The sequence below is a fragment of the Trichosurus vulpecula genome, chromosome 4, assembly GCF_011100635.1.
Source record: "Trichosurus vulpecula isolate mTriVul1 chromosome 4, mTriVul1.pri, whole genome shotgun sequence".
Lineage (NCBI taxonomy): Eukaryota > Metazoa > Chordata > Mammalia > Diprotodontia > Phalangeridae > Trichosurus > Trichosurus vulpecula.
The window spans coordinates 120,744,357-120,816,445 of NC_050576.1; positions in this window are offsets into that span (position 1 = coordinate 120,744,357).

Consider the following 72,089-nt stretch of genomic DNA (forward strand, 5'->3'; position numbering starts at 1 on the left):
CAGATCCTCCAAGAAGGGTCTACTGCTTTGGTTTTCCTTTGTAATCTCCCTCCCTTCTTTCAACATTTACTGATTACGAGCATGAATTGTCTGTACCACTCATCTTGGTACCTAGCCACGTAATTATGGATTTCTCATACTTAGCATATTCTCTAGTAAACTTATTTGTTTACAGTAGTGGCCAGAGTGTAAATTTCGTGAAGGCAGGGCCTTTGCAGTGCCCATTTTACAGTATAACATCCTCTATAAAAACATGAAAGTTAGGGACTGAGATTAAGACTTCTGTATCTGATTCAATCAAGCAAACCCTTATTATGTACTTGACAGCTAGGCGGCACAGTGGACAGTGCCCTGGGCTTAGAATCAGAAAGGCCCATCTTCATGAGTTCAAATCTGTCCTCAGACACTTACTAGTTGTGTGACCCTGGGCAAGTCACTTTATTCTGTTTGCCTCAGTTTCCTCTTCTGTCAAATGAGCTGGAGAAGGAAATAGCCAACCACTCTGGTATCTTTGCCAAGGAAAATCCAAAACGGGGTTACAAAGAGTCAGACACAACTGAACTATTAAGTGCTTACTACAATGTGATACACCTTGGAGATTAGGTGACTTCTAAGGTCCCTTCTACCATCTAAATCCTACGATACAAAATAAAATAAGATGAATGTTGGCTCCGAGAACTTGCAATAAAGTAACTGGCAAAGGGAATAGGACAAACACACTAGTAACTATAGTATGAAAAGTGCAAAGAGAAGATCTGAACAAGTGGCATGAGAGATTCAAGGGAGGACTCATAGTTAGGAGGATCAAGAAAACATTCATGTAGCCCTTTCTGTGCTATTCACATAACAGAGAGACAATAAGCATTTGTTTAAAGCTACAGTGCTAATCACTGGAATTTAGACAAGACAAAAACGATGGATACCCTTGTACTGGGAGTATTGAAATAATTCATGTTTTAAGTTTAGAAATGCTTTTCTCACAACAGTCCGATGACATGGGTAGTACACGCATTATCCCTTCCTTCTCTCAAATGAGTAAACTTGAGGTACACAGAGGAAAAGAGACTTATAAAGCATCATTCTTCTAGATGTATGGCCAGAAACACTAACTCAAGTCTCCAAGGGCAATGCTGTTTCTGCTGTTCCACATTGCTTCTTTTCCTTAGGTACATGCAAAACAGGATGCTATTAGCATTTACACTCATAGTCAGCACTTAAGTATTTTCAATAAATATTTAAGTCCGTTGTTTTTCATAACCTTCATTTAATTTATTTTTTGGCTTTTAATGATGCATTTCAAGCTCCCTGCAAAGTATTTTTTTTACCTTTAGTATTAGTTCCACTCATACAACCCTTATAGCTCAGAGAGTTGTGTGATTAATAGCACTGCCAGTCTTTCCCATTTAAAAACTATTCCTTCTTTAAATCCTTTCTGCCCCCGACCCCCAATTTTCTCTGATCCTTATTTTTCTCCACTATAGAAATTACCTTTTCTCAGAACTTTCTTCCCCAGGCCAGAGCTTAGTAACTTTATTACAGTGTATTTTTGTCTTTGGTAGCTTCTGTTGAACTGGACAATACAAAAAAGACTATTTAACTTAAATGACTAAATGACCAAAGCAGTCATGTAGTTAGTAATCTGCCAGAGCTTCTCCTTCTATCTCAAAATTTATCCATCGCTTTGAAAAGAGAGGGAAAAAAGTATTTGAACAAGGCTGTCCTTTGTCCAAAAACAAACCAGCAAAAACAGTTGCCCGGGCCTGCTTATGCATGGCAAATTAAGTTTTAAAAATTATTCTGTCAGCCCCATGACAATTTTATTTATTTATTTTTTTATCTAGTTTCTCAACTCTGTTTAGTTGTCTCGTCAATATCTCATTCAGGTGTAGCATGGAAAAGTCTAACAACCCTGGGCTGGCAGCCAAGCTTACCAGTGACTGACGCTCGCTTAACTGAGCAAAGATTTGCTCTGTACCAAGCGGGAACTTGACGACATGAGAACCACTAGTGACAGCAAGGGTACAGGCTTGAATTCTAACAAAGCTGTTTCCAACTTGTGCTCAGGCAAGTGGAACTTTAGCGCTTAAACTGAATGCTAAGGGCCTTCAATCTTGGTGCTTTTTCATCATTTACCTTTCTGAATAAACCTTGAGATGTTAGAGGGAGAGAAGCACATTAGCACAGTTACATCACAAAACCTGGTCCGTTTCGAACCTTTAAAAAGGGCTGTTGCTGAGTTATTAACTTGTATGAAGGAATGTTTAATTGCTTATTTGTGCTGGCACCGCACAGGCATCTGCATACTTACACAGGCGACTGTGTGCACATGAAGCACGCACATACATAGACACACATACACACAGATTCAGATTTAATGGGCAAATTAAACCTAAAGCACAAATCTGTACTTTAAAGTCCCAGCTAGAGAATTACTCTTTGGGTGATGATAAAAAACAGAACTGAAATTTCATTCTCCTTCCCCCCACCGTCAAATTCCCCCAAGATGCCCTCATATGTTGGAGCAACCAACTTCTTTCAATGCTTACCATTCATTTACTGTTAGGCCCAAATTTTACCATTCTATTCCCCACCCCCCTGCAATTTTAATGAAATACAGTAAGTATCTCAAAATGAGTTAACATTGTAGTACTTACAATTTTGGGAAGTATAGTACAGCTGTCTATCTTTTGGGAAAAAACAGTATGCGTTTATGTATTGCTGTCCTTCTTGTTCAAAGATAATACCACTGATGATGTAACAGAAGATATTTAAACAGCAAAAAGTCCTTTCCTCACCGTGCCTATGTGAAAACAATTCTTTTAATTTGGGCTACAGCCTGTTTTTGTAGAGTCTGTTGTAGTTTGTGGCTGGCTCCTGGACTCAAAGTTAGCCCAAAATTGAGGGGATTATTATTATCCTTTCACGTGACATCAGAGATTCCATCTATTATCTGTCTATCAAAAATTTTGAGTCATTATTCAGGAAACATAAAATACCCAATACATTCAGATGAACAGAAAGACAAGCCCTGCCTCTGACATATACATGTAGCTAATTGTATATGGCAGACGCTGTGTTTACACAGCTAAGAGGCTTCAGAATCTAGTCTGAGAGCCGGTGCATCTTGGTTTTTTAAGTACTGGATGCCTCTTACTTGGAAAAAGTGCTCTGTTCCATTGCATCAGACACCGTGTAATAAGATATCATCAACGTATGCAAGCATCAGAAGGCCAGGCTGATCACAAGTGAAATTCTCTTAGTTGCCAGCTGAGGCTGACATGTGTTGGCGTTGTAAAGATCACACTGTACAATTTGGCCAAATAGATGGTCTCAAGCATAACCAAAGGTACAATCTGCAGAATTGGAGTGCATTTTCAGAGCTGACCTGGGAAGCTTCTTCATTGTTAGCTTACGGGAACCCCGTGGGTTGCAATGTCCTGCTTTCCCATTACTTAAAATGAAAAGGTAGTTTTGATTAAAACAGGAGTTGGACTAGAAGCAGGTGGAAACTCCGACACTAATAAACATGAGAACTAGAAACCTGAATACAGGATGGAGTCTTTCCCAGACTGATGGCTTCCAGAGTTCATAATGCCAGCTGAGTTGTGAGATCCAAAAGAGAAAGAGGGTTGCTGGGAAGCTGCCCTTATAAGGTTCAGATAGAACCTGAGCACAGTTAACAGGAAAATGGCTGTTCTCATGACTCTTTCTCCCTTTCCTCTATGGGATTTTTGAACCTGGATGTTATAATTGAAAGCCAGTGTATTAAGCATAACGCATCAAACCACTGTTAACACCCAGCCTCCCGCAAGGCTGAATTCTAACAACTCTGTTTTCTGCCTACAGTATGTGCAAGCAAGTGGAACCGTCACCCTCACTGCATGCTAAAGGCCACAGCCTTTGTCTTCGGCAAGTTCTGTCTATTTCAGAGGCTAACATGCAGCAATTAGTCTAATTAATGTGAAACAATGAGCTGTGTTACCACTTATCAAATTGATTGTTCCCCTATCAAAACAAAACAGGCTGGCTTTTTGATGTAATTTCAAGAGATGATTTGAAATGTCATGTTGCTGCAAGCCAATTACCTTCTGACTAGAGTCACGGTCAACAGAATACATAATTAGCAGGAGTTTGGGAAGGCTGCTTACTGCTAGTATGTTAATTAACTGTCTTTTGTCATAAAACAAAAAGGTTGCAGGGAGGGTTTCGAAATAGGTCTTTTTTATTTACATTTCTTTGTGCTTATCAACGTGAGGCATGACAATGCAAAAGAAAAGAAAATTTTCATTCCACTCCTTCAAATTAATACTGAGCTACAAGGTCAGGCATCTTGGGCAGACTACAGTACCAGTCAACTCCCTCTAGTTGTGTATTATGGGACTGGCTAAGTAAACAGAAGTACTTGATGAAACTCATATGGAAGAAACACTGAGCCAGACACCATAAATCCCCTCATGGCATCCAAGCAGGGCCTAGCCTTCTTCTCTCTCCTTGAGTCACTGAGCTCGAGACAGGCAGAGTGCAGCTGCCCCAAGGACTAAACTCAAGTGTCCTCTTCCTATTTAAGGCTGGAAATTCGGAGAGAATAAACCCATTGCCAAATGATATTATTACTTTTACTTCACTGTAGTAGAGAGGGAATGCATAATGAGCATCTGCGGTGCTGTAAAGGTATCCTATCTGTGAGGCCAGAGCTTCATAATTCATCTGCAGCATCCTCTCATACATGATAAGCTGGCAATTCCACACACTCACCGGTGGGATAAATTCTGAGTTCCTTGGACCTTAATGCATTCGGTAGGTAGCCAGAATCAGTGAATCATAACTAACGATCAAGTTAATCTTAGTTTTACTCCATTTCTAATTCAGAAGCTTATTCAACTTTTAGTATGGTCCGAATCAACTACAGACACGAGTTGGGGAAAGCCAGTCTCTGGAGAACGACAGGAAGGTGAGCACAGGCATTTCTAATGGTAACTTTATACCACCTAAATCGAGAGACTGGACCATTATTCTCACTATTCTATGTAAAACTTCTGCTACACTGCAAATGCTCAAAGAACTTCTTTTTCGTAACAAGCTATTCTTTGTTTTTTGTAGATACATGGCGATAGTCACTGAAGACAGTCCAGAAAAATATAGCATATTACTTTATGAAGAAAAAGTGAGTACAGTTACTCAAATTGGCATCTCAGCTTCCACTTTTCCAAAAGGTATCTCTGTCCCTGCAACATAGTAAGTCATTCATATGTAGTGCTTGATGGTTTACAAAACTTTTCTCACAAGCACCATGTGAAGTACACGGTACAAATATTATTATGCTCATTTTATGTATGAATTAACTGAAGGGATCTTGAGAGGTCATCTAGTTAGGCTTGCTTCCAACAAAGAAATCCTTTCTATAAAATTTAAATGACCTTCCCCATGAGTGTCAAAGCTGGGATTTGAACCAATGGATCCTGATTCTAGGTCCAATGTTCTTTTTTTTATTATTATTATTATACTATATGGTGTCTGCCTCATCTACTTCAACTATATTCTCACTCTTAGACTGTAGTATAAAAGATTAAACTGAGAAGGATCTTGCATTTTTTTTTTCTTTGGACTTCTACTTTATATTCTGGTGGATATAAACAAAGGAACTAAGGAACATGGATGCTTATTTGATAAAAGATAAGATGTAGCTGTTAAGGGCAACTAGGTGGTACAGCAGAGAGAGCACTGAGCTTGTAGTCAGGAAGACCTGAGTTCAAATTCAGCCTCAGAGATTCATTAGCTGTGGGACCCTGGGCAAGTCACTTAATCCTGTCTGCCTCACTTTACTCCTCTGTAAAATGAGCTGCAGAAGAAAATATCAAACCACTCCAATACGTTTGCCAAGAAAACCCCGAATGGGAACATGACATGATTGAAAAACAAGACCTAGCTGTACCATTTTTTACTAGACAGTCCGATACTTCTGATGTTCTTTTCCTTGGGAGGCAGTGTACTAGATTTGTCGTTTTCAGAATCTACACTTAAATCTGAATTCTACCACTTACTACCTATGAGACCTAGGAAAAATTCCTAACCTCTCTGGGCCTCAGTTTCCTCCTCCATAAAAGGGGCTTGGATTAGATAAGCTCTAAGGTCTCTTCAAGGTATAGATCTATGCTTCATCCTCTGCCAATAAAAAAAGGTACTTTGGGAGAAGGGGAGATATGTGGGACTCTGTGTGCATGAGTGGGAGTGTTTTACAAAGCACATTAAGCACACTCCTATTGAGGAATCACAGAATCTTAGAATTGGAGGAGAGAAGTTTATAGGTATTTCCTTCAATCTACCTTCCAATATAGAAACTCCCTCTACAAAATCCCTGCTAAATGGTCATTCAGTCTGCACTGATGAGGAACTTGATACCTATGAGATGGGCCAGCCTATTTCATGGCTGAATCTTTCTAATTGTTAGAAATGTTACTGTGCTATAATTAATCATGGAAATTGAAGCATGAAAATTTTATCTGAAATAAAATAAACCCATAAGTCATGTGAAAACACACATTTCTTTTGGTCCTGTCACTGACAAACCACAGGACCGCTCATCTTATTTCACTGTCAACAACACCGCTAATTCTGATTTGTAAAGAGAGGGAAAGAAGTTGGGAAAATAAATCCAATAAAGTAATGCCTGAAATTTTAATTTCCAGTACCATTTAAGGCACAGGCATGAAGCACAGTTAGCAGACATATCACCAAGGTGAGGATCCTAAATAGGAAATGTTTCCTCAATAGAAAGATATTACAAATGCCCAACACTTAAAAAGACAGACTCAAGTCTTATGTCAGTGTTTTCATTTCTTCCTTCGCCATAGCAGCCACATTACTATTAATAATATTAGTGCTTTATATTTAGTGTACTGAATAGTTTACAAAGCATTTTTCACATACAACAACTCAGTGAAAAAAAGGAGGCATTATTTGTTTTGTTTTTATAGATGAGGAAAAGCAGACTCAAAAGAGTTTAAGTAATTTGCCTAAAGTCACAAAGCCAATAAGTGGCAGAGATGAAATAGTTACCTTGGTCTTTTGACTCTTAGTCCAAATAGTGGGCTCATAGCTATATACATATACATAAATATATATATATATATTTACACACATACATATATATACACATATATGTGTATATATACATATACACATATATGTGTATATATGTGGGGTGAGAGGCCTATTTCCTATAATGCAAAGAGTTTGTGATGAGGTTAAGCATTTTACATTTAAGCTGTGGAAACTATAGTGTTTATATCTATGCCTAGTTAAAATAACTTATATAGAAGCTGCTGGAAATTACTGTTTTGCCATGGTATTAAAAACAAAAGATAAACCTTTTTATATTAAAAGTAATTGCTATTTCAGAGCGTAAAACTTTCTCCCCTTATTCGTGGTTTGATTTAAATTACTGGGGTTTTATTATTACATTAAGATAAAAACATAGCAGTCCCACATGCTGTGTAAGGTTTACTATATCATATGTTAAAGTTCCTTCATGTAAGAGGTTGGAATATGTTGTTAACACATAGCACAGTAAAGCTAAAAAGAAAAAAAAATTGACTACTTAAAAACAAAAGATTGTCTAATAAAATATTAGGTCTACAAAGCTAGATGAGTCTTAATTGACCCCAAAACACTAGTGTAAACTGTCACTAGGTATTACAGCTTTCACTAATCTCATGTAAATTTCTTGTAGAATTTAACATCAGTTACAGTAGCAATCATCACCAAGTTTGCTTTGATAATTTTAAACATAAACTGTGTGTGTTGGTTCTCATCTGGACCATTATCCAATTAATTTTTTTTAAAAAAAAGATGTGAAACAATAAATGGAAATTACAGAGGAGCAGATTTTGATTTGATATCAGAAAGGTAATTCATAACAATTAGAGCTGTCTGGAAATGAATGAACTGTCCATGGGAAGTAATTGATTTCCCCATCACTGGAGGTTGAGGTCATCTTCCAGGAGAGGCTAGATGACCACTTGTCACAGATATATAGAGGGATTACTGTTCAGGTATGGGTTGACTTGGATCAAAGATTTCCTTTTTGAATATGAAAACCTTTTAAGGTGAAAAAAAATTTCATGGACCCTCACATGATATAGCTGTACTATTGGTAGCCATCGATGGAGAAAGTACCGACAAAAAGCTATTGCGAATGCTTTTGAACGAACTTGTAAATTAGTAATCACAATAGAACCTGAATACATTTTAAAATAATAAAACAATGTGTTGAATATTTATTCAGTCTATAAAAGGTGCATTTGTTATATAAAACTAAAAATGTCAATGATTTGTCCTCATATGGAGTTATGGGCCCTTTGAGGTAACATATGGGTCTGTAGTCCACAGGCTGGGACTTGATGTGCTAGGAGATGCTGTCCAATTCTGAGCTCCCGGGATTCTAACACAGTAGTTGTTGCATAGTTGTTAGTTTAGAAGGACATTTGATTCTTTTCCAATTACAAATTCTGTGCAAGAAGAAGGAGAAAAGGTTTCGATAGTAAATTAGAATCTGACTTAGCCATAAAATGGCCTTTTATCATCATTGTCAATGTGTCTTGGGTGTCTACACTGGCAGTAGTTATATTGATTGGTATGAGCTGAAGGCACTCAAATTTGGTTTTTGAGAAATACTGAGCGACTGTACTAAATTCATGGCATGCTCTTTTAAAAAATTATTTGCTTTAACTCCTTGCTACCCTATTAATTAGTAATTTATGTTATCAAAAAATCAGGTTTATTTTTAAAAGTAAAGTAAAATGACTTGAGATTTATTCTCTCTGCCTACTCTCCTACTGTACCCCCCAAAAAAAAATTCTCAGGAGAGTCATCATTGGATTTTAAGCAAACCTGATATGTTAGTGAAGAAAACAAGTGCTAACCCAAGAGTTCTGCCACCATAAGCCCTGTCTAACAAGGTGTTGAGCACCAAAGCCCACGGGACTGCTGCTCTTCTCACTGTGAAGATGAGACGAGAGCACTCACAAAGGACACAGCGGGAATATGAAGGGACATGAAGTGAGCAATCCCAGCAGACACACTGTTGAAATGTCAGTCAGGCACTCTGCCTCCACCACCTTTCACAGAGCTAAACATCTCTTTATGTCAGAACAAATTGGGCGATCCTCAAATCTTTTTTTCTTTCCTCTGACTTCAATGCAAAGAGCGTGGGGAATGAGAGAGAGAGAGGAAGAGAGGGGAGTGTGAAGAGACAGTTCAGTTCAGTTCCCATGAAAGCCCCATGACACAACTACAAGACTGAATACTGTTATTGGCAACTCTTACAATCTTATCTGAGAGGTAGGGGCAGCAGGAGAAGCAGCAGCCAGCCAGCCAACCACATACCTTCCTCCAGTCAGATTATACGGGTTTATTTTGGGCTTCAAATTTTTTTTTAAACAAGATTCTTCAAAACACACACACACACACACACACACACACACACACACACACACATCATTATCCTTGTGCAAAGGTCAGAAACACAAACGTGGCATTTACCAATTTACCAGCCTAACCATTTTCCACATCTTTTCTTGCTCCTGTCTGAAACCTGCCAACATGTTCCCGCACTTCAATTTTATTTAGCAATACCATTCATGCCTTCACAGTGGTGGATACATGCTGATGCTTCTATTTTTTAAGTTCTAAAGATAATACAAAACTATAGAAAAGACATACAGCTGGGAAAAATATGGGGAAGCATGTGTATGGAGGAAACACAAATTGCACAGATAAAAGATAGGCAACAGCAGTCTACACATGATCCAGGAAGAAAGGATTGAGAGGTCATAATGGGCCACAAGCTGAATGAGAGTACTAGTGTTTACATTAAAAAACAATAAACATGCAAAATACTAGAATGCAATAAATAGGAAGAGAAACATATAGAAAACTTGGAATTAATTCTCCTTATCATACATAATCCTGGTCAGGCTATACTTGATTAGTCTGTCCAATTTTGGAAAGCCACCGACAATTTTTAAAGAGAAGAATTAAACAACAGAGATGAGTGAAAGATGGGTTAGCTAGTCTTTTAGAAGCTGATGGGAATCTTAAAGCCACGCAGATTTTTATAGTATTAAGAGAAGTCACTATTTTGACAAAAACCAAAATGAAAAGGTGTAGGAGGGTAGAAGTTATCAGGTAAAGTGGGATTGTTAGAAGATGTCATTTAGTTAAGCAATGCCTGCTCCTCACTGGGATGAATGATGGCTATACTATACTTATTATAATTGGTATATACACATATATTTTATGTATTATGTGTATGTATATACATATACATATATGTATAATATTAGGCTACATCATTATTATAATTCGTAAACAATGATCAATCATTCACATTTGCAATAAGATTAAGACCCCACATTTTAGTTGGCATTAAGCTCAAAAAGACCCTTCCATGTATTTAACAAAAGGCAATGCTGAATGCATTTAGGTGAAAATAAAAATGATTACCCAACATAACTAGCCAGTCCCTATCTGACCCAACAAACCTATGCAGTTTCTTGGCCATTTACTCAGGTGTGTTCATTTACAAAGAAAAGATTATTTCTGCATATTCATTATGGAGAGGACTATATTTTTTTCTTTTTAAATCAATATGAGAGTGAGCAAAAATCTTTTGGGGGATTAGGATCCAATTGGTTGAATTTCAACATCAACCTGGCAATTTTACTATTAAGTCAGCAGAAGTGAGTGTTCATACAGTGTGCCACTTGCTACCCGAGAACACCAAGCAGAGGGAAAAAACACGCTAGAATAAATTGTGCATTATTTCTGGCATTAGTTAAAGGAACAGAGCATTATAAGGGAAAAAAATACAGTACCATTGATTTTTACAGGTGTTTAATACAGATAAGCTGAAAAAAGGGTTTCCATTTTAAGCCCAGTGATGGCTAAAGATGCATTCAAATATGTTCAAAAGCAATCTAAAGTCTTCTAAAGTGGTGTTTAAACTATTCAAGCAAAACGTAAATAGTTTTTGTCATATTACTGAGGAATGTAGAACAAAAACACAAGACTCACAAAGTCTGAGGAGCTGACTCTGGCACACTGCTGTCCACTGGAAAACCATGGGGGTCATTAAAACAGAGGTAATACTATTTATCCATTACATGATCACAGATTATTAGGAAAAACAGTAAAAGACTGTCCTTGGGTCGTAATGAGGTACAATTTTCCTAGAGGTCTCCCCAATTCCAGTCTTGAGTTCAGAAATAGAAAGTAAAGAGAAACATATTTTAGTATTTAATAGAGTGTTATTGTTACATTAATAAGCCAAAAGCCCAACATCAGCTTTAACCCTCCACTGAACAGCAGGACTAAAGATTCCGATATTCAAGAAGAAACCAGTTTCAACTCCCATCCAGCTTCAGCTTTGAATCAGTTCATTCAGGTACTTGTCAAAACAAAAACAAAAACAAATACACACACCCTCCAGAAACAAAAAGTTTATGACTATGTTTGATCATTAAACTCATTTTTTAAAATTGGACTTTTTTGTTTCTGGCTATCTTAACCTTCATTTTCTACACAGTTGATTGGTCAAACAGCTGATCTGATTAGGTCATGAGACAATCTAAAAAACCTGACTTTTTTGATCATTGTAGACACTTCTCTAAATTAATGAGACCTTCAAGCAAACACACACACACCTGACATATATTCATACACCTAGGGCACTGCATTCTGCATAGTTTCAGTTTTCTTATTGCAAATAGCCCCCTCCCTGACTTTCATACAACTTAATTTGGAATACTCTAATGCCTAAAATATTATCTGGCTTACTGTAAAATACACTGGTCAGATATTCTGCTCATAGACATGTATTTAGGGAACTAGGTGATGCAGTGGATGGTGTGCTGGACTTACAATCAGGCAGACCCGGGGCAGCTAGGTGGCACAGTGAGTAGAGCACCAGCCCTGGAGTCAGAAAGACCTGAGTCCAAATCCGGCCTCAGACACTTGACACATTTACTAGCTGTGTGACCTTGGGCAAGTCACTTAACCCCAACTGCCCTGCCTTCCTTCAAAAAGTTTTTTAAAAAATTAAAAAAAAAAAAAAGAATCAGGCAGACCTGAATTCAAATCCTGTTTCAGATACTTCCGAGCTATATGATCCTAGGCAAGTCACTTAACACTTAACCACTGCCTGACTCAGTTTCTTTATCTGTAAAATGAAGATAACTACCTACCTCAAAATATCAAAATGAGGATAATAACAGCATTTCCCTTGCATTATGTTATTGTGAGAATAAAATGAGGTAATATTCATAAAGCACTTTGCAAGTTTTAAAATGCTACATAAATATAAGCAATTATTATTAAGTGCCTTCAGTGTACCATGTAATGGTACACAGCAGCCTTATATAGAAGAGAAGTGTTACTTGGGGAATTCTCAGAAAGTTGCTGGGCAGCCAGGTGGTGAAGTGGATAGAGCACTGGCCCTGGAGTCAGGAAGACCTGAGTTCAAGTGTGACCTCAGACACTTACTAGCTGTGTGATCCCGGGCAAGTCATTTAACCCTTAACAACTGAAGGACAACAGGAAAAATGCCACACACACAAAGCCAAATTTAGAATAATTCAAAAGTATACCTTTAGCTAGCATCTTATATTACTGAAGAAATACTCAGAGCAGGGTGGGCTTCAAAGAAACTGGCTTATTTGTACTGAATGACACTTTGCTAGGATACAAGAAAGAAGGGCATAGCTAGAATATAGTTGCTTGTAAAATCTGTGCTTTCCCTCGGGTATCATATTTGGCATTGGAAGATAAACACTAAGGCTAGTAAGGCCACAAGTGTTTCCAAATTTTCTTTCTGTGACAGGAGTGAAGCCATTATTTTGGCCTTAAAGGTAGGCTCTCTCGGCGACTAAATTTCCAAATCTGTAAAATTCAGCGGGGCACCTCTTTTGAGGGACAGTGGTAACATTTATCTGGAAGCCTAGCAAGCATATTATTGGCCTCTACCATAAAATGCTGCAACATTTCAGGGAGTTATCATTCAACCCACAATACAGCCAAATCTACGTAACAATGAACCATGTCAAAATCCACCAATTCAATTCAACGAACATTAAGGGCCTACAGTGTTCAAAACACACCACACGTGAGCGAGATGTGGTGCTTTTCTATTCATCCTAACATTAAGTTCAATCTCTCCACACAGATTATTTCACTTAATAAACAAATTCACTCAATATCCTTAGCCTTATATGAGGAATGGTATCTTAGTTACATTAACTGAAATTTATTAATTTATTATGAACCTCTGCCATAGCATCTGATTCACAATAAAGAGATTAAGCACACTAATTTGTCATTTATTTTCCATTGCCTGCTTTCCTGCCTGGAGCACCACTAATATCCCAAGAGCTCCTCAACCCAATTATTTTCCATTTCGTGCTGCTCACCTAAAGTAGTGCTAATGTGCCCAAAAGGCTCTGCTCCTTTGGTGACGAAAAATACAACACTTGATACTGCACAGGGCTGTTGTCATTTGCCATGGAGAAGCTCCCCAGGCCCACTGGGCCACCTCAAGTAATGAAGTCAAATTAACAGCCTGAGTGCTTTGTGGATGTGAACAGGAGACCTATGTTTATGCTGTGGGTGAAGAGAATTCTATCGGTGGAACGAGATGCGAAATTTGAAGAGAGTTGAACTAAATACACAAATAGGGAGGTGCTAAACTCAGTTAAATAACCAGTTACTGAAAAAATTAAAAATTTTCCTTTCTCTCTTTTCTCCCCTACTCTTCTTGCATTAACCAGTTATTTGAATTCAGTGATTCATGTTCAGATTAGGTATTGAATACAGGATCAACTCACTGCTCCTAAAGTAAGCATCAACAACACTAGGTGTTTCTGTGCTTTTTTTTTTTTAACCAGTCTCATAAATGGGTTTTAACTTGATCATCTTATCAATCTTCAATCAGCATTTTTGGGAGGTTTATTTGTTTTTTTTTTTTTTTTTTTTTTGCTTTTTCCAAAGAAACTCCATGTTGTTTAAAGGGAGAATACCTGACAGATCTTCTAATGAAACAACTTTTAGCCACAAACTTATCTCTACCTTATTTTTCTGACAAAAATCCATAGATCTTTCAAATATCTGTAAATTATTTCAGAAACACAAAATATTGTAGTTTTTTCTTTTTAAAAAAGCCTACAGATTTCCCTAAGAATTGTAAACAATTTAGGAAAAAAAACCCTCAATCCTATGAATGTCTAATTGTGAGAATACGATACTAAAAAGGACTCTTGAATCCAATGTGAGCTCAAGAAAGAGATGCTAAAAATTAGGTCGATTTTAAGAAGTTATTCTAAATCATCATTTTCTTAAATCCTTCTGTCACTTTAATCAGAATTTAGGAAGTTTAAGGTCCTGTTATCAGGAAAATGAATAGCTCCGTGGTTAACATAATGACATTTTTCTGGAAACATGAATTCCACTCTTGCTTGTCTCTTCCTCCTAATTCCTGTGTGATAGGGTGAAGTAACAATTTATTACTTCTGTTTCTCTATTTGCAAAATGGGTAGAATAGCACCTACCTCAGAAGAAAACCATCAGAGCTGGCACCTGGGAAGGGCATAAACTACATGCACAATCTGGCCAATCTGGAGAATGGGAACCCAGAAAATAGGCCCTTGCTAGGGCTCTGTAGGCATCATCCCAAATCCACAGGGAGCTGGCACTTTCTTGCCACCTGAACTAGGAAGGTGGACCACCCAGGACTCAGCACTCTTCTGGCTTGATTGCACCTGGCAGCCCCCACACACTGCAGTTGCAACACACAGCACTGCTTTATCTGCCAACTGAACCCGAGACATTTGTGTACGCTTCAGTGCAGCTGGTGGAAGGAGGCTCAGATTTCCGCTGAACACAATGAAGGTACACTGTCACACGACCATTATGAGAACACATGCTCACTTGCTGATTTTTCTAACTTAAGTGTGTAGCCTATTTAAAACTAGTCACCCCCTATTCTGAAATGCTTTCCTTAGGGCTAAGTTCATTTAGGGGACTGTCAGGCACATATTTACTTGCTCCTTTTTTTTTCCTCCAAGCAGGTAGAAGGGTAGGGTCGAGAAAGCTCAGGGTAGAAACATACTGAAACCTGCTGACAACTTTTATACCAAAAGGCAGATTTGCAGAATGTAAGGGAGCAAAGCTATGAATGAATTCTGCCTTCAAATTCAGTCTTTGCTGAGGTAAAGCCAACTTGGACTTATCTTAATGCAAATGAAATGACTTTCACACTATCATGTTTAATCTTAGGTCATCAGAATTGTCTTGTTGAAAAGAGGGCAGAGGCTAAAAGATCTCACTGACCACATCAGATTTTTCTGGGTACTGTATGGAGTGTGCTTTGAAAACCTGCCATATTCATGGATGAAAATCAGGTATTGTGGTCATTTAACACAATCCATATATGTTGCCCTGATAAGCACTGATCTTTAGATTCCCAGAAGTGTGAAATGAACTCGAGAGTGAATAGAAAAAAAAAATCTGTTTAATACAAAAAAAAAAAACCAAACACCCTTCTACAAAAGGACTGACACTTGTGTTTATCTAAAGCACAGACGCAAATTATACAAAATGATCTTTATTGAAATTCTGAGTCCCTTTGTACAATTATACAACTGCTCTCTTATTTTTTGTATATTTCAAAGAAATGGGTCAGGGAAGACTGATACTAGCTAATGTCGAAAAAGCATGTAGGCACTGAAAATTGTCTAGGAAAAGGCCAATCAAAAAAAGGAAAATAGGCAGCAAATCGATAAAGCAAAGATTTGTTAATAAGGACAGAAGAATACCATTGGGAAGGCCTAATTTAATCAACTCAGAGCTAGCTATCTAACACTCCTCCTTAACATACTTATATATGTGTTCCACTTAAAACTTTTCCTTGCTCTTTTCATATTCAAAGCTTCCCCTTTCCAACCCACTAAACAGTTGTCTTTTCATCTATCTGCTCAGAAAATCAAAACCTGATTTGGATGAAGCAGAAAATAGAGCTGATTATTATCAGCTATTATTTTATGAAAAGAAGGTTTATGAGTAAATGTGGAACTTCTATTCTTACCCCCAACCCCCTCCCAACCTCCCAAGATGAAATTATCTAAAGAAACCACTGTCCTGAGACAAAGTCCACATCTAAGATTAAAGGGGAAGGCTGTGGAAAGCTATGAAGCTGACTGGCCCTTCCTAAGGCTGAAAAAATGCAGCTATGGATGCAAATGAACTGCTGAACTCAATCCTATGTCTTAAAAATATATTTCAACAGAATAGCTAATAGATGGTAAAAGTATCAAAGAAAAAAGATGTAATGGTGTTCTGAAAAAGTGAATTAAGAACACATTGTTATCAACTCCAAGAAAATAATAGAAGGAGAAAGATTAAGTGCAAGCATATCTTTCAGAATTGTAAAATGAGTTTATAGGTCTTCTAATAACAACTTTTACTGAAACCTTACATAAATAGGCTTAGATGATACAAATATTATGTGGGCTATATGGAAACTACAAGGTCCCTAATCATGTTTAGGGATTACTTGACAGAACAGAGACATTTCATTCCTATTGGGCCTAGGGATTACAGCAAAGAAACATCTAATATTCCATTTTTTAATTTCATGCATTTTTTATTTACCTTTAATGATGCTGTATATATTCATCATCCTGAAATATTAAAACAGTATGAAAAAAGTAATAAATTGGTGGAAAATTTAAGGAATGGGAATGCAACAGCACGCAAATCATACACTATCAAGTGGTTGATACACATTTAAAATTACTGCCTAGTACGGCAAAGCCAAATTCCTGGCAGATTTCTGAAGCGCAAAGTCACAATAAGAAGATCAGCAGAACAGAGTGAAATAATAGAATATTCATCCCTCTAATCCATATGCAATTCTTTAGGGCTTTTTTTTTAACAATGCATATGAGGTCTGACTGTATTCAGGATTTAAATAAGTTGTCTCTCTCCTCTATTTTGTAAAAAAAAAAATTGTATATACAGTTATCATTTCTGCACTGCTGCGCCAACGATGACAAGGTTAGCACATTTCCTCACACCTCAAATGAAACAATAGCATTTTTAAACAACAAAAGTGTTAAAAGAAATACATTTATTCATACCCCTGAAACCTCCTGAAACAGCATTTTGGGGAGGAGGAGGAAGATGAAGGGATTTGAAGTCACTCAGGGGAGAATTGTAATGCTTTTTCTTGTTCATTTAATTCTCAATTAACAAACGGATACTTTAATATGATTTTGTATTTAAATAGTGGTAATAAGAGCTAGAGATTGGCATTTAATCTTTGAAGATATACGCCTTCCCTTCCAGACATTATTAAGTACTGTATTAAGGGAGTGAGACTTGGAGAAGAATAAATCAACATCAGAAAAAGTGAACTTGGTGCCAGTAATAATGATATGGATACATGTCTGCCTGCCTGTCTAGAGAATACATGAAGCTGTGGGATGCTGCTTTTATTGTTCTAGATCTGGTCTGCCCGGGTTTGATGGAGATGTAGAATCCTAAGCAAAGCAAAGAGCACTTTGTATAATCAGATTTTGCGAGACTAACCAACTGACAATTCCGTTAAACTGATTTCTTCCCCTCTCCTCCTTCCATCATCAGGATTCACTGGTTTTTAACTGAAAGGTTGGGTCAAAGGACTTTGCCAGATGTGGAGGTGGGCATATCCTTTGCCATCATGAATTAAAGGACTGGAACCTCTCACTTTTGTAACAAGATGTGAAAGAACTAATGTGTTGCAATATTTCCAGATTTTCCCATAACATGTGAATACATATATAAGCTTGCCAAAAACTTTTAATTATCATAGCAATCCCAAGGGAAATGATACAGGCACTAACTGTAGAGTCAGAAACAAACATCCGTTGTCACCTAAGAGGCAGGAGACAAGTAGGGATGAAGAGTGAAAAGGGACTAGTTCTCCAGGATGCCTGGAGAAACTCAAAAGAGGAATTTTTACAAGGCTTCCTAGGAACCAGTGAGAAATGAGGTTTCTTTGCCAAATTTTAATAAGGTTTTGTGTGTGTGTGTGCGCGCGCGCGTGTGTATACACACAGTATACATATATAGCAATATATGTAAGTAAACATTAATATTAAAATATTGAAGTGAAAAAGAAAACCAGAGTTAGAAACATGAGTTCCAATGTGATTCTTAGACCCTAAATCAAGCAGTTAAGTCCTCTCTGCCATATGCCATTTCATTTATCTAGTAATAGCTAGGTATTTATCTCCAAACTATATAATACATTCCCATTTCAAGATAAGCAGAATCCATCCGACTAAAGCCTCAATTTTCCTTTTTTCTTTCTAATTTTAGTATCTGCATATTTTTGAAAAAAATTTAATCTTATTCATATTTTTGTTTTTATGTCATCTTATTTTCCAAATATATCCCTCATCTTCCCCCAAAGATAATCATTTCTTGTTAACAAAGAATAAAAAAGATGGGGAAAAAAGCAATTCTACAAAAACAATAAACACCTTAACTGAGATAAACAGTACATTCAATGTTCCTCACCAAAAGTCTCCCACCTTTCTAATGTATAGAGGGAAGTACGTTTTCTTATTTTTCTTCAGAGGCAAGTTTGGTTGTTATAATTTATAGACAGCATTGACAAGCATTTTTTGTTGTTGTTTTCTTTCAAATTACATTGTTGTAGACATTGCATACATTGTTTTCCTGGTTCTACTTTGCATCTAGTTAGGCCTTTCCATGCTTCCCTTAAACCCAATTTTTCTGAGAGATTTTGAGCATATTTCTTAGCTCTCTTAGCAAACATGAGAGGAGACTAAAACTATGGACTGGTGATTGGGGAGAGGTTGAGGTTTTTTAAAGTTAGGCCAGAAGAAGATAGTAAAATAAGATACATCATATCCAAAATCTTTTAACGTCTATTTAGGCTTTTGTTGGTCCAAACCACTGATCCATGACATCATTTTAGGAGTAAAGTTTTTATTCTTAAGTGGGCAATTCTTTTAATTCTGGAAAAGCATACAAGTAGAGTTCAGGAGAAATCTCAAGATTCTTGGGTGAACCAATTTTCTGTAATCGAAATTGTCTATTTTATCTCCCTGTGTTCTTCTTTATCCCTTGTTTTGTTAACTCTTCTACTATCCATAGTTGTGCAAGAATTTCCTGCCATTTTCCATTAATATGTTTATAATATGACCTTTTGGGATGGTAATTAAGGTGGGACTTTTTTTTTTTTTTTACTGTTTTCTCTTTTGGAGCACTGAGGTAATCAAGTGCCTTTGATGAGTCTGGCCTTTGTTTCTTTGATTAAATAGAGTTTTTGACCTGCTTAAGAAACAAGAAAACCTAGTTCACATAGGTTTGAGTAGCATGGTTGTGACACCTGAAGAAGCGTCATATGGTTTTGAATAACATGGTTGTGACGTCCTTTGACCCTGAACAGGACATATAAACTCAGAGGTTGGCATTTTGTTTGGGGCTCTTGCTCACTGGAAGAGGGTCGTGTGATGTGAACAGACAAGACTCCGGGTATTAGCCGTTGGAACCCCCCGGCTTTGAAAACCCAAATGTTGGTGCTTCTCTCTGGTAACTATGTATTGCTATGGATAGACTGATTGGTGTTTATTTGCTCTCTCTATATAACGTATGTTTGTAATTTCTGTTTGTATTCTCCCTGAAGTTCAGGGTACTGGCTTTTTCCCCTGAACTAAGTGAATGATATATGTATGTTTAATTAAACTGAGATTGTTAACCCCTTAAAGTTGCTTTCCTTAGAAAAGCAGATCAAAGAACGCGTGCTAGCAGCCCTCCTGTGTGCTCTTGTTGTTGGTTTTACACCCCCACAGCAGTTGCTGGCAACTTTGTTGTTGCACCTTTAGACCTAGTTTTTGTCCTTCCTTTTTCACTGAAAGTCAATAACAGTTACTGGCAATTTAGTAATATCAACTTTTACAAAGTGCTTTACATATGTTATTACACCAGACTCTCATAAGGATTTTATGAAGTATGATTTACAAATGAGGAAACTGAGCCAGAGAGGTTATGACTTATCCAGTGGTCATACAACTAGGAGGAATTAAAATCTAGATTCCTCCCAACTCCAAACACAGCCTTCTTTCAAGTATACCACATTGGGTCTAGTAAAATTGTTTGTTCAGTGCAGGCTTGGAAATATTTCCAAAATATAAATAATCCACAATAGAAACCTAATATAATAGGAGTTTGGATTATATAGATTCAGATATTATTTGGGTCAAATCATGATTACATCACATGTCAAGTACTGTGTCTGTACAAGGGACACATTTTTGAAGGGATATTAACAAGTTAAAGTACATCCTGGGGAGAAAGGTAACCAAAAATACAAAGGGACAAGAAATGATACCATATAATCAAAGGCTCATAAATTTAAATCTGGAAGTGAGAAGCTGAAAGGAATTGAAGATATGTTTATTTTGTATTAGAAAAGTCTTAGGGAAAACTATACTAGTGTTGTAGTATTTGAATTATTATCACTAGATGGAAGGCAGCATGGTTTGGTAGGGAAAAAGCAGGTCTCAGGGTCAGGAAAACCTGGAATAAAGATACACCTCTGACACATACTGATTATGTGACTCTGAGCAAGTAATTTTACTTTTTAGGGCCCCAAGCAGCTTTCTAAAACTCTAAAATTGTAGAACAATTGCTGATTTGCAAAGATTTTCCTCACCAGGAGTAGCTTCCTATAACCAATGAAATCACAGGTCTGGACCAAAAAGAAGAAAAGAAGAGGAAAGAAGGAAAAGAAAAGGTGGCAAAGTAAGGGAAGGGAAAGAAAAGGAAGAAAAAGGGAAGGAAAAAGAAGAGAAAGGAGGTGAAAGGAAGAAAAAGGAAGGGAAGTGGGAGAGGAGGGGTGAGGAGAGGAGAGAAGAAAAGAGAAGCGAATCATGTAAATAAGAGATTATATTTGATTTACTTGATCCCAGGAGGCAGAAGGAGGAATAGGTCAAAGCCATATACTGGCAAATTCCAACTTTTCATAAGTAAAAATGTTCTGACAATTAGAAATTTCAAATATATTTTGCATGACTGCACATGTACAATCTATATCAAATTGTTTGCCTTCTCAAGGAGAGGGGAGGGGATGAAGAGAATTTGGAACTCAAAATTAAAAAAAAAGAATGTTAAAATTGTTTTTACATGTAACTGGGAGAAATATATATATATTTAAAAGGATGTGTCCAAAAGTGAAATGAGTTGCCATAGAGGCAGTGAGTTCTCCATTACTGAATAATTCCCTGGTTAGGGATATCTCAAAGGAGAATATCTTTTCAGATAGTATGAGTGACCTCTGAATTCCTTCCAAGAGATCAGATGATGCTTTATAAAATATGTCCAAATGATGAAACATGTTACTCACTTCCTAACACAGAAGCAAGAGACTCAAGGTGCAGAATATGATATGTTTTCAGACTCAGCCAATGTGGAAATTTATTTTGCTTGTTTATATATATTTGTTATACAGGTTCACTCCCCACAACTACCACCGGTGGGTAGGAGGATGTGGGAAAGAGGGGGAAGCTAGCAGTAGAAAAAGAAAAGAAAGAAGTGAGGGTCATTAAAGCATTTCTAAAAAAAAACACACAGAAGAGAACAGAAGGAAAACACAAAAAAGCAGGGGAAGTTTGAAAGTTATTTGTTGAATTTATTTTGTACTTAAAAGGAAAATTAGGCTATATGTAACAGAGATTCAGTTTCACGTAGAATGATCTTTTTCTGCACTAGTTTTTAATACAGAAATGCACATTTTATTTGGCACTTATTAAGTTCAGAATAAGAAAAAATAAAAATAAATAAAAGGTAGCCAGCCAGATAAACATTAAGGTCTCTTTTAGCTCTAAATCTGTTTTCTTATGTGATCAATCTGTAGTATATAAGCTGCTTAAATACAGGAATTGTTTTGGTTTTGTCTTTGTAGCTCCAGCCTCAGGCAGTGTGGTGTAGCTGGACTCAAAGTCAGGAAGAGAAGGATTGAAGTCCTACCTTTGACCAATATTGATTGTATGACCCTGGGCAAGTCACTCAACCCCTCAGTGTCCCATGCCACTCTCTGAGGGAGCTTCCTCTCCTTAAGCTTCCTACACCAATACAATCACAAGACAAGACCAAAAGAAAAAAAAAATCCTCTGAACCTAGCATGGTACTTTTAATCAATGTGTGTTGATTTGAATTAAACCGAATATTGCAGAACTGTTACCATCACATATTCTCCAGTCTCAGCTTGAGATATAGCTTCCTACTCCCAAGAACAAGTATCTCCACTTTGAAAATCAACTATGGACATCCCTACATTCCCTTCTACTTACCTCATCTCTCCTTCAAGAATTACTTCCATATGGGGATCAGAACCACATCAAGCCCTTTGTTTTTCAAAATGATATTTTTTCACAATGAATTTCAATCTCTGTATATGTGTGGCTGAAAAAAGCCTTGCATTATAATAACCTCACTGCCTCAAGTCTCTTCTTAAATTCAGCCTACACTCAGACTTCACTATTTAACAAATTCCAGGGGCTTTATTACTACCTGCAGGATCAACTATCAAGCCGTCTACATTGGCATAAAATGCCCTACCCAACCTGGCTCCTTCCCATCTTTCCAATCTTTTTACACTTGATTCCCCACTTCACACACACCACAATCCAGATAGAAAAGCTTACTTGCTATTCCTACCACAGACAACTCAGGTCTCTGTGTCTTTGCCCTGGTTGTCCTCCATGCCCTCTGACCTCTGTCTCTTACTTTCCCTGGATTCTTTAAAGACTCAGCTCAAATTCTACTTTATACAAGATGGGTCTCCTGCTCCTTTCCCCTGGGCCTCCCTTGCTGATAGTGCCTTCCCTCTGAGATTACTGTTCCTCTGTGGGGGACATCACCAATTGTCCTGACCTGTGTGTTACCAGTGGACTCAGATTACTGGAGGAGAGGGTGAGGCTAGTGACTTTGCACAGCCCTGCTTCACTTAAATCCGATTCACTTGGAAATCAAGATGTCACCCTCCTGACGTCATTGGTCCTCCTAGAGAACGAAAGATAAACAGTAACATCTTTCCTCTGTGTATATCTTATATGAACATCGTTATTTATGTGTGGTCACCCCCTTTGGGATGTGAGCTCCTTGAGGGTGCAGACAGTGTTTTTGCCTTTCTTTTCAACCTCATGGTTTACCACAGTGCCTAGTACATAGCAAGTATTTAAATGCTTTGACTAACAATCTTTTTTACACAACGGGCAGTATGTAGAGCCTCTACGTAAGGTAGATACAAGTTTTATTTCATAATACCAGCATAATAGTGCTGTACTGAGGGGCTGAGGGGAAGAAGAGAAAGGGGAGGGGAGAGGAACAACGACTATCTAAACACGCACCTAAATGGAATTGTTTTTAAGAATAAGGACTTTGGGACCAACTAATTATTAACCAAAATAATCCAAACTTGTCTCAGACATAAATGGGCTGCTGCAACAGCACTACAAAATACATCAACTGGAAAATAAGTTTTGGGCTCATGGTTCTTTTTAGCAAAAAGATCACAAATCAGTGATTTAAAAAAAATCAACCTGAACTGAAAGTAGACAATACTTTCTCTTTCTCTCCCTTCCGTTCTTCCTGCCAACTCTTCAAAACCCATCACCTTATATACACCTGTTGTTTCAGAAAGCATTTTAGGCAGGTGTGTTGAAAGCTTATTTTCAAGTCATGGGGGAAATTTCTTTCTTAGGTAAAACCAGCTGCATCTGGGTAGCATGGGCGATCAGTACACTTCTCCATTTGTTTATATAAATGGGCCAATGGCTTTTGAGCCACTTCAGAGCACTCAACTAAAGCAAACAAAGCACTTGAACTTTAAATATTCAACAAGAGCAGCATTTGACAAGTAGGGACTTTGCTTAGCAAATCTCAAAATCATTTGGAACCTTAATGTAAGTCTTTCAGATTTTCATGGGAAAAAAAAAGAATCACACAGCTTAGATCCTTAAGTGTCTGACCTGATATGAGACAAGGTTCTCCAGCACTAATGTTGCTACCAGTTCTATGTGTGCATGTGTAGAGTGGAAGGAGTCCAACTATTTATATGTTGGGGGAAAGTTGTTTCTTATAGCTTGGAATGAACTCATGCTTTCTGTTATAGCTCTCTATCCCAACCCACCCCTACACCAAAAAACTACTTTTATTATAGTGGCAAGAGTCAGGCAAATTGGATTTTTCTAGTCCCCCCTACATCCTACTCACTAACACTGGATAAGGTCACTTAACAGTCTTTAGCCTCAGTTTCCTTAATTGGAAAACAAGAGATTTAAATTAGACAATATATTTTCGTTCTAGAGCTCTATGATTCTAAAAGAGGTAACTTGGCATAGTGGATAGAGAACTTGATACCTGGAAGAATGGTAGCTATATGCTTTCCTAAGTGATAAAGATGTTTCTGAGGGTAACAGTGGAGCTAAGATAACTCTTCAAAGTTTTATTTGGTGTCTCATTAAAATTTAGCCTTTGGTATTGCTTCATGTAAATGCCTAAAGGAGGAACGCATATACTAACAGCCTTTTTTCTCTTATAATCATTGAAATTACAACTTCATTTTTACTTCTATTTCTTATACCAACTAACTGTGAATCATCATTTCAAACACGAACATCTACAGGACATCCACATATATACTCCATACCAGGGATACTGAAGGTGCTTACACAAATGCAGAAATAGAGTTTTATTGAGGATGACTCAGAACACATTTTCATCTGTGAGATGAAGACAAAAATTGAACAAACCGAAGACCACAGTGACTTTACAATACCAGTTTTCCATTCAAAATTTCAGTCACTCAATAAGCATTTATAATGAAGCGCCTACTATGTGCCCATCACTGTGGCTAATCATTGAGCATGCAAAGACAGGCAAGTTCCTGCTCTCCAGCAGCTCAAAATCTAAAGGATGAGACCATGTGCAAACAACTACATAAAAAACCACGTAACGGGTGCGGAATAAATTGAAAGTAATCTAGGAAGAAAGTCAACAACATGAAGAAGAACTGGAGAAGGCTTCTTGTGGGATGTGGAATTTAGGCTGGGAATGTAAGGAAGCCATGGAGTCCAAGAGGCAATGATGGGGAGGGGGAGCACTCCAGACACACAGCACAGTCGCTGAAAACGCATAATGTCTGAAGATGAAGTTTCTTAGATGAATAATAATACTGTCAATTATCATCTGATTATAAGAAGCAGCTATTTATTATTCACCTGTACAACAGTCCTCAGGAGAGTAAACATAAAGGAATAATAGCATGATGGTGACCTGCTCCATCCAGACCCAAATGAAAAAAAGATAAGAATAAAGAGATAATAATTCACTTATACGGCCCTTTAAGAGTGAGCAAAGCACATTCCTCACACCGACTGTGGGAGGTAAGTAGTCCAAATGTTATTCTCTCCATACTACAAATGAAACTTTCTACTGATGAGGAAACTGATGAGTTCTGAGAGGACAACGTACTCATAATTACACGGCTGGTTAAGTGTTTCGGCTGGGATTCACAACTTGTCTCCCAATCCAAAGCCCTTTGGGTCTTTTGTGTGGATTTGTGTTCTTCCTAATAATTTCATTATTTAGTAATGATCTAAGGGATCAGGCTAGAAGGGAATCCTGAGGTTGGTAGATTCAAACAGTCAATGATATTAGGGAATCTATATAACACTTTGCCGACTTATGAACATTTTAACTTATCTGATCTCACAACAACCTATCAAGTAGGGAAGACAAAATACCATTAGGAACCTCACCAGATGGAATATTATTGTGGTATAAGAAATGATGAGCAGGATGCTCTCAGAAAAACCTGAAAAGACTTACATGAACTGATGCAAAGTGAAATGAGCAGAACCAGAAGAACATGGTACACAGTAACACCAACATGGTATGATGATGTACTGTGAATAATTTAGCTATTCTCAGTATTCGCAATACAATGATGCAAGACAATTCTAAAGAACTTATGATGAAAGGTTCTGTCCATCTTCAGAGAAAGAACTGGTGGAGGCTGAATACAGATTGAAGATTTTTTTTAAACTTCCTTTAATAAAATATTAAATTTAAAGGAATGTCACCAGGTTGACCTCAGGGTGATTAATTTCTCAGCTACATTTCCTGAATATCATCTACTAAATCACAGAATAGTTGTATTTGCCACTGATGAGATCATAGCTCCTTTCATTATAAATATTATGTAGAAACTGAGGCAGAGAGAGGTTGAGCAACTTAAGATCACACAGAAAGTAGCAAAGCCAAGTTTTGAACCCAGGTCTTCTGATATCCAATCCAGCACATTTTCCACTGCACCACAGCTCCATGCTTGTTACTACTAATAGACTGGTTGCTAATATGCATCACACGAGAAGCATGCTACTGATTTCTAATCCCATGGTAGCAAAACATCTGTGTATATAGAAATATGTAAACCCACATGGTCAGAGCCTTATAGGTATCTCAAGATGATTATTAGCATTAAATTCTTAAAAGACTTCACCCTTGTCCCTTCTCAGGGACAGCCATGTGCATACCTGACCATAAAAAAAATCTAGTACTGAAATTATAAAAATGAAACTCTTCTGCTGGATTTCTCATAGGGCAATACCTGATGCCTTGTCAAGTGTCTTACAGTGCTTTAAGCTGGTTTTTTTAAAACCCTGCATTAGGAAGTGTGAACTACTGAATGATAAAATGTAGTTTTAGGCACAGATCCTGCAGGAAATAGCTTTTGAAATTCTCTGAAATACTCTCTAAGTTATAATTGGGTTTTAATGCATAAAACGGCTGAGTAATTTAAATGTTTAGAAAAGAAAACAGTCTTTCCTAGAGTTTATGAAGTGGTAAGCCTATTTCTTATAACGATTAACTGTGAATCATCATTTCAAACACGAGCATCCACAAGCATATGCTCCACACTGAGGATACTGAAGGAACGCACACATTTACCAAATTAGAGCCTCATTGTGGTAGACTCTGAACACATTTTCATCTGTGAAATGAAGATGAAAAGTAACAAACCAAAGACCACACTGACTTTCCTATCCCGAAGTTTTTGCAGGAGAACTAATTTGAAAAGATACTCAATATTTGTCTGGGATATATATGATCTTGCCTCAAGCTGGGGAGGGGAGCACTAACTAGATGGAGGGTCAGCAACCTATGAAAGGCCTGACAAAAATGACATGCAGACTAATTTTTCAGTGGCACACTCTGCTAATATTCTCCCCTCCCCAGGTTCGCAGATATTGATGGCTTTCCTTAATACCTCAATGTGTATTCAATTCAACAAATATGTATTAAACACCATCTATGTGCAAGGTAGGCAGTCTGCATAGCTAAAAGAACAGTAAACTCATGGTCAGGTGACCTAGAGAAACCAGGTGTCTGGTTGCTATCCATAACTAGTAAAGAGCAGTGGACAGGTTCAAACTCAAGTCTTCTGACTCCCAGTCTGGAGCTCTTTCCACTACATCAGATGATTTTTTTTTTCTTTGAAAATTCCCTATCACTCTAGCTGATCTTGTGGCAGTGGGGTTGTCAGAAGCTCAGAATGACCATACAGATTGTCCCTGATCAATGATTACTGTAATTAAATCTGTTAAGTCAGTTTCAGTAGGAGAAAAAAGTTCTCTGGGAAATTTAACTGAAATAATTTAATCGAGAAATTGTTTGGGTAGTAATAACTAACATTGACATAGCACTTTAAATACATGATCTTATTTGATTCACGTCAACCTTATGATGCATATCCCTGTATTATAAAGGAGGGAACTGGAGCTCAGAGAGTTTACATGATTTGTGCATAATTACATAGCTATTAAAGGTCAGAGGCAGGAACCAAGTTTCTCCTGACTCCTGGTCCCTCTCTCCTTCTAGCTACTCTTTTCACACGTTGCCTTCCTGGTGATATTTAGGTACGATCCTGCTGAAATTCCGTTCGCAGTATAGAGTGAAGGAACTTGCATTGTGTATTTTATTTTACATATGGCTTCCCTTATCCTACCTCCTCTTCCCAAGTCACTCAGTGTGCTCATGATGCCTTAGTTTCTCTCCAAGTTCAGGGTCTACAACTCTATTATTTCCAGTATCTAAATTTATAGAGAGCATAATTTCTCAGGGTACTACATAATTCCCCAGCTGTCACTTGGAAAATAAATTTATAAACTAATTCACCATTGGTAGTTTGTATCTGCAAATGGAGGCAGCTAAGTGGCACAGTGGACAGTGGACTGGGCCTGGAGTCAGGAAGATCTGAGTTCAAATCCAGTTTCAGACATTTAATATCTGTATGACTCTGGGCAGGTCACTTAATCCTGTTTGCCTCAGTTTCTTCATCTGTAAAATGAGCTGGAGAAGGAAATGGCAAACCACTCTGGTAATTTTGCCAAGAAAATCCCAAATTAGGTTTGGAAGAGTAGGACAAGAATGAACAGACTGAACAACACCAACAATCTGAAAATGATTTAATGTGATGAAATGAAAATGTATTTGTATGCTAAAAGAGGAATCTCAATTAGAGAGTGTCACACAATAGGGTGCCTTTACCAAGATCTCTAATGATGGAATTTCATACTCTGATGGGCTTATGGAGAAGATATCTAGGAAGAGTGTTGTTAAAAGAAAGAGAAAAAGAGAAAAACAAACAGAAAAATCATCATCCCATGTTTTTATACTTAATGTTCTGAAGAATACTATGTAAATGGATAAAATAGCTGTTTTTTACAGCTGAAAAAAGCTTTGGAAGGTAAGCTTTCCCCCTGTAGGTGCATCAAAGTATCTTTAGCACAATTCCAGCAGCAAACAGTATCACAAGGATAATATGCATTTTATTCTGTTCCCACATGATTTTGGTTTCTGCTGATAGGTTTCTAGATTTTGAAACTTTTTCATTCCATCTACCCTGGAGAGTCCAAGCATTGGTTATGGCAACATCTATCAAAATATCTTTAAATTTTCATAAATCAATGCAATGTCTGGGTGATTATGGGACAGAATTGAGGCTGTGATTCTAGTTCAATTTATTTGTTTAAACTTCAAAAATATTTTGAGGTCTATATTTGTAATATAGTGATTTGTCAACTATTAGTATATGAAAGATAATGAACTTTCAACACATAAAGAACTAGTTAATGCCTTTTGGAGTATTTGGAATATGCTAAATTTTTGCAGCCTGCAGTCCCTAAGGGACAAACTGTAATTTTTTATGGCAATGACTGCATCTTAAAATTCCCATCATAGGACAGTGTTTAAAATAGTGTGTAGTATTTATTATATAGATTTTTTTGAAATGGAAATTTATTGTTTTATATTGAATCCTCTTTTATGCTCTGTTGTGTAGATGACAACATTTTCTTTTTCTTTTCTTATTTTGTATTTAGGTTTAAGATAAATGTAAAAACTGTGGAAAAAAAGAAAAGAAAAAGAAATTCCCATCATAAACCTTTCCATTTCTATAGACAAATCTGCGTGGCTCATTATTTGCTTGATGCTTCTTTGTCAACATATTATTGGCTGAGTTTTTGAGTATTTTGCCATTTATGGGCCTCTTGACTCCTCTCCTGAATCTTAGCTATTTCATAAGCTCCATCCAGAGAAGCTGCTTTGGGTTCCATTAGACAAAGCCAGTGGTGCGTACCTATTACCTAGTACAGTGATGTCTGTTTGTACCAAAAGCATTTCTATACATTTTTAACCTCTTTATTGCGTACTCTGAAAATGCTTATCAATTAATTTTATTCCTAATTTTTGTTGAGCAAGTGTTAACCTTTCTATTTCTGACTTAGGGTAATGAATCCTGTGTTTTGCTAACATTGTACAGGTTTTTGTTGGGATACTTTCAAAACTTTTTAGACCTTTTTCATGGTTCTAAAAATGCATATTAAACATTATTATTGATCTAGTGAAAGACTGTTATCCAAGGAGTTCTAAGTTCCAAGAAGCTTATCATCAGAAGATAGAAATTTTGGCCATAGGAATTCATGAAACCATTTATTAAAATGGAAAGAGACTGAAGCTATCACGGAGGAGAAAGTATCCATATGAATTGTCACACATCATTTGGAGCAGAGGTGTCAAATACGGCCTGCAATACTGAGTACAGCCCAAACTAGACTAAAATGTAAGTGGGAATAATTTAACAAAATATTTTTAAAACTAAGTCAAAATGCTACCCATAGGGATCTTTATGTATGGATCAGTGGTCCCTATTTCTATCTGAGTTTGAAAAACATATCTCCCATTGAAAATGGCCAGCTTCTAAATTTCCCCATGACAAAGTGGATCCAAGTTCTATTCTTTACTCTTAATTAAGCCCAGCTCAGGTCTTACTTAGCTCCTCCATAAAGCCTTTCCTAACTTTCTAGACTTTATTAATTACTCCCTCCACTGAACTCTATTTATCAGATACACCAATAACACACCCTTAACATTTGCTACCTTCCCTTTTTGCTCGCGTGTGTGCGTGTGTGTATACAGAGTTCCTGTATTTATGCCCTGCTGCCCTACTATGGTATATGCAGCACATTGCCCAAGAGCAATACCGTCCAGAGACTTTATGTCAGTAGGTTGCAAATACCAGAGACTGATTATATTTTGCAACCATGCACTCTCTTCTGGGGATAACCCCAAAGGATAAGCTCAGATTCTTTCTGGTGTGTGTCTTCAGAGGTATGTAGGAAAGTACTCTAGCTGGTAGAAATGAAGGCTATAACAGGAGTTTTTTGCTTCAATTGGGTAAAAGTTTTAGTTTTGTGTGGGGTATCATTCTCCAATAGATATTTGTTGAGCGTCTACTATGTGCATGTCCCTATGCCAGGCACCATTACACACACACATACATACACACACACACACATACAGAGCTTCGCCCACTAAACTGTAAGTCTCTTGAGCGCAATAACTATACTTCTTTATGTTCATAGTTCATAGAAAAATAACACATAACAACCAGCAGACATCTCTAAAGGTTCTGTACAGTAGGGGCCTCAGGGACTCTAAACTGTATAGTCCAAAGTCTAGCAGTAGGCCATAAACACAGGATTTCAGTTTTAGTTCCAAAGTTCAGTGAATTTGTAGACACAACATTCAATGTAAATCAAGTATATTTTGGGAATGAGTTGTAATTTGATAAATAAAAATCTCTGAAAGTATTCTAGCGTACAGACTCATCTACCTGGTTCTTTTTCAGAGAACTTACTTAACAGTACATTAATTAATGTTTCCTTGCATTATCAGTATAATTATATGTTTATCCCTCTGGATGTACACGCATGCACCACAAACTCCTCTCCTTTGTGATTTTGCTCTTCTAAGGTAGTTCTAGAAAATGACACCTATTATTTATTTACTAATAATTATTAGTAATTTTTATAGATTATATTTAAAGACATAGATTATCTTTATATATCTATTCTATCTAGCTCTATATTTATATAGCTATCTATCCATATATTTATATGTGGAGAGATTTATGATTTTTATTGATGAATACATTTGCATTTTTTACTCCAAGTGATTTAGTTACTAAGTTATTCAATAATATAGACCCCCAAAGGAGACAAATGAAGACAAATTTATGTTTTTCTTTCTTTATACCTCATCATAAAGTGAAACAAAAGCCTGCATTTCAAAGATCACTTAAAATAATAATCTATTTTCCAATGAAGCTGGAAATCTACATGTGAAAAAAGGATCTGCCCCCACTTTCTCAATCTTTTACCTTTTACTTAACCTTTATAGATTCACTACTCTCTTCTACTCATTTTCAATACTCAGTACATTATAAAACTTGATGATGGTATATGTGTCATGGCCAATGAACATCCATCAACCAGCGAATGTCCTGATAAACATCAAAGACTACTGACAAGTCTGCCATATGAAGAGCCAACCTGTTAGATACATATTTAATATGTGGAAATGTGCTCTTTTTTTGTTAAATATGAATGAATATATATGTATCGTGATATATACACAAGTGTTGTGTACACTGTCCTTCATTTTTTAAAGATGAAACTAGCATCAGTTCATTGAGGTCAGGGTCTGTCTCTTTTTCTTATTTGTATCTCCAGTGCTTATCAGCACATAGTAGGCACTTAATAAATGTTTATCAAATTGAATTGAAGTAAACATTTACAGAACTAACTGAAAGACTCAAGTGTAACCAACAATGTACAATAATAATGATCATTCTGTGGTTTTCAGCTACCTGAAGAGCAACACTAATTTTGTCATTTTACTTGGGTACACACACACACACACACACACACACACAGGAAAAACTTGTGGTCACATCACTACTCTTTTTTTTAACGGAACTCACAAAGATTTTTATGGCATGCTAAGAACCAAATATACCAACAAGTCTGAAAGAATGTAGAATGCTGTATTAATGAAAGCCTTAAAAAAATCATCCTTCAAAATGCAAAACCACATTCATACATGTTCCTATGTGCACATGCTAACACACTATCACACACAAACAGATACACACAGGGTTTTTATTAGCATCTTCCCTTGGCTGAAACTTTTAAAAGAAGCATTACAATGTATTCATTGCAAGATGCCATTAGAGCTCTGCTCACTTCCAGTGTTACCAATTCATGGATAGATTAGAGGGCACATTAATAACATAGTTAATATGAAGTGTTTAGAGCCTTTACGTCGGTGACAAATACGACTCAGCCAAATTTCCTGACCACTGAGGCCACGGAGGAACAATTTGGTAGATTTCATCAACAGTTCTAATTATGTTCCTGTCAAGTCGAGAACAAAGTAATCCATAACTGGGGGGCTGTTCAGAGACAGTGGTACGGAAGAGTAATTTATGCCCAAGACACAGGGTCCTTTTTGTAGTTAGTGTGCACAACGCTTGACTAACAAGTGGGTTCAAAAAGGAATTTATTAGGGAAAACACAGCCCTCTAGCTCCGAGTGGCTTGTCAGGTGCAAGCTTATGAGGAGTTATGAGGTAATGACTTCTTGTAAGTCTTGTTTATACAAGCATCTGGAGTTCAGGCTCTTTGCAGCCTCTGAAGCTGCACATTGTAAGATGTAGGATATCAGTTCCAAGCCTCTTTCGGACCTTTTTCAATCGCTTATTTTTGAGCCATGTCTCTTGAGAGGATTTGTGGGCAGACTTTTAAATGTGACAGGAGAGAGATAGTGTATGCGATGTGACAATGGGGAGTCAACCTATGGAATAGATTATTGTTTTTAAAAATAACATTTCATTACTGGGATAGTGTCATCATAAGAGACACAAGGATAGGTTTTTTTTTCTTTAAAGAGCCTTTTATGAAGCTATAAATAATACACTAATGGGATGTGCAAAGGGACTGTTGGTAACAGTGAATTGAAATGTCGCAATGCCCCATGCTTGTTTCCCTCTGCAACTGAACTATGAGACAGACAATCGGAAAAGAGTGGGGGAAGGGAAGAGAAAGATGATGGGGGAGGGAAGATGTCATGCAATTTTGAGTGATTTTCCACTGAGATCTATATTGGGATACAGTGCCTATTCTTTCAGACAGGGTAATTTTATACATGGCATTCTTATTAGGCCTTCCAAAAGGGGGAAACTTGCTTCCTGTGCATTTAAAAGAAGAATAAAAGGGTTAAGACTAGTAATGTTCACAGCCGCCTGGATATTAATACCAGTAAGTTGTTAATTAAAATAAAATGAAGCTTCTTAAACTTCAATATGATATTTCAAATTATGCAAAAAACACAACTAATTGCATTATTAGAAAAAATTACATTTAAAAATAGCTTCACACAAAGAACTAAAATTATCTAATCTAAACTGGCTTCTCTAATATGAAGCTTAACAAGACAGAGCTCCGTGGGTGGGTACAGGGTTTTTTTTTTTCCCTTTCTATCGTTCATTCAACAAAGGGAAAAACTTCATTGCCAAGATTTTGGACTAGTGGAAATACATTAAGTAAAAGTAAAATTGTTTCAAATTAAAGAACAGCTGCAATTACACAATGAGTGAAAGGGTTTCTCTAAGAGAAGGATTAACTAGAACCTTTGCCCTTAGCCATCATACATATTTATTAAGGGTTCATGATGTGCTAGGCACATTAAGATTAAATAAAATATTCAGATAGCTATATGCAAGATATTTCACATATGTCTATGCGTATGTTTAGCTCTTGATCATATATATATATATATATATATATATATATATATATATATAATTAGCATGCTGTAGATTATCTGAAGCCCAGAACCTTGTCACCAAAAGCACTAATGTATCCTGGACCATCAATGGAAGGGCTAAGTCAGTAAGTGTGTCTGGATAAGTGCATTAATCTATGGTTTACTGGGTATACTGAACTATATTCTTCTAAGAATGATGTTTTTTCTTTTCCATTAGATCAGGGAAATAGCTAGTCATACTGGTTAGAGTACTGGACCTGGAGTCTGGACACATGGACTGGAATGTCACTTTGAGCATTCAGATACTGGGTAACCCTAGGCAAGTTACTTAATCATTCCAAAGCTCAATTTCCTCTTTCAAAAAATGGGGATTATGAGAGTATAGAGTTGTTGTGAGGAATAAATGAAATAACAAATGCAAGTGGTTGGGTCACCCAACATCTACCTCTATGAAAAAGGAACCCACTGTTTCCTGAGTCAGCCCATCATTGTTTTGAACAGCTCTGATTGTTAGAAATTTTGATTCGATTTCAGCATCAGTAAAATGGGGATATAACAACTGAAGTAGCTACTTCACAGAGTTTTGGGGAAGTTCAAAGGAGATAATGAATACAATGCAGTTCACAAATTTGAAAGGGCTAAGTTTCAACTATTATCTGGCATTGATAGCTGGAAGAAGCCATGTGGTCCAACAACTGTATTTTACAGATGAGGTGCTAAGTGGTATGCCCAAAGTAACTTAAACCAAGCTAGGGCTTCCATGTCCCGTCCAATCATACCTCCACTGCCCCATCTGCCTCCCCAGCTAGCACCATATACACTCTGAAAGAGAAGCATTTCTGGCCAAAAGGAGAACAAGGAGTAAAGTATAAAGGGACATTTGTTATATACATTCCAGGGAATTCTTTCTTGCTTAATATAACTGAAGCACACCTAAGCTGATCGTGAAGTTCCTTTCACTATTAGTTTTGGCTGGGGTCCTCTGGTAGCCACAGAAAACAAGCATTATTCTCCTAATCCAGGAGAGAGAGAGAGACAGGTTACCTACTGAAATGTCATACTGCCTGATGGTTATGTTATATAACCTTTTAAATAAACAGCAAAGGCATGATGAACATTTTACATCTAATACCTTTGGAAATCAGAGCTGGCAAACTAATTTGGTAATTTATCAAACCTCTAGTTTATCTGTCAGGTAGAAAACGGTTACATTTGCTAATAGGGGAAACTGACCCATCCATATATTATCAAAATGCATCAATGTCTGCTGAAAGACAAAAACCACCACCACTCATTATGCTTTTCATTAACTTCTTCACTGGCACCTCCACCAATATATTTTCCTGTAACACATCTGCCAAGATTTAGTAGAGGAATCAGCAATTCTGAACAGTAAAAGTAACTGAAGAGTGATAACAGCAGTAAGACCCTGAGTGCTAAGACCACAATTCCCCTTCTATATAGGGACATGCTGAAGTCAGACTGCACACAATTCCCTCTCTTCCCCCCTAGCTTTTTTTTTTCTGATTAGTCTGAACTTTTTGGGTAATTCATTCAGCAACTAGCACAGAGTTTTGTTTTTGTTTTTTTTTTTTTGCATAGAGTGAGGGATTTACCAAATGATTGATATGTTCAAAGGGCATACATAATAGTCTACATTTTCCTCTCCTTAGCTCCCCAACAGAATACAATCTTAAAACTAAAAAAAGAATTAAGGGAATACATTTTATAGAGATACCTTACAATTATACAAAGTTACACTGCTCAGGCTACACTGCATCCTAATAACATATAATATGGAAATCTGTAGAAAAGAAAAAGGGAGGAAGTTAATTTAATTATTAAAAAATTAATGTAAAATCCACAACATATGTTATACAATTCTACTGCTGTATGTTTTATTTCCTGGTCCCAATATTTTTACCTTGTCCTTTTTACCTAATGACTAAGGTGTATTATGGTTGATGAATGTGTATATAGTCTTTCTTTTATGGTATTTATGTGGCATTTCAAAATTTGAGCTGTTTTTTGCTCTCAACTCCACAAACAATTTTCTACAAAGAATGACTCCATTAGCATCCTTCATTTGGGGCTCCTTTTTTCTCTTCACCTGAAATGTGACTTAGCATAAAGAGGTTAAGGCTAAACCCAGGGCATAAGGCTAAATGAAAGACCATCAGTTAAATACAGTATGATTAACTATATACTGGTATATTAACAACTGATGTAGGGGAAACAGCAGGGGACTTGAGAATCAGAAGGCTTCAGTTTGAATCCCTTTTCTGACAGCAGCTAGTTGTGTGACCTTTGAGCAAGCCAGGTAATTTCTGAGACTCAGTTTCCACATCCATAAAATGGTGATAATACACTGAGAGGTACTAAGGCATAGTGAATAGAGCGACCTTAGCATCAGCAGGTCCTGGGTTCAAGACCTACCTCTGATACAGAACACTGGACATGTAAGAAAAAAACAAGTCACTTAACCTTTTAGTGTCCCAAGTATAATCTCTAAATTACAGAAAAGTTAAGGCATTGATAGAGTGAGCTTCCATAATGGGAATTCCTTATACTCATTAAATCAAAGGCTTGGACCAAAAAATATTTATACTATTTACCTTATAGTATTATAAAGGCCAAATGAGATAATGGATCTTTTTGCAAATGTTAAAGCACTTTATAAATGTAAATTATTATTAATCCAGTTACCCAATTTTTCCCCCCAGTCCATGTGCCCTCAAGAGACTTGAGAGCACAAAAATGCTGGGGCTTTCTTCCTAGCAGTGTGGCTAGAAGAATCCTGGAGCACGTTTATGACTGACCTGACAGCATTTTGCTACCCGTACTATTAAATCACTGACTAAGCAGAGCCATATTCTTAAAAAGAAAGGGTTTTGACATTAGAATAATAATGCAGAAGTGCTGAGTCTCTATAATGTGGACCTATCACCCTTATTCAAACTTACCTCTCCCTACCCCCAACACTAACCTTCTACTTCTGTCATGCTCAGCAACCTCTGAACACATTATACTCATTTCATTGTCCAATCTTTTGCTCCTGCTGTTCTCTAGTGAATAGAAAGTCTTGATCCTCTGATTAGACAAATCTTATCCTCCTTCAAGGCTCAGATTAAATCTTGCTTCCCTACCTACTCAGCCGTCCCTCAGGAGGTACAGTGGTGGGATATCCTTCCCTTGAGGTCTTTAGATAGAGGTCAGATGACCATTTGTTGGAGTTGTTGTAGAAGGAATTCTTTGTCAAGCACAGTTGTATTACATGGCCACCAAGGTCCCTGCTTGCCCTGAGATTCCCCACTGGAAAATACCTTCTTTAAATTTTTATAGTAGGCCGGCTTTGCCATACAATTTAGGTTTAGATGGCTTATCATATTCCAACATACCCCACACTCTAAACAGAACTTGTCTTTCTGCTGTGTGCCATATACATACATACATACATATCTATATCTATATCTATATATATCCCTTACTTTACTACTTCCATGCCTTTGCTAATGCTATTTTCTGTGATTTAAAGTGTCTCTTCCCAGTCTTTCCCAGTTGATAGTTTACCCATTCTTCAAGGACTAGTTCAAATGGCACCTCCTACAAGAAGAATTTCCTGTTTATCCTTAGCCAGAACTAATTCCTTCCTTCTAAGTTTGTCATTTGTACTTCATTTTCTTAGAGGGGGAGACAGAAGGTGGCATGTGTTCAGCAGTTCAAAACATCACCGCCACTTTCCCTCAGACTCCTGGTGTGGATAGGATGCTGTCCACAACATCTCCTGAGCACCATTCCTGCTTCTAGCCTGGACCGCAGCCATAGCCCAAGGAAGTAATCCTTGTAGATATGAAATCTGGGAGCCACCTCAGTAGTACTGCATTGCCTACCTCCTCAGCACCACAAGACCAGTGAAACCATCAAATAGTCCATTATCAGAAATAGATATAGTTTTATCAGTGGAACTGACACTAAAGAAGATGCATTACCATCTGCTTTGCCATTGAACCCTAGAGACCAATAGGCCTTTCCATTTGACTTTCAACTGAAAGTTCCTTATACATGTTGTCTTCATTAAGAAAAGGATATGGCTTGCTTTTTCTATCTGTATCCCTAGCCCTTAGCATGGTGGTTTGTACATAGTAAACATTCAACAAATGCCTTCTCTCTCTCTCTCTTTCTCTCTCTCTCTATGTGTGTGTGTGTATGTGTGTATATGTGCGTGCGTGTGTGTGTGTGTGTGTGTCTCTGTCTCTTTCCTTCTTTTTTCTATTTCTTTTCTCTCTCCCTCTTTCTTTCTCTTCTTTTTTTTCCTGCATCATTAACAGGTTTGGTTTTTGCAGAGAGATAGTTGTTATCTTGGCCATATTCACACCAAATCCTTTCAGAATGCATTTCATTACCTTCTAGTCTCTATTTTGTAGCTCAACACCACAAGCTTTCTTGTGGCTATTCTGTTGGTTAAAACCTTTAACAAGTAAACTTTGGGATGGGGGAATTAAAAAAAATTCAATTGCTTTCTCACCAGTTAGTTAAAACCTACCAACAGTAAGTCATTGAATTTAACTGCACTTTTTTTTTTAAAACTGTTTTTATTTCTGAAATCACAGGAACTATCCAACCTAGCAAAACTGTAATCACTCAGCAGGAGCCTGGCACGAGCACAATGCAACCACCAGCAAGGCGGCAGAAAAAAACCGAAGGAAATCTCTCTCTTCTTACCTCTCTGTTGTTTAAAAGAGGCTCGGCGTGAATGAATCTTCCCGGTAGCTACCAACAATTTCTTATTCTTTTTGAGCAATCATCAATTTCAGCATCAAGTGGTTCCGGTGTCTCTACAACTAGTAGTGGCAGCCGAGGAAGCCCAGCATGCAAACATTTTGGCTAATTTAAAACCCTTGTGCAGCTGAATCAAACATGACAAGACGATGGCAAAAAGAGAGGCTATTATCCCAAATGAGAGCTGGTGGATGGCTGAAATTGGTTTGAGTGGCAGAGACAAAAGAGGTGGAAGGAAGAGGAACAACTGAGAATGATAATCCCAGATAAAAACAGGCAGGCAGATCTTCCCAAGCACACACACACACACACGCATAAATCAGGGGAGGAAAAAGCTAATGTTTCTTCTAAGTTCTATGGCGAGACAGACTGAACACACTGCAGCAATATACTTAAAATGGATACAAAATAAATTGGTACATGATAAAACATTTGCCCCATGGGTAAAAGAGATACTTAACTTACAAGAGATGTAGCCCTTTCCATAGAAAACCTAATGTTCAGAATACTAAAGCTGTCATTTTCTGCCTGAATTAATGTCCTGCTGCCTAACTCTCATTATCATGAGGTGAGAGTTGGGACAACACTGATTTAGGACAGACAAACCTCCACTGAAAATAAGTCACCATGTGGACATTTGTAAGGAAATCCCACTTGCTCCATCGGGCTAGAAGACCTCAAAAGAATTGGGTGTCTCTGGCTAGTAAAGATGAGGATACTTGAAAGGCAACGGCGAGCTCTGAGGCAATCTGCTGGATGTGATTTTGATCCATGAACTTTGATGGTGGCTTACAGCATGAAGAATGACAACCTATGAGATCAGTGGATAACGAGCAAATTTTCCTTTGCAAGATTAGCAATTTAAAATGGTTTTAATTAATTAGTTTAATAGCTATGGGCACAGACTATTTCACAAAAGAAGTTGAAAGGTCAGCATGCCTTCTGTAGTTTCTTACAGGAACAGGAGATTTAGGGTGACTTGGGGGTTAAAAGCCCTAAAAAACACAGATACAACCAAAAGCTAGGTCTCTAACACAACCTAGATGTGGGCTAAAACCACTTCCTTTGTGTCTTCTCAATATCTTCTCAATAGGACTACTACTGAGCAAAGTATGAAGTAATGGAGAAATAGAGTCCAGCAAGCACATAACTACAATCACCTGTTTGGTTGGTTTTTACATTACTTCTATAACTTAATGGTGTAACATCTCTTCCCTGCCTTAGACCCACTCTTGGCTGAGCACCAGAAGTTTGCTTTAAGGCAGTATGAAATAATTTTGTAGTTGTTATATTGTACACCTCTAAACTATCACTCCTCATTGCCATAAAATGCAACTGAGTTCCAACAATGGTAAATGTTGGTAGGTGAAGTTGGGTGTTTGACTTGTAACATACTTAGAACCTAGGTAAATGTTTATTTTTGTCATCCTAAATATGTACTATCATTTGTATATGAAGACAGTACTTGGGATCCACTGCCACTGCAGCACACATTTTGAGCTATATTTCCACACATAGTGATGATAGTGTTGCATCTCCTTTCTCTCTGATAACTATATGACGCAAGGAACACACCCATGAGGCAGCCAGGTGGGATTAGAGTTGCCTTGCGTAGCTATGGAAGGAAATAAAGCTAACTGGCTTAAATGGGGATAAAAGCCATCATCTTGACCTCCACAGTACCACCTGGTCACACATGATCCCTAGTTATCACCCAGCTCAGATGAATATGCACTGGTGGCTCCAAAGGACAGAACTAGGCCCAATGGATGGAAGTTAAAGGAAGAAACATTTTAGTCAATATAACTTTCTAACAATTAAATTTGTTCAAAGTGTACCTCGATACATCGTAAGGTTAAGTTCCTTATCACTGGAAATGTTCAAGTGGAAGCTAGATAACCACTTGTCAGAGATATGGTAGTGGGGATTTTTATAGGGGGTTAGAGTTTAAATTAAATAACTTCTAAATCGCCTTCCAGAACTGAGAATCTATGATTCAAGAGTTACGTGTGAATATAAAATATCATATTCCTAGACCATGTTATATCATACTGTAATAACTCAGGGATCTGTGATTTCCCTGTGGCTACTGCCTCTACCTACATTTCCAAGTATTACGTATGCTCTATCTACATTTCTACAAGCTACCAACAATAATTTACACAAATAGAGTGTATCTCAAAAGTCTTAGTGCAGTAAGATTTTTAAGATGTTTTGAGGGTTTATGAAGCATTTCAAACACTGCTTTGGCTCACGTTGAGGTCAGCATGGTAATTAGTCTCTTCAAGCTTAACTAGTCTCGTCCTCAAAAAACCACATACGAATCTGTCACCAGGCTCATACACAAAGCCATTCTAGCTCAGTAGGATCTGCTAGACACTATATTCTGCCAGCCTAGTCTTCAAGAATTCAGTTTCCTTCATGCTAGAATGAGCTACCTTGTGTCACAACAAGGTGTTTGGAATGAGACATGAAAGGGGAAAAGGAGTAGAACCCAAAAGAGATTCAATAATGGTAGCCCTCCAACAGATCAGCATGTCTTCGAGCTTCTGTCTTTTCTATAATCTTACTTTTAACTTCAGGGAAGAGGTTGCTCAGTAATGGCCTGTTCTTGTCCTAGGGAATTCTTCAGGAATTCAATCAGCAAGGAAATTCTGCAGGGGTACACAAGTAGTTGCCAAAACAGCTGCCAACTCCATTCAAAGGGGAACTTTAACAAGAAGGGAGAAGGCTCAGGAGCATGCTCTTGCCTATCTTAGAAAGCAGGAAAAATAACTCCTACGGCCAGAGGCAGGCCAGGTATAAGCCTAAAACAATAGGGCAGATAGAGGATGACAGGCTTACTTTATCATACTAGCACCTCTTCACCTCTCTACCACCCTGAAGGGGCAGATGTACCTTGCAATTTAGAAGAAATAAGAAAACAAAAAGTCAGGCGTCTGGTATCTGACTGGAAACCTTATGGAAATCTATATGCCAGTTCATGCAGGCTCAGCAAATAAAATAAATACCATTCCTTTATTAATGTTTATGTTTTGAATCCATCAGAGAAACATCTAGGCATAAGGTGGCACATGTTTTTTTTTTTTTTAAGGATCACCTTGTAAGATGAAGATCAGTTTTAATGTCTGATTGTATTTCTCAAGGCCAAGCTAAGTATCCTTCCAGGATGTTAGGCTGTTCCATCATGAAAGAAGAGAAAATTTAATTTGCCTATGAACTTGTCACGGGTATTGGACAAAATGAATGTAGAAGAGATTTTGTACTACTTCTCCATCTCAAAAGGAGATGGAGGTAGATTTAAACAAAATTCTTGGCAATAAAAGGAAATCATTCCAGATGCACTAATTAGTTGTACTCGGAAACACTGTGCTGTAGACCTATTCATAGTACCTCTGCTAGAAAGAGTTCTTAACTTCCTTTTTCTTTTTTGTCTCAAAGTTGAATTCACATCCTCTTACAGTTCAAGGGAACCCTGGTTCACAGTTCAATAAGGCACTGCTTAAAAGGAAAGCCTGATGCAGGTCTTTAGGGCATCTCATCCATCCTGTACTTGGATGGCACTCACCACCAAGGGACCCCATTAGGAAGGAAGGGCAAACTGAAACCCTAACCCAACGCTTCCTGAAATGGAGCACCACTGTGCTGGATGTAGCAGGCACGGATGCAATTCCATTTGTCTTCAAAGCATGAGGAGGCAATATATGCATTCTATCAAAGACTCCACTTTGCTTTCCAACCTTGTACTGCACTTAAGGCGAGAGGGAGATCAGCTTTTTACCTGGGGATGAAGCAGCAGCTGGAATGCCACCCAAGACTCTAATTAAAGAACTGGTGACACAATTACAACACGATCCCAGACAACAGGACATGCTGAGCCACACCATGGAGTCCGAAACTGTTGATCCAGAAAGGAGTCAACAAAGTTTAAGATCCCCTTCTTTGTGTCTTTGTTGGCTGGAGAGATCTAAGCCCTGACGCAAGAGCCTCTGGCACAATTGGGGTAATTAGGGTGCTTTTGCTGATGGTTTTGGCAAAAGGAGAAGCAGAAGGTTAGTGAGTTTTGGCAGATGACTTATTGTCTTAACTGCCAGTTATTCTGAACTTCCAGGACCTCACAAGTACCCACTGAGAATCCTGATTCCAAGGCTGTCAAATACATACCATCCAACAAATAAAATACAAGATCAACCATTTTACCCCCCTTGCCCTGAAAATAGTAAAATCCTCCTTTCTACCTTAACCTACACTAAGTACGTGGTCACAGGATAGACCCAGATAAGGAAAATGGTTTTTCCACAACTCAAATATTGGAAAGCAGGTTACAAATGAGACACATATTGGCTTTGTTTACCCCACTTTACCCTTTCAACATCCTACAACAATAATAACAGAGGGATGTGTTAATTTTTTTTAAAATTATGACCAGTTATGATGGTCAGATATTGTTTTTTAAGATGTGTTCTAATTTTTAAAAAAAATATGGTGAAGGTTTTGGTTGGATATTGTTTTCTAAGCACCCACAAAGTGAAAAAGATGGAAGAAATTTATTTTATTAAAGAAGAGATGACAATTTGTCTCTAGCAACTCCTTACAAATATTCCATCAGCAGAAGTGTTAGGTAGGTTGGAGACTAACTTTTTTCAAGGTATTAAATTAAAAGATGTTGAATTAAGTTAACGTCCCACACTGAATTGACATTTTCCTTTTTTAATGCAAGCTAAGATTGATGAAAAATACCACTTATCTACATTAAGGGTCAAAATATCTAGCAAAAGAAGCCTCTGGTTCAACACGTCAGAGCAAAGTCAGTCTTACATAATCCGGGGACCAGGACGCGGATCACATTCTGATGATCCAATTAATGGTGGGATACTTTGCAATCAGCCAGGAAGCAAGGCCCCTAACAGATTGTGGGGCTGTAACATCAATTTCTTAAGTGCATTTAAAGGATTACAAATGTTAGTCCTGGCTTGAGATTGAAACACCTATTGAGGTGCTCTGAACCACATTACTGTAATTGGGTACCTGAATTAATGCCATTTCTTCTGATGGGGAGTTGAATACATTGGAATTAAAGGTTTCTTTAGCTGTATTTCACTACCTTATTCTTTCTTCCTTTATTTTTTTTTGTTTCCTTGGAATATAAATCTGAAGCAGAATACCTCTTTTAAAATTTAGATAGCTTTAATTATAGACCTCTGGAACCCAAGTATTGCCCTAATTTTGTCTTACACACTGTTTGGGTGCATTCTCTTTTGTGCTTGTTATCTTAATATGCAGAGATTCTAAGATGAAAATAAAATTCTCTTCTGAAGAAAACGAGTTGAACAGGCTGGGGGTGGGAGGAGGGGGAGAAAAAAGGGAAAAAGGAAGGGAATGAGAAATCTCTGTCCAACTAAATAAACCTCTATGAATGCATCAAATAGCAATTACAACGGTTTGTACTTCTAGAAAGCCACGAACCAGGTTTGTCTCAATTACAGTTCCATTCTTTCTGAAGTCAATCCAACTAAATGTAAGTGTCCTATGACAAAAGCAAGAATCCTGTCTAGATATTGTGTTTTGTTTTATACATTCAAAGAAATTGTTCTGAGAATGGGTCCATAAGCTTCACTAAACCACCAAAGGGATTTCGGTTTCTCTCTCTCTCTCTCTCTCTCTCTCTCTCTCTCTCTCTCTCTCTCTCTCTCTCTCTGTCTTTCTCTGTCTCTCCCCCCCCCCCAAGATTAAGAACCTACTTTCCTAATGGAAAGGCAGCTATAGTCTAATAATTGTTGGATTCAACTACAAATCTATGCATGTTGGATGAGGGGTGGGTTTAAATGAGGATATAACAGCTCCATATATGAAATCTATTAGATGCTTAGCTTCTCTAAAAGTTTGTGTGAAACACCACATCCTATATGAGGTCATTGATAATTTCTCCAGCTATTAGTCTCCATCCCTTTTCTGCCTTCATCATTTTGTATTTGCCACAGATAGACAGAGAGATAGATAAACAGACAGACAAACAGATAGATGGAAAGAAGCAGTTAATTTTCTATATATTTTCTTCTCAAAAGAAGACAAGTTCCTTGAGGGCAAGAACTATTCCCTTTTGTCTTTTATTCCTAGTACGGAACCTAGCACAGTGCTTGGCACACAGTAGGTACTTAATAAATGCTTGCTGAATTGAATTAAAATGCATTTTTAAATGTCCTCTTCTCTCAAAACCCTGTCATCAGGTTATATAAATTGTGCCACAGGAAAAAAAATGAGGTAAGTTAACAGGGCTCTGCACAAAGCAGGTATGATGGTTGTTGAATGATAATTTTTTTTCTTTTTTTTTTGGAGGGGGGAAGGCAGGACAATTAGGTGATGCTGAGTGATAATTGAGAGAATGAATAGAACTCAAGTCTGTTTTCTATATATGTCAGTGATAGCTAGGTCTTCCAGCAATAATGAAATCTTGACTTTTCATTCAAAGTGACTCAGGAAAGCACTTTGGTTGATATTTCTGAAATAGCTAGTAAAAAAATAGAGAAAGAGCTAGGACTGTATTTTACATCCTTTGCAACTTCTCTTGTTGTCAACAAGATTCTGCATACAGTAGGCCCAGAATAAATTTTGTTTGCTGCTTAGTAAATCAGGCTAAGTGACTTGCTACTGTCATAAACAGGGCCTTCATTAACAGCAGATCTCCTTTCCTTAACTGTCAGCATTTAGCTTAGACCAGAGTCCTTTCTATGTTAGATAATTCAACTGCAATATATGGAAGGTAGAAGGGTGACCATCTATCTGTTATTTTAAAATATGTAAGACAAGGGGTAGTTAATCTTCTATTTTGATTATTCTTAGGCAAAGCATATAACACCAGTTACACCACATAAATGCAGGTTGTGCATTATTCTTTCAATTACAACTCTGTATTATGAAAGTTTTTAAAGAATGTGGGGCTGTAAATGTTCCTTCTCTAAAGTTTCCAAGCAATATTTAACATTTTCATTATAAATCTATTCTAACATGGTGTTATGTTCCAATTTTAGTTGTACTTAATAAACTGTACACAAGGGGGGAAAAGCCTATTAGCTATTTATCTTCATCCTCAGCAGAGAGGGAATTTCAGTATATGCCTTAAGGGAGTTCAAAAGGCACCATGATTTAGCTGGAGAAGAAAGGCAAGAGATAAATTTTAATTCTCTAATATGACTTTCTCCAGTGGAAGATGAGCAATTTTCGCATTCTGTCATGTTCTCTTTCTAACTATACAAATGCATCCTTTTCTTCCAACGAATCAGAGATGATGGGGCTGAAATGAATCTCATGAGTCATCTAAGTCTAGCCCCCTGCATCGACAGAACAGTTTTCATTATTCTTCAGCATATTGTCTCTCTAAATTGGGCTTCTCCAGGATTGTAAATCTACTCTATTACAAAGCTGCATTAAATCCAAGGAAAATGCTGTTCATTCAATGCATCCTATCGAAACATCTTAACTCCTCAGCTGCAGAGAGCTTATACAACAAAAAGATGACGCATCTGGTGAGTGGAAATACACTTGTGACCATTCTCCTCTTACAACCCTAAAGCCTAGAACACTTTCCTGAAGTTGTGAAAGAGACAAGCTCCCCACCCCACCCCCATTAAATCTATCCTCCTTCTTCTCTAGCAGCCAGTAGCTAATGATTCAGACAATCTCCTATGACACTTTGAATGTTGCATCAATGTCTAAGTAGAAGGTAACAAGAAAATACCTAGTGACGTATATAGAGGGCCTTGTTCCAGCCCTGTGCAAGGCCAAGGCATTGCCAAGCATGACTATTCACCTCCAAGAAAGTGACAAGCACAATGGGCATGTGCAGAATGATTTTGCTTCTTTGTATGAAGGGCAGTCAGGAATTCTCTGACAAAAGATGGTATGGATGGCAGGTTCTTCCTGAGTTTTTATGACACTACCCTCTGACCTGCAGGTTGGAGGAGCTTGGTCCTTGAGTTTAGGAGTCCTTACAAAGCTAAATATGAGTTTTCTTGGCTGTTTTTGACTCATTAGGTCGCTCTGCCCAAAATGATTTACATACAGATAATTAAAGTGTAAGCCCTAAGGACTAGTTAACTGTTTAGCAGTGTATACATATCATATAACCATTTCCATACATCTAGTTTTAAATTCATTAACAAAAATTAATTGCTACCCAGTGCTCTACATTGCACAGCATGTTGCTATGGTGCGCTTGCTAAATTACCCCTTTCTATCACTCCTCCAGCGATGTTATAGACAGTTAAACTTTGCTAGGCTGAAAATGTTGCCTACCAATTTGCAGCAAAGCTCATATTTACTATATTTAGTGTGAATCATTGACTGTACTTCAGAAAATATTTGTCTCTTTTCAGTGTGCCTCAGTAACATTCCATCAGCTTAGGAAAGAGGTCGATGTAGTTTTCTCTCTTAGAAAATATCAATGAGAAGCCTTTAATAGGTGACTTTGCCTTTGCATATGGATAGGATATATACATTTTGTTAATATAGCTTACAATTTAAAGCCCCTCTAACCACACTTAATTATCTTATTTTCTCTAGCTACTGGCATATTCTGTGAGGACAAAATGTCTTTCTGATAACAAGCCAATAACCCCTTAGCTTAAAAGTGTGTATCTGGATGCAGATGTAGAAGGAAAGTATTCTCTTTACTATAAATATAGCTTTATATTGAACTACATTTCATAAGATTTCTCTTGGTAAAAAATCTTTGTTTTTCAATATTTAGTGGTTGCAAAAATAATCTTCACCCACTGTTTCCATCATATTTTACAAATATTTACAGTGTACACCTCAGGTTTGAAAGGGAGTCAGGGTGAACTAATTCATTGTTTACACTCAGAATCCTAGGTGGCCCAATCCCATAAGGGTAGTACAATGCACTGTATCTTTCATTCTTAGTACTTATCTTAATCTTAATAACTAGCCAGACAACTGACTCCAGAGTCTGGGGCTTATCGACTGGAATTCGTCACATGCATACAACAGAAGACAAGAAATGCATTATATAACAATGCTGTACAAATCATTATCTTTCAATATTTAAAAGTATGTATTCAAAGGCTGATATGAAACCTTTTTTGCAGAACTCAGTTCTAATGGTTGTTATTAAATTTGATAGCAATTAAACAAAAATGGATTCATTACATATATGTCTACATATATGCAGATAGATCAAAAGGACGCTTCTTACGACATTTTAGCGTCAGTTATCAGAGGCAATCCCTTTTCCAAACATGCTTTGATATTGAAAGATTATTTGGGAGGAAAGTTGAATTAAAAAAAAACATGTTTCTCAAATATTAGGAAGTGGCCACTGAAGAAGCTGAACATGCCCTGATTCTATCTATAGAAGATTTTGACAGGATTCCTTTCATAAAGCTTATACAAACATCAAGAAAGCTATGGCACCCTAATTCTAGCCATCCCAAATCATGCCATGGCTTAAAAATAGGATGATTTTTTTCAAATGGGAAAAATGAAACCACTTCTTTTGGCAACCAGGATGTTTATGATATCCCTTGCTAAAGTACAAGGACTCTTCATTAACAGTTCTTTCTGTTGGGTAAGTGAAAGGCTAGTGAGGTACATAGCATTTTAACTTATAACCTTGAAAATAGCTACAATTCATGTATTACCTCATACAGGACATTTTATGATGTTCATAGTGAGCTAAATATTTTCTAGTAAAGCTTCAAATCTATTATAAGTTTGTAAGCCAGCAAATTCATTTTGCATACAAACACCCTCTTACTGATTAGACATAAATGCCACCCCCCATATACTCAGCATCTCAAAAATCATAATATATGGATATTTTTCTCTAAGGCCATTCTTTTCCTGATTCTATTTTTTCTCAAATGAAATAAATCACAAAGATATTTGATAAGTGAAGAATGAGTTTTCACCACTACCTAGAGGCAGCTAGGTGGCACAGTGGATAGAGTGCTAGACCTGGAGTTGGAAAGATTCCCGTGTTCATATCTTCCCTCACACATTTGTTCATTATGTGACCTTGGTCAAATCACTTAGCCTTTCTGGGGCTCAGTTTCCCCATCTATAAAATGGGGGTGAAAAGAACACCTACCTCACACAGTGGTTGTGACAACATGCATAAAGAACTTTGAATATTTTAAATATTACAGAAATATTGGCCTCAGACATCATGGGCAAGTCACTTAACCGTGTTTGCCTCAGTTTCCTCATCTGTAAAATGAGCTGGAGAAGGAAATGCAAATTACTGTAGTATCTTTGCCAAGAAAACCCGAGATGGGGCCATGAAAATTCATTTGGACACAACTGAAATGAATGAACGAAATCTCCAGTACCTAGGATAGCTCCCAACAAATACTAGCTGCTAAATGCTTGTTAATTCATTAATCAATTGATTATTCACTCTAGAGAAATATAACACAGACCAGACATTGTTCACACCAACCTCCAATCCATGAAGTATACCGTTGGCAGCTTTATCACAAGTCTTTAGGCCTAGAATTTCATCTGCTTCTCTAAGTGGTTACTCAACTCTTTTAACTAAGTAAATTTCTCTTCTGATATTTTATGCTCAATATATTTTATATATTATATTTGCACTTGTTTCATTCATTAATTGTTTTTTTCCTACCATGCTGAGGTATTTCCAAAATCCTTTTTTACACTATGCACTAGATAATCCAGGACCCTGGGTTTAAAATTTCTGCCATCTCTTGCAATTTTAACACATAAAATAAAAGCTTCATGTCATAAATCAAGAAAAAGGCCAAAGCTGCTTAAAACTAATGCGAGAATAATGACAAATCTACATTTTTCAGATTTTCCTTCCCCAAATGGTCCACATCTCTCAATCACTGGTCAGAAAACTGTGCTAAGGCTACATAAGCAAAATTATTTAAACAAACAAACAAAAACTTAGCCAGTTTTTTTTTTAATTGAGCTCTGTTTTTAAAATGAAGTAACTGGTTATTGACAATTCAGCAACTGATTAAGAGGTGTCATGGTCTGGTATCAGGAAGATGTAGATGTAAATCCGATCTCAGATATTACTTGGGTAACTCAGAGAAAGTTGCTTAACCTCTTTGTGTCTCTCTTAAACTCCCTCTGCCTCTGTAAAATGGACTCAATTTGGCCTTTAAGGTCCCATCTACCTCTGATTCTATGAGTCTATAATTGTTCAAAACAAAACACAAAAAAGTCGTATTTTACTAAATTCTCCTCTATATCTTCTCAACTATCTGTTCTACCTTCACCCAGATGTTGTATTTGTATAATGCTGTTACAATCATTACTGGATGTTATTATTCAATACGTAAAATATTTATCAGGGAGTCCTAGCAAGTTCACCAAGTACAGAACTCTAGTCCCCTGACTAAAGAGTGATTCTACCACACCACATAAAAAGGACCCTATCAAAAAGCAGCCCAAAATATATGGCAGTAGGATTCCCTCTGGTAAAGGGTACTTCTTGTCTTCAGTATCATTCTTTCAAGAATGTCATACAGAGTGCTACACACTGACAATTCAGTCTGCTTTGATAAGCGAAGATAGACAAAGTTTTCTCTCAAGCATGGATGTTGATGTTAAGTAATATACCAATTTCATTTGATTAGACTGATAGAACTACTTAATTCTCTTATTCCATTATTTTAAGACACATCAGATGTCTAATGCATGCCCCATTCATGAACAAAGTTTTTATTGCTCAAGGGATCCCTAAAAATTTTCATCTGATAGTAAGAGTAAGGAACATGAGATTTCCTTATCTGCTTCCATAGAAAATGCCCTCTGATGTTAGATTTAAGGCAGTTGTTTCTCTACTTGCTAACTTTAAAGGTGAGATTTGAAGAAGCAAGTCAGAAATAGTAATGATCATTTAAAAGTACAATGACTACATTCTGTTTTTATTTCCCACAGGTGAGGAAAAAAGCAAAGGGGCACTTATATAGTCAATTAATCAGCTGGACCTTCAATGCTATCACTGTGACTATGTTTGTTGTATTGGTGAATCACTGGAACTTCTGGTGAGCTGGCTTATGAAATATGGAATAGGTATATTCTCACAATATGCCAGGAAATGACCATGAGCAACATATAAAGTACACTCTCTACTTTCTTGCCTTATAATTTTGTATAGTTCACTGTATTTCTTTCTCCTATATTTCAATCAAAGATGTTTTTTCTTTACAACTTTTCCAGGTACCCTCAAGGGAAGGAATGGCCTGTCAATTAGAAAAAGTGAAAATGAAATGAAATCTTTGTAAAGTACTTTACAGACTTTAAAACACTATATAAATTATTAGTTATTATTATTTTTTTTACTGCAGTCACTATACTGTCTCCCTCATGAGCCACAGCTATTCTAATAAATGTCTAGTATATACAAGGGTGTGCTAGTAAATGTTCAACAATCAGTTCTCTGATGATATAATGCACTTTTAAATTAAATTTGAATTATTAACATTTTCTCTGTCTTAAGTCTAGACAATTGAGAAAATAATAAATCAAGCCAAATCAAATCAGTTTGTGGCATTCACCTATTTCCAAGGCATAAATGCTTACATTGAAAATTTAACAATTGCCTCTAGGAAGCCACATTCTGGAGTATATAACACAAATGAAGAAGTATATTACTATCTATTGATTATTGGTTTTAATTTTATATTTTCCAAACTATTTGATGAAAAAAATTTTTTAAAGCATTAAAAAGGACCAACATGAAATAACACAGCCTTTTACTTAAGATGCATTACTAATGTCATTATAATTTATGAAGAGGACACTTAGTTTGGGCAAGCCTGTAGAACTGATTCTATCTGGAGAAATCACCACATAGCTGAGTTCAATGGAATGCTCTGCAGCATGATTATACATTTATACACTATATATTTGGTCATTTAAATAATATTTATATACTGGTTTATACATTAATAATAATAGTTCATATATATGGTTCATATATAAATGCTTTCTTCACAACAACCTTCTCACATAAGCTTTTTTCTCCTATATTATCCATTTTATACTGTGTTATGTATCTTTTCATTGAGTCTATTTGGATTTCTTGGCAGGCTTAATAAGAAAGGTCAAATACTATGTCTAACTAGAGGAAGTAGTCTTTATTTTTTTTTAAATCTACAGTTGTCAATGATAATAAAATTTAGCCACCATGAATAAGTGGGCTGCCGTCTCTTACAGAACTGTGCTGGGGTAAAGATCCAAAGCATATCCCTCTGAAAACAAGAACCTATTGTTGGAGAACTCAAACATTATAGCAGCTAAGGCCATCTTTTCCCAACCTCATCCATTGATAAAATGTGAAGAATTTCGGATCAGCCCAGACAAGGAAAGGAGTTCTGTTCAGAACAATAATTCTGAGTAGGATGGGTAGAGGGATAAGAAATACATGTCAAACTGAGGACCAGAAGGGTCAAGACCTATCTTTGTTTTCATTAGTTAACCTACTTAATTTCTTCTAGGCATGTAAAATCAGTGGGGGATTTTCTTTCTTCTTTTTCCAGGTCTTGCTGAAACATATTTACTTTAAAAAAATTAAGTAAATACAAATAATGAAATACTGCCCTTCTAGCAAAGGAGGAGACAATGATGATGTTGGAGACAATAATACTATGTGCTATGCTATTTGAACAATATTCCCAAATGGTATAAATAATGAATAAATCTTAAATGAAGATGAAGGTGGTGATAGCAATGGTGATGATGAAATGAAAGATAAATAAAGGTGAAGAACTACTGAGGAATCAGCTTGAATTAAAAAAAAATAGTTGTCCCAATGGGTTAAATAATGATGGAAATAAGATCATAAATTAGTAAAAAACTATTATGTGTTTTGGTAGGAACTGTGCATTACTTTGCATGTTAGGGTCCTAACATCTAACACAGTGTGCTGCATATAATAAGTGCTAAATAAATGTTTGTTAGATAGATGGATGAATGAATAAGAAAGAATGACTTATATTTACCCTACCGCCACCACCACCAAACACCTTATAATCTCTAATACCTGGACTTAATATAAAAGAGAAATAATTTTCCAAGGCCAGATGTTAAATTTCTACAACTAAATTTTCATTTTCTCAAATTCTTATGATTGCTGAATATTAGAGATGGGGATACAAATGGGGTAATGTTATGTATTGACGGTACAAGACACCAGTAGGGAGGTTCTTGGTGATGTCTGTTCCTATATTTCAAGGTCCAAAGAGGCCATCACCTGCCAGCCACATTCTCCTTTCTGATGGAAATGCTTTCCCTAATTAAAATGCCTATGAGATATAAAAATGGAATCTACATAACAGAATCTTAGAGTCGACAGTAACCCTAAAGGTCATTTAGTACATCTGAATAGGAATTATCTTTGAAGATCCAAATAAGTGGTCACACAGCTTCTGAAGACCTCCTGTGATGGGGAACTTAATCCTTCCTGGAATAATCCATTACATGTTAGGTACGGGTTCTAATTGTTAAGAATTTTTTTTCTCATATTGAATCCGAATCTGCCTCTCTACAACATTCACATTGTTTCGTCCTCTGAGGCTAAAACAACAACAACAACATACACACACACACACACACACACACACACACACACACACGGCCAATTCTTTTATTACATGACTGCTACAAAGACAGTTTGAAGAGATGATGATCCCCCAGGTCTCCTCCAGGACTTACATTCCCAATTCCTTCAAAATATCCCTGTATTTAATCTGCCCTAGTATTTTCGTCATCTTTGTCATAATGCAGTTTGTCAATGTGCTTTTTAAAACGTGGCACCTAGAAACAATACCCTGGAAAGAACTCATCAGTTCAAAATATAGTAGAACTGCCACCTCCCTTTGCTCCGGACACTGCCTCAGTCGACGCAGTTTATCACTACGTTATCCTTTTTTTTTGGTTTCCATGTGTTGGAAACCAGGTCTTTCCATACCTTGGAATTTGCAGCATATTAAAACCCCCAGGTGTCTTTAACAGAAACTGTCACCTAACTACTCCTACCTGTATTTGAACGATTCATTTTTTTCAACTTAAGGGGAGGATTGTACATTTACTCCTAATAAATTTCATCTTATTAGATGCCTCATTGTAGCCTGTCGAGATCTTTTTAGAAACCAATTCTGTCATCCTGCCTATTAGCAATCCCTCCTAGGTTTGTGTTATCCACAGATTTGATAAGCATGTCATCCATGCCTTCATCCAAATCATGGATAAAAGTGCTGCACAGCTGGAGGCCAAAGGCTAATCCTAGAGTCACTCCATTTAGCACCCCCCCACTCTGGGCTGACTTCAACCATCTAGCCTGAGCCTGAGAGCCTCCAGATTATCAGTCCTACCTCCAAACTGGCTCCCAGAGCCATCACAGAGAAAAGCAACCTTTGCAGAAAAGGGGCCTGAATGGTGCAGGAAAGTGCTGGATCTGGACTCTAGAAGGCCTGAGAACACCTGTCTCAGATACTTGATAGCAACATGACGCAAGTTAAATCGTTTAACCCCTGCCTTATTTTCCTTGTCTGTAAAACAGGAATAAAAATAGCACCTTGAATATATCTCAGATACTTACTAGCTAAGTGACCTAAGTTAAGTGACTCGGCCTTTGTCTTATTTTCCTCCTCTGTAAATTGGGAAAAATGACAGCCCCCCCCCCAGGGTGTTGTGTGGATTAAATATTTGTAAAGACAATATTTGTAATACACTTCATAAACTATAAAGGGCTATACGAAATTTTTTTTAGCTTTATCATTTTTATTCTTAATCCCGTATATTTCCATTAATTGTCAATTAACTGCCACCAACAAACAATCGAGCAGGCCAAGAGCCCTGAAAATAACACCATGTCTCAGATCATCTGCCCTGTTTCCAGACTTCTTTCTGCAGCCAGTCACAATCCAGGATAGCAAACGCTGTGGAGAAGGGGGCCACCATCACCACCTGCTAAACAACCACCATAGATTTACCAGTCAGCCAGCCTAGTTTTAAACAGCAGAGCATCCCGAGTGAGAGACAGGAGGTGGCATGTTCTAGGTGGGTTAAACAACCTCTACTATTTCTCTTCCGACTGTGGTAGAAACAGCCTATAACTCGAAGCTCTGCTTCCAGTCTATCCCCCGCAACTGTCATAGATGGGAGGAAACCTTGGAGAGAGATGACCTGGAAAGGGCCTCCACAGATGGTATGGCCCCTTGCCTCCACAGCAGCCATAGTGACTAAAGGCCAATAAAAGAAAGTTCTGGAAAACAAGAACCAAAGTTCTTGGCACTGTCAAAGGTTCAACATCAGAAACACAGATTGTTTTATCACTGGGCATTTCCATATGACTTGCGGTAGAAACTCTACTATACATATTATAGACCTCTATTAGTAAGTTTTCTGAGAGCTGAGACTATCTTGCTCTTCTACTTCTTTTTTTATTAACTCTTAATTGTCAAATGCCTTTATAAAAATCTAACTATAATGTATCTATTGTATTCTCCTGATACAAGTCTGTCAAAATATAAAGTAAGCTTAGTCTGGCAGGACCTATTCTTGATGAACCCATGCTTATTCTCAACTTATGATAATGTATTATTACAATTTTTATTGTTATTACAATCATTGTACAATACACAATATGTAAAATTATTGCAATTATAACTTATTACAATTTAATTACAACTCCTTCTAAATGCTCACAAACATTCTCTTCAATGATATATTCCATAACTTTGTCAGGAACTGAAGTCAAGATTGGTATCTTAAAGTCTAACCTCTTCACTTTTTTGAATTTAGGGAATGAATTTTTGGTGGCTAGTGTTTCCTGAAGTCTGCCAAGACTGAGATCATTTCCACTTGACTTTATTGCTCTATCAGCAAAAATTGATTGAACTGTGGGTATGACTAGTCCATTGCAGGACGAGGCCCAAGGAGTTTGAAGGTGAAGTAAAGACTCTGAGGCATGGCTGCAGCAACAAACATCTCTTCCCGTTATTCCTAAGTCTTTAGCACCAAGCCAGAGGACTCTTTGCTTCACTGGCCTGAAGATAGGTGTTTCAACAATCCGGCTAGCAGCTTCTGTGGGGGTGTAAGATCCACCCACAGCCAGCACCTGGAAAGCTGCCAACAGCACAAGTTCTTTTGATCTGCTTAACTAAGGAAAGCAAGGTGAAGGGGTTGACAAGTTTACTTTAATCCAGCATACAGACAGCATTCACTTATTTCAGGGGGAAAAGCCAGCACCCTGAACTTCAGAACAAAGTACAAACAAATTACAAATATCAATGGACAGACCCAATACAATTCATAGTTACCAACATCTAGGTTCAGCCCGGGAGCTCGGAACAAGGGCTGGCCCAGAGTCACACGCGCCACCACTGCTGCAGGAATGAGCTCCGAAGAACAGACAGCCAACCCCTAGTTTTTATATCTTTTTCAGCATCAGGGGTGAGTCATACATGCGACTCACCCACACGACCTAAAATCATCACAAAGAGGCAACTTAAACCCACGTGGTCTAAGAGCCTCTGCTGTCCCAGATGTGTAAACTAGGCCCTCCCTGGAGTTAGTCCCACCTTGGGCCCCACCTTAGCTGCCAATCCACACCCACTAAGGTTTCATACCTAATAGGGGTTTGGGCCTGGGGCTTAGCACCTAGTAAGGATTACTCAAAGAAAACAAAGGCCATTTTGCTTACCAACACAACAGGCTAAGGCAGGAGTTGGACTCTGGCGAAGGTCACAGAAGCTAGTGGCTGAGTGTATTAGCAAGCACCCTAGCACACCCAGGTTGGCCTGTTAGCACAGGTTCTTTGATCTGCTTTTATAAAGGAAAGACAGCTTCAAAGGGGTTAACAATTAAACAATGCAGACTTTATTCCATTTAACTTCTCACCAGGGTTGCTGAGCACCAACTCCTACAGCATTCCCTAATCACCCTTCTCTCAGGGGCCAGTGAGAACTGGGGGGCAAGTTCCCCTACCTCTCAATGGGGCCAATCAAGACAGGTACAGCTTCTGCATTCCCCTAAATCCCATCAAGCCTCAATGGGAGCCAGTTGAGGCAAACACAGATTCCCCCCAAGCCTTGATACAGGCTGATCAAGGCACACACAGCATCCTAGCTTGTGCATTTAACCCTAAAGGTTCCCCACTCACTGACCAGGGCCCACATACTTTATACTTATACTCCACCCCTCCCCAGTCCCAACCTTCACAATCTAAACAGGTGACACCTGGCCCTTACAATCTACACAGGTTGTCATGGAGATGTTTTAAACCATAGAACTAATATCTATAACCTGGGAACAAGAGATCATTATGGCCGTGGATCCTGGAAAACCACTTATGCTTACACTCAGAGACCATAATAACAAGACCCAGGTCAGTGTAGAATTAAGACATCTGGAGATGAGGCTTGCTTTGACCTGTGCATGCTACCCTCTCCAGTTAGAGCCAAAGGGAACCTGAAGCTACATCACCTACTGGGTATTTAGACTACCTGTCTCTTCATGTTCCATGCTGTTCCTAGGAGCTGAGATTGTTATGGTCAAATACTAATTGCTTATGTCCCAGTGGCTATATTTGGGAGTAGTAGACTCCAACCTGGATGGGGTTTTTGGTTTACCTGTTTGCTCTTGGTTTTCTTTTGGGTACTAAAATGCGATGGCATTTTAGGCAGGTAAGTGGAATGTTGTTTATTTTGTAATATTGGTGACTGGCTAATGCATTCTTGATTTTTTTTTCCATACTTTGTCATCTAATCTAATTAATTTTTTAACAACAAACTTGAGGTGAATGACTTAAACAATGCTGACACATAATGATTAATAGATACCCCTAGGCAAAAGAGCTCTAGCATGAGTGGGGGGTAGGGTGTTGGGTGACTGAGAGTTACCTGCCCCATGGTCTTAATGTGGACAAGACCAATCTTACATGAAAATTAGGATATTTTCCTCCAGTCCTCAGCACCTCTTTTATTTTCAATGGTATTTTTTTTTAAAATCATTAAAACATCTTAGCATTCACATCTTCAAGCTTTTCCTTTTTGTACAAGCTGTTGGCATGGAAGTAGCTGATAGCTATATGGCTGCCAGGACTGACATACTGGGGAGTCATCTTAAACATAGGGTTGTACTGTAAAAAAGAATATAGTGTTCTATTCCCCAAATTTCTTGTGATACACTTCTTGAGGATATCTGTATTTACAAACCCTGAAGGAATGAAACCCATCTTAATAGTCTTCCTAGAGGGGCTTAGGAAGAAGTTCTAGTTTTAATAGAGCAGCTGAAGAAAAGAAGGAGGAAGTGAGGTGATGTCATGTATAGGAGTGTCATCAGTAGGCTAAGATCTACAGTTAACATGAGGATCCCAGGAAACCAAAGGTTTCCACAGTCCAGCCACTTAAGAATTAGGGAGGTACTACCAAATAGTTGTCTGCAGCCTCTCTGTCACTGGGTGGTAAATCGTTTAAAAAATACCAGCCAAGAGTGGCAAAGAGCTACACAACCCAGTCTATGAAGTACTATGTACTTCAAGGTGTGGTAGGGAAGGAATATGCAATATAGAAGGCATCCCTTTGCCTCTTATATAGTTTTCTACATCTGGTAATGAAGTAGCTGATAGTTATGTCATTCAAATGAGTCTTCTTCATTAAGAGATATATTGCTATTTTTAATACTGTTCAAATGGACGTGTGTGGTCTCATTGATTAAGGACCCCTGTCCAATGATGCACATTATAACCTATTCCTACCTACTCATCTTGTGTGATGCTTGTCCATGTTCTCCGATAGTTCACCATAAAGGGTCCACTCACTGTGCTAAAGATCTTCCGTTCTTTCTCCTGAAATCATAAAGTACCAGTGGAGCTCTCTTGCTATCCACTTCTCATTCCTTGGTTTTGACTTGTACATCTTCTCTTCCCATCATACAATTCTTGATGACATCCTTTATTCCTTCCTAGAGCATATCCTACAATTTTTTGGAGTACCTCTATAGTTCTATGTTGCAGCTGGCTCACACCCACCATGTTGTCCCTCTGTGTGATACTCATCTGTGGTCCACTGGCGGCAGTAGTGTTCCATGTATCATTGCCATATAGCAACAAGAGTAAAAGGTTAATATTTTACTTATTATTTACTTACTTTACTTAGTAAAGATAAGCCTTTGCTTTCATTGGAAACTTGGCTTTAGCAAAAGAGCTTTTGAATTTGCCCAAAACAATCAGGACAACTCTCTTCCTCCTTTTCAGTTCTGAGCATGGCTCATTGTTCATCTGTACTGTTCATCCCAGATATATGTACTATTGTGCAAATTCTGTAGGATGTCTATCCAAATAGAGGGTGAAATTCAGGCAACAGACTTCCTTTATCCACCTGGTCTTGGAAAGAGAGGCTAAACTCTTTTGAGTGATTATAGATCTCATCAGAGTGTCTCTGTACTGTCTTGGGACTTGGTACAATCAGCATTATGCCATACACAAAAGCAGCTAAAGAAACCCATCATCTATAGGGAATCCTGTCTCAACCTGGATTCTGCACTGGCTTTCTTCTATCACAGTTACAAATACCTTTAGTGACTATGTATTTCCTTGTCTTGTGAGTAGCCTGATATTTATTATCAGAGGGTCAATGAACAGGGCTATTTCTATTGTTAACATGTTGAAAGTAATCCTACACAATCTTGATGTATAGGTGAGAGACAACTTGACATAAGAAGTCTATAAGCTAGCATTTTGCTCTCCTGAATCAAAATCTTTATCATAATCAACAAACCATAAGCACAATAGGATCTTACAGTCTCTATACCTTTCTCTTAATTTCAAGATAGAAAAAAATGTGGTCCACTGTTGAAAACTACTTGAAAAAAAACCTGCCTGTTCTCTACTAACACTCTTGTCAAGGATTCCCTGAGTTAATTTATAGGTGACTTTCATTAAAATGTAGCATAGATGACAGAGGTGGCACATAGATCCTACGTAGTTATTGGTATTCTCTTGGTCACTTTTAAAAAAAGAATTAATAAGGCACGAGATTTTTCATATCGTTAGTATCTTACCCTCTTTCAGAGAGCTCCTCCAATATGGGGATCCTCAATGTTCCCTCAATGGTACTGCCTCCAGCATTAATTCTCTGAATATATACTTAGTCAAATTTGGCTGCCTTTCTTCTTTGTTCTCCTTAGTGACATTCCTATCTCTTCCATAAACACCTCAGGGCATATGATATTAGGGTCCAAGTGTGATGGTTCCACCATCCTTGATCAAGGAAAGCTTGTTGAAATATTTATCTTTTTGCAAATCTTTTCCATCTTTCTTCATTTTTATCCTTGAATACCTTTGGTATAATTTTGCTTAGTTGGCTATCTTGTCAAGCTTTCCTTAAACTGTTTTGCCCTCCATTCCTTTTCTCTGATTCTGAGTGTTATCTTCGGTAGCCATCTTTCTCCATTTGTCAGATCTAAGGTGCATTCTTGGGTCTTTTGTTCTCTTTGTGGCAAATAATTTACATTGGTTAAACTTTTGGATGAAATTCTTGTCATTAGTGCTGCTGAATTTTCTGTTGTCCATTTCCTATTTTTATTTTTGAAGCTTGCTTCTATGGATTTTATATTCAAAACATTAAAATGTTTTGTAAACATATATTGTTATTTGAAAAAGGAATATTTCTGTAAAACAGAGATAATCTAACTACTCTCCTCAGAGTCCTCTCACTGAGTAACCAAAGGAGGAACCTATCATGGCCTAGCTAATACTTCTGAATTGCTACTTAGGAAAAAAAATTAGTGGAATTATTCCAAAGTGATATATATGCCTCCTTTAACTTATGTCTAAAGACAAAGCTAACCAAAGAAGCAATAAAGCAGAATGACATTATTCACAGTGGGTGGACTTCTCTCTGGGAAACATCAGTAGGTAATTCTACCCAATGAGTTTCCCTGCCTGCCCACTCACCAGTCAGCAAGCAAGCTTAAACACCTGTGTTCCAAATAGGCCCAGCTGCAAATATGCTACTGCCAATCCATCTGCTCAATATTTCACAGAATCATTTGATTGTTGTTTAACTCTAAAAACCCAGTTGAGTAAAAGAGACCATCCAGGGGATTGTAGAAAGCTGGTATATATGTATGTATGTATGTATATATGTATGTGGGAGAATACAAGTGTTTTTCCTTCCAATACCTTCTTTTGTATCTTCTTTTCTTGTTTCTGGGTTTTATCTAAATTCAGGTTTTGGCAATGGTTCTGAATAAAAATGAATTTCCTCTACAAGGTGATTCCCTTGTAGTTTCAGCCAACACTGAATGCTTGGGATATCTGCCTTTTTATTATTATCAAAAGGGGTATAATATTACCTGGGGCATTTTGTTGGCACCTATGGGTAGCAAGGAGCCCAAGTATTTTATTTTACATTTTTCCTCTGTGATTTGCACTCTAGACCTACATCTTATCTTTCTCTCAAAAACTTTCAATGAAGAGAAAGTACAGAACTCGTATGGAATGAAGTATGCAAGAGAAGTATGTTTCAGAGATTGGCACAGCATCTGTTGTTTAATAGGAAAATAAAAGTGATACCAAAGAAACTTCCCTGGGGTGCTGAGTACCTGTCTAAGTTCTGCTACACACATACTTACAGATGCACATTCAAGAGAATTTTACACAGACACAGATACACACACACACACACATACACACACACAAACACACACACTTAATATAATTCAGAAGCACAACCCTTTGGGAAACAGAGAAACTGGTCTGAATTTGAAATCTCTTACAGGACAAGTCAATCTCACACATGAAAACAGTGCATATCCAACAAGACATAAATCTAAGCAATACCCTAACAGCTTATTTAAAAACCAAACTTGCTCCTCATTGGAAGTGAAGAGATTTGAAGCACACACAAGTAAAACTAATTTAACCTTTAGAAAGTTCTCTCCAGAGGGAAGAGTCGAAATCCCTTTATAAGATTTTTAAGCACTGCAATTATTGACGAGGACTATATTACTTCAGTTTTCTCTGATCAGAAAAGGAAAAAAAAAAAAAGAAAACCCTCAAGAGACATCAGCAGCTGTCAGGCTGTTTTCCAACTGCAATGAGGTAGTTTACAGTGGGCTTGTGCCAGTCTCTTAAGACCCAGTTAAGAAGCCTTTTTAAAATGCCTTAAAAAGCCAACTCATACATTAATCAAGTTGAGCCCTCATCCATACTTACTGCAATACATCAATTACCATGTCTTTCTTCCTTTTTTAAAAAATAAATTCCAGTTGACAGCAGACACCTTATTAAGACCCACTAAAATGATACAATAAGTAAAAGGCTATTAATATTGCTCTCCCTCACCCCTCCACTCCCATCCCCCATCCCCTTGCTATTGTCTTGCCGCACTGGTCTGCAAACAAATTCAGGCTGCATTACAATTAATGCCAGTGGAACTCCTTCTAACGACTTCCAGCTTGCTAATTTTTTACGCTAATAATAAAAAAAAGGCATTGCTATGCAAGAACGGCCCCCTTTTATCATGCTAGCATGGCACACCAGAGAGCGCCTGCCATTGTTCACATGAAAGACAATTAAACCCCTGAACATCAAACCTAAAAATGACAATCTGCTAACCAGCACTGGGTATTGCTGGTTGCCTTTTCTCTATTTTCTGAACTGATAGAAAACAATTCTCTAAAGACATACTTCTCTCCCCTCCTCCTGTCCACCCTTTGGGAGGAAAAAAAAAAGTTTAAAAAATACCCTTTGCTGATTTATGCATCTCTGCTCAGAATTTATTAACTGTATATGGCCAATTTCACTTCAGTACTCTTATAGCCTCCAGGTTTAAATTCTGGACACATAAAAAGAAATGCGCCAATATCACCCGTATAGTTTCATATTTAAAAATAAACATAAAAAGAGTCCTTTAAAAAACATGCACAATATAAAAGTGAGAAGGAGAAAGAAAAATCTAATTTTGCAACAAGTTTATATCTCAAAAATCCTTGGGGACCACAGAGTCATAGGGTTTGCTGAAAACCAAGTATAGGATCTCTTGCAAAGATTTTCTTCTCTTTCCAGGAATGTATGGATGTATTTAAAAGAAAAAAGGATGACCAATTACTGGATATAAAATACCATTTTACACTTTAATTACCATACACCAGAATTCTGGAACAAGGTGAAACTTTTCCTGTTTGAGGAACTTCTGGGGTGGAAACTCCCTCCACCAAACAGTTGCTACCTAAGACACAGAGAGGTAAAATGATATGAATTGCAGATCTGCAGATACTTAAATGTCATAGGTAAGACTTGAACCCAGGTCTTCCCCTGACTTAGAGTCCAGAACTCTGTCTACAATGACATGATTCCTTTCTAATTACTACATGTAATAGGTTGGTGCAGTTATCGCAAGTGAAGTGTCATCATGTAATAATCTCCAAGTATTTTCCAAATACTAATTGAGTCTCATCAGCCTGGGAGGGAAACATGATATTCTACTTTTTTTTTTTAGAAATAAGTAAATTATAGTTATCTGTTTTACCAAAGTTATACTAAGAATACCAGGGTTTCACACTTTGTTAAGTACTAAGGGCAATGATTCTCACCCTTAAGCATTTTCTAAACCTTGTCCATCAGCCCAAATGATTTACCATTTGTTAACACCAAAAGAGCACAACTGAGGTATAAGGTCTGATCTCTAAGAAGGAGTCAAAATCTCCTTGGAGTTAAGTAGACTTGGACACAAGAAACAACTGGTGAGTATTCTAGCTGTAGATTTAAAAGAAATGTGACCAAGTTTTTCACAAGGACACATGAAAATCTATCATTCTAAATTAAGCGATATCCCCTTCAAAGTATTTACTTATTCCAGTGATGTTGCTATTTGCTCAAAACTTTTTTTTTGCAATGGCCTTCAGAGCCAACAATATACTCTTCTATCTTCAACAACAGAAATGTTTCCTTTGAGGGCGTGTTTGATTTTTCAAAAAAGCCAAAAGTTATTTGAAGCCAAGTCTGAAGAGTAAGGAGCATGATTAAGCTAGATAATGCTATTTGGGGTTAAAAAAAAAAGAGACATAACTGTCACATAATGACTGGTTTTTACCCACTATGGCTTATAAACTGACTCTGAAAATCATTTCAAGAGTGAATTTATAAAAATGTTTTGAACAATGGTAGCACTAGAATGGCATTCTCAATTGTCTAGATCAGATGTTACCTCCTGAGGCATGTACATTGAAAGATATATTCAACTGAATGTATAAGTTCCAATATATTTGCTTAAAACAAATTTTAAAAAACCAAATATACGGAGTCTCATTACTTTGCAGTGACATGTACAATAATTGTACTTTATACAGATATAACCATGAGCCAAATTATGGATGAGAGAGGAGAGGAAAGAAGAGGGGAGTGGAGGGGAGGAAAGGAATTCTTGCCCTCAAGGAACTTATACAGTGTCCGGGAAGAACTATAGGGGCAGTCATTGTTGTAAAAATGTTTGAGGGAATGAGGCCAACTATTGTCCAAAACAGGATCATATGTCAAATTAAGTGCCCCCCTTTCTAGATTTATACATATTCACCTGTAAAAATCTATGATCACAATTTTTGAAATGGCAACAGGTCTCAAAAAATGCAGGAAAAAACAACCTATGTTAATAAAATTAGCCCCTCCAAAAGAATGTTGGAATACAACCTGAGCAGTCTGACTGCCATTTAGAAACTTAGGCTTTTGTATACTGATTACTTGTATCCATCCCAGTTATATTTTATCAGATATTAGATAACCATAAAAGCCAAAACAAAAGAATAAAGACTAAAGCATTAAGGTGAACTTGAAAAATTCATGGTGAAGTCTTTCTCTGGCACCAGAACCAACAATGTGAAAAATAAATGGGAAATTGAAGAGTAGCTCTTAGTAGCGTCGAAGTAGGTACCCCGGAGAGCAACTAAACAAGCATTTGTCTCATGGCTCATGGAGGAATCTGCACTTTCTGAGAATGGAGGGAAGTAGCTTCAGTGGCTTGCCATCCATGGAAACTCTGCCTCCCAGTCTGACATCATGAGAATTTACCCAGTCTGCTTTGCAAATGTCATCCACCCTTGGCTATGATGAACCAAAATTGTAAATAATGAGTACCATTTATGGCTGCTGCCTGGGGAAATGGTCTGGTATCTCACAGAGTCAAATAACCCTGTGATCAGCAGCAGGTGACATGTCTTAGAACATCCCTATAACATTGTCCCAGCACTATATGAGGTTGTATGGACTACTGACCTCAATATAACAGGAATTAAAGTAGAAAAGCTTTTGCAGCTCAAATAGAGAAATGGATTTCCAGAAGGAAATAACAGCTTTACTTTACATATATCTCAGTGGATCTTAATTTTCAGAGAAACAAAGGAAAGATCTTCTTAACCCTAGAGCCACAACAGGGAAATTGTCTGATAATGTTTCCAAAGGAGCTTGGGGTTTTGAACCTCAATGCAGCAAAAACATTATCGGGAAGGAACAGTGAGAATCATCCAAAGAAGTTTCATTGTCTGTCACAGCATCCCCAGTAGCTCAGTACTTCCTTGAGAGGGAAGGACAAAGTGGCAGTTTGCTCAGCTTAGATCATTTTGTGAGAGACTCATATGTTATTTTAAATGAACACTGCTCAAGTAGTTAAGTCTTAAAAATCACCCATCCTTGACAACTGTCCAATTTTTTTAAAGGTCTTACCTTAAGGATTTCAGAAACACATTTACATAGTATGCTATAGTGGGAATCAGCTAAGCTTCCGATCTCATATTACTATAGCTATCTATGGTCAGTGGGCCTTTGTTCTCTGTATCTTTGAAAACTTAATGCTACAACTAAGTAGAAAAAAATATAGGGAACCGAAAAATGTCATTTAGATGCTCAAAAAAAGCACTAAAAATAAGATAAAAAAATTCCCAAAGCTTTAAGGTATAGTGATATGGCAAACCAAGCACAGGGGAGCTCCTTTAATTGTTAATATTTTACATGTAATAGTAGGCTAAAAATAATGCTACAAGGAAAATATTATTCCGGTGACCTAGATATATTCTTTACATCAACTTTCCTTTTTTAGGAGTTTGCAAATGACTTAACATAGGTGAAGTGTTATGCAAACCTTAAAACATTATATGAATGCTATTATAATTATGTCAGAATAAAAAAGAATGCAAAGAAAAAGAACCTAAAACTCTTTCTAATTTCAATGCATTGTATATATGTATTACATAATATTAATTAATTACATAATAACATATGAAAGGGCATACTATAGTCTCACTGAGTGGAAACTGTGGGTCTTGAAGTTCATTATAATCTCAACAGAAAAGTTACATGAAAGTCTTCTCATTGGAAGGTATGACATTTTGCAGAATATCTATTTTACCTTCGGAATGTAGCATACAAAACTGGCATATAAGGAGCTTCTTGGACCTTGATGTTAACATTTACCATTAGCTATCTCTCATCAAAAAACTTAAGATGATTAAATCTGTGAATGTGATTTTTTAAGAGCAAGAAATATTGTTTCTTACATTTTCTGCCTCTTCCAAATTGAGAGGAATCTCGGTTTAGCTACTTCAGGCATTTACTAGCCAAGTGATCATGCACAAATCACTTCCCTCTATGAGATTCAGGCAATTCTTTCAATAATGTGTGGACAAAATGGCAATACTATATGACTTTTGAATAAGTCTATGCCTACATATGGGCAATTAGGTGGCACAGTGGATAGGGCATTAGGCTTGGAATTCTTCAGGAGTTCAAGTCCAGCCTCAGACACTTACTAGCTGTGTGACCCTAGATAAGTCACTTAACCCTTTCTGCCTCAGTTTCCTCATTTGTAAAATGAGCTGGAGAAGGAAATGGCAAATTGCTCTAATATCTTTGCCAAGAAAACCCCAAATGCGGTTATAAAGAGTCAGACATGCCTGAACAATAACAACAAATGCCTATGTATGGGTTTGTTTAGTGTTTAGTGTATATATGTATATGTATATATATATACACACATATATGTATATATACTTGTGTGTGTGTAAATATATATATATATGTGAATATATATTTTAATGGATAACTGTATATCCATTAGATAGATAAGTAGATAGACAGAAAGACAGACATAGATAGATAGATGGATAGATAGATAGATAGATAGATAGATAGATAGATATGCTGAACAAATCCACACACATATATATGGATCCTCACTTTCCAAGTCATTTTCCAACCACACCACCTAAATTCCTGCCATCTTCCTCAATCTCTTCTAAATGGAACTTAAATTCTGTCGCTGGGACCTTGGGTTCTGACAGATGAGCTTTTACCATATTTTTCCCAGAAAGTGGTCACCATGGCCTTTTCCAGTCATTTCCAGGCCATGTTCCTGAATGTGTTCTGCCAAGTTCACTCCCAACTTTCTAGCTCTGCTTTTATGTTGTCTTCCCTCATGAGAATACAAGCTACCTGAGGAAGAAACACTGTCTTGTTTGCTTGTATTTATATCTCCAGTACTTAAGACTTTGCCTGGTACACAATACACACTTAATAAGGCTTTGGCCTTCATTCATTCATTCATCATTCATTAATTCATTCATATATGTTATACATACAGATTATAAGTATTCATGTTCATGTTACTATATTATATTACTATATTACTATATATATTACTAATATAATAATAGCTAACATTTAGCACTAGGGTAAGCACTTTATAATTATCTCATATGATCCTCAAAACAACCCTGGCAGATAAGTGCTATTATTATCCATTTTCCAATAAGAACACTGGGACAAACAGGGGTAAAGTGACTTTCCAAGGGCCATACAGCCAGGAGGTATCTAAAGCTGAATTTGAACTCATGTCTTTCTGACTCTGGTCCTCTATTTAAAGGCCCAGCACTCTATCCATTGTATTACGCAGCAGCCCCAGATAAGTGGACTCAGTTTAAACTTTATTTAATTCAATATTTCAATGACCCTTTTTTTTTGCATACACCAGCACAAACTGATACCCCTTTATATCTCATTGGACTGTCTTCATAAGTCAATATGGGGGAAAATCATCACCTAATAATCAAGCTTCCATTTATAATTCTCTTCAGTCTTAGCCGGAGCATTCATTTCTACTTTTGATGCCTTGCATGGTATGCATTCTATTGACGCTTCATCACATGTCTTCAAAGGTTATGCTAATGGAGTTATACTTTGGTGGGCCCTACCAAGATAGAAAGGCTTCCAATAGACCTCTGGCAATGGATTGTATATCATCCAGGACCCAGCCAAATTAAGCTTTCTTTAGTCTTAACAATTAGGGAGCAGGTTATGAAATCTGACAACAAAATGGACTTTCCAACAAGCATTCGATTATTAAATAAATAATGAAATATCTGTAAAAAGTTTTAAGGTTACAAGATTTTTTTTTAAACAATAGTCCTATAAGGTAAGTAATGTAAATATTACCTCCATTTTTACAGTGGAGCAAAGAGGCTTGTCAAAGGTCACCCAACCATACCAATGGATGTGTGCTTAATGATGTGTCACACTGCTAAAAAGTAGCAGGACCAGGATTCTAACCAAGGTCTCCTGATTCCAGATTTAAAGCTCTTTCCAAAAGTTCAAAATAAAAATGTAAAAAGCAATTTTTTTTCCATCTTTTTGTCACAGTACTTTTCTTAGACGTTAGCTTTTTTATAAATGCTTTAATTACAATGTCATCACTTTCTCCATTAGTTAGTTTCCAAATTACAAAATGGGGAAAAGACCATCTGATCACAATGGTTGAACCTATGAAGTGATTCAACAACAACAACATAAAAAAACAGAGACCCCCATGCTGTTGTCTTTTATTCCATAGACAGGGAAGCAGCCTTAATTAACTAATTAATGCATAAGATACATGGCATAGTAGATAGAGCATTGTACTTGGGAGTCAGGAAGATATGAATTTAAATTGTGCCTCAGCTACTTATTAGCCACGTGAAGCAAGTCACTTAAACCTCTCAGTCTCAATTTCTTTGTCTGTAAAAGGGGGATACGTAATAGCATCTATCTCATAGGGTTGTTGTGAGGCTCAAATGAGATAACATTTGTAAAATTCTTTCCAACCCTAAAGCAATTTTTAAATGCTAATTATTATTATTATTAACCACTCAGTAAAAGGCACCGTACTAAAGAAGCTAAAGACACAAAAATCCCTGAACTCAGGACATTTCAAATCCAGTTTTTTTTAAAGTAATATTTTAATTTTACATAGTGATTTCTGGGAATGTGACTTTGTTAATTATTTAGGCATTTTTAATTTACACATGAAAAATCTTACTAGTGCAACACACACACATACACACAAACAAAACCAGAGTATTTGCCTTTTAAAATTGCTTTTAAAAATATGTCATTGAGTTTAATTTTTTTGTGTAACCATGTCTTTTCCAATGAGGAAATAGACATCTTTGTGAGGGAAACAAACAAATTTTTTACTGAATTTACAAATAAAACCTTTAAAAGAACTAAAACCTTAAAATTACATAAATTGTGCCTCATCCTGTGTAGTAGTAAAACCAAAAAATCATTCTCAGTTGTTTCCATATTGTCAGCTTCATCTAACTTCTGATAATTTTGGAGCAAAACGGTCATCCTACCCTTGTTATAGTTCTGTATCATCTGTGTATTATTAAGTCATTTTGAGAAAAGTGTGAAAAAGATTTACTATATAACAAAGTAAGCAAATGCCCCTCTTATGTGAAGAACATGGATTTTTATCTATGGATATTTTAGGATATTGTAATACAACCATTTCATTTTATAGATGAAGAAATTGAGAGCTAGAGAAAGAAAGGGGTTTGCACCATGTGATCCAAGCAATGATCATGGCAGAGGTAGAAATCAAGAGGTTCTCTCCAAAACATGTGCTCTTTCTACTACTCCTGGCTTGAAGGTCATACAGGTAGAAGAAGCAGCCATCTAGATCCTCTGCCTCTAACTTCCTTCATTTATACCGCATTACCTCCACTGAGCCCTGTTCAATAAGAAACACAGCTTGGGTTTTACCACCAACATAAGTGAAAGGGTACTTGCCTACATTGTAATTAACGGTAGAAAAAAGGTCCCGCCTGTGAATGAAATGTTCCCTAATCAATCTGCCATGGTGATAGAAATTCCAATTTCTAGGCATTCCTTTGAGTTGACATTTTCCTTTTTCTTTTCATTTCTTTTTTTTAAGTTTCAATTCACCAGAATTAAGTTTTTACTCCCTCTAACCTAAACCTCGATTTAAAATTAAAAAGAAAAAAATTTAATGCGTAGTTTCCAGAAAGCGTTATTCAAACACAAAAATTACCTAAAAAGACTAGTGTCCTAGAGTCCAGCTTCCCCTTTTTTAGCCTCTGTCTACACCTACTACAGTCACAGTAGTTGATCATCTGTAGGTGAAAGTTTAGTGCTGAGTCATTTACATTTTCTCATTTGCTTCCTATGGCCCACCAGTGAATTGCCTGGGTTGGGGCTAAAATTTTGGTCTGTGGCCAGTCAACAGTTTTTCTTTGGACCAAAAGAACTGACCTTTGCCAAACCAAACTGTCACTTTTCTGTCATTAATTCTAACTAAAATCCAAAAGGTTAATTGGCCTAGATGATACGAGGGGCTGACTATGCGACTGATGATGATGATGGCTAGCCACGTGAATGGAAAGATGGTAGACTAGCTGACTTTTCAAGGATTCTCCCAGCATGAAGATTTAGTGATGATAATCGTAATGGTTGTGATGATGGTGGTGGTATTGGTGATAAAATGATTTCTTTCCAGAAATGCTGACTAAATTTTAAATCAACAATAATAAAAACAACTCTCAAACCATCCAATGCCATGCTTCCTTTAGGCATTCAGCAAATGTTTGTTGGATAAATAAATGAACAAATGAATAAAAGACCATGTATGAATTGGCTCAAAGACAGGTATTTGTGAATAATCCCTTTAGTATTAAGCACACATAATTTGCCTCTAAAGACAAAATAGGAGACAGTAGAACCCTTTTTAATCAAATCCATTTAGATATTCTTTAATAAATCTGCCCTTGCCATCTGTCTCAGTCTCTAAATAACTTTGAGTTCAAGAGTTTACAGAAGCTTGTGCTCAAATTCAACTTTTTGGCAAATGGTGTCGCAGTTTTGATGAAAGTGAATACCAAACACAGACACTTTGTCACTCTTCAAAAAAACAAACAAACAAAAAATGTCTCCTGCACACACTGCAATTCATCTCTCTCTGAAATTACCATGGCAGTCTCCCGATTACTGATTATTATCCCCAGAAGACGGTTCATGGAAAGTTGTGTCCCCTGCTAGGCTGTCCCAGTTTTATAAACTGAAAATCTGGTTAGCTTACTCTTCAGGGGAAAAAAAAAAGCCCTACAACAACACTACCCAAAAAAATGCTGTTTAAAAGAGAAAGCAGCTGCTACAATGCTGTATTAATGCAGACACAGCAGAGTAAGGGCCGTATGTCTATTTTGCTGTTTCTTTTCTCTTCTCTTCCTCTTCCCTCCCCCGTTTTGTGACAATATCACCAGAGGGTTAATGTCATGGAATTTTCTAAACAACAAAATGGCTGCCCTCAGTAACTGCATCAGTTCTTCTGCAGTAAGAAGGATTTAGCATTGTAGCTCTCTTGTCCTTTTGCTGCCCTACCCACCTCTTCACATCTTCAAATGATGTCTATTTACACCATTTTCTTTTAATTAGTAAGAAATCTTTATTGTCCATCCTAATGTTGTATGGTTGAAATTCTCACAAAATAATTCATATCCCATAAATTTAAAGATTTGTGATAACTGGGACCAGGACAAAACTCAAGTTGTCTTTGGTTAAAAAACTTCTTTCTAAATAATACAAATTAATGGCATATTCAAGATTTATGGGACAATTTTCAACTACTTAAGAAAATAAACTCTCTCAAGAATGCTTAAAAAAGGTTTTACTGATGACTGTTTTAACAAACCATTCATTCC